Raw genomic sequence first — 72,089 nt, forward strand, 5'->3', positions numbered from 1 at the left:
TCGGATCACATTCCACACCCTGCAGCCCCGGTGCGTGCAGTTCCTAAGCAACTGCCATTGAAAGGGCAAACGCGTCACGAGGAAGCAATCCGGCAGTGCAAGGTGAGGCTGAAAGAAAACGTGTGCTGTTTACCTTACTTAATTACACTGGCTTTTTAGGCAGTCGCGCCATCAACGTGGCACCTTCGGCAACATCACGGGCAAACTAACTTCCGCCGTCTGTGCCCCAATGGATGGTGCTCAGACAGATACTGCCCCAAAAAAAGCACCGTACCTCAAGTGGGCGTGAAACTAATAGGTGCCAACATGTAAACTTACTAACTGCAGAAACAGGACACTTATACATGCTGAAGATATGAGTGCTAATATATATGAAAAGAAACAAATCATAAAAAAATAAATAGAAGCGGACTACCGGACACAAAGTATTTTTACACACCAAGTCATTGCCCCCAAAGAGATAATTTAGCACAATATTCAGATACGATTAGTGGAAGTGTTCAGAGGTTCCGTTAGAGTAATGATTCCAGTGTTCAGCACTTTAGCGCGGATTGTCGCGAACAAAGAAAGTCGGCAGGATTCAACATTCTACTGCATAATTAATACTGTTCTCCGTACAGTATGAGAGGACGCAGCACACTGAGACAGTGAAAGTGAAAGTGAACTGGAGAGAATGGGAAAACGAAAGAGCTCGAGAAAGAGGCATTGATAGTGACAGAAAAGGGACGTACTAAGAGACAATAAAAAAAGACCGACAAAGCATGCTGTGGCGGGGCGGGGAGCGCATTCCAGGCAGGGGAGCGGACCCTTTGAAGTCTGATGCCGAGGCTGTGGCTACACGTGCACGTGCCAGTGGGCTGAAGCGCTTCCCCAAACGGATTACATGGCGGCACGATGCACATGATTGTGCGCGTGCTCGCCATGCAATCCACTTTTGGGAGCACTTTGAAATGCCCCTTACTAGAGTCTCGCATAGCGATTGCGTAAACGCAATAGCTAGGCGAGACCTAAAAACTAGGCACCTTAAACATAATGTTCAAATTTCTCCATTGAACGCACAAAAGGTGATGGGAGGAATGCTTGCAATTTGTCTAACCACTGCCAATCCCTCAGGCTAGCATCCCAACCGATAGATAGAAATTCTTCATTGCCCACAAACATGCCACCATCTCTTTCTCAATTATGTGGTACTTTTCTTCCGCAAGCAATAGAGAACAAGAAGCAAGCAAAATTGTGCATTCTAGACCCTTCTCAGTAATTTGAGACAGAAGGGCTCCTAGTTCTCTCCCACTAGCATCTGTGATTATCAAACTACGCACATTGAGATCAAAACCCTGCAAAGAAAAGCACAACATATATCATCCTTAAAGGCTTCAAAACTTATTTGCAAACTCTCATTCCACTCAAACGTGTGATGGTCTTTAAGCAGTGGTCTGATATCATATCTTGCATGCAAAATCTCATAAGAACTTTCAATAAAAAATAAGTAAAGTGCAAAGAAAGACCTCACTTCATCCTAAGTAGTAGGAGGGTGCATCTTTGTGGACTCAATGATTTCCTGTTTTTTTATAGAATTCCATGTTCACTGACTTAATGAACGAAGTAGGTCACAGAATTAACCCCAAATTTGCATGTTGCAAATTCTGCAGTCAAACCAGTAATACTCAAGGCATTCAAAATCATTCTCACTCGTCATTCGTGCTCTTGTCTACTCCTGTGCATAATCAAAGTTTTGTCCTGACAAAACTCATGGTTCTTAAAAAGCTGGTACACTAAATGCTGAAGTATGGCAGGGGCTGATGCCAGTCCAAACAGCATACAAACAAACCGGTAACACCCAAAGGGTTTTATAAATGTGGCTACTCTCCTACTATAAGGATGGAGTGGTACCTGGTGGAATGCTAAAATTAGATCGATAGTGGAAAACCACTTGACTCCTTTGGTCTTGGCCAAAAGCCCATTGATTTTAGATAAATGGCATTCGTCTACTAGAATGTTTTTATTTAGATCTCATACAAATGTATGCACAGTTGTACTCACCTATTCACCCTTCATGACAAATCTGTATATTCTACCATTTCAATTATTCCAGCTTTTTCAAGTTTGCCTAGTTCAGCAGCCACTTCATCCCTGACGCTTAGTAGAATGTTCCTTACTTTATGAGATAAGATACAAATTACACTAGGGTAGCCTCTTTCCCTAAGAATGGTTTTATTATAAAACACTTGTAGCTCCTCAGCTCTTTCAGAATAGACATTGAGAAATTCATTGCACACAACATGACCAAAATCCCCCGCATCATCCAGGAAAAACACATGATCCCTACTGTTAGAATCTAAAGTAATGCTTTAGGATCTCTGATCTATCCACCCTAGGACATCCAGCTTTCCTACCTTTAAAATAAAAGTACAAGGTCCAGTAACCCAACATAAGGATCAGGTCCCCAGTAAAGCGTTCGGGTCATATATCCAGAGGCATCAATTCTTCCACAATTAAAACTTATCAGCCATACATTCTTGTCAACACTAGTAAAAAGTGAACTGGAATTTGCAGCAATCTTAATAGGAATGCCACCAATTTCCATCTCACTTTAAGGTTGATACCGGGAATTCACATTCAACCCAGAACACCACACTCTCAACACTCAACACACACTCCATTATAGCATTGTCCTCAGTGCACGACGATTCAGAATCAGAATTATCCATGACAGACTTCACATTAGAAATGAATTCTCTTGGGCAAAATTGCCTAAAATACCACAATACAAACACTTTTGTTTAACTGCTGGACAACCCTTATTCTGAACATAATAATTCTTACTCCTACAAAGATAACACCCAGAACGATTGTTTTTTATCTCTCGCAGGCTTCCAACCTATACAATTGTTTTAATTCAAACCCACTACTAGACTTTTGGTCTTTCTTCCAAGTTGTTCTTTGCATCACTCAGTGCTCCTTGTCTCTAAGATCCTACGGATTGCTTCTAATTTGTTTTCCATGCAACTCAAAATGACTGCTACGCCCAGGTCTTGTAGCGCGACCAAGCGCAATGACATTAAAACAACATTGACGTTGGTTGGGTATTAGCATAAGATCATGTGGAACACAAAGGCTATTTGGCATGTGAATGAGGAAAACCAAATGGCTAACACAGGCCGAAGCCGGTCACAGGTAATCTTGGTATCAAACCGGCCAACCTAGATTGCTGCTCCTTGTGCCATCTACCACCATGAGTAGACAACATGTCCTCATTTTGTCTCCAAGGCAACATCAGACAATCCATGTAAGAAGACCTAAGGTTATTCCACCATTGACTTAGACTTTGGCTTCGAAACAGGAACACCAGTGTCCACGCAGATAATGTAGGTTCCCTGGAGTTGTACTTGTTGCTAAAACTGTAAATTCGCACACAGGAAGGCAGGTAAAGCAGTAAATCTTTTTACGCAACTACAGATAGGTCTATACCGGACCAGAGCCAGGATGTCAAAAATTGAACCTTCATAACTCAACACCCTGTAATGAAATAATATACCATCATAGTGAACATAAGCATACATACTTAGTGGATAACACTACAACAACTCTATACAATGAATCAATCAAGTTTTGGAGTTAGGCAGCTTCCCAGCATGTTGGAAAAAGTCCACGATCAAGCCTATCTTAAAAAAACCTACGCTAGACCCAACGGAGCCCAAGAACTACCGACCGATTGCCGGTCTGCCTATAATGGCTAAGATTTTGGAAAAAACAATGAACAGAACATTGACAGAATACCTTGACATCAATGAAGTACTGGATTTAACTCAACATGGTTTTTGATCTAACCACTCGACCAAATCTGCTTTGATCGTAGTTGCTGAGGAGATCCGGAGAATAATTGATCAAGGGGGAAATGCAGTCTTGGTACTGCTTGATCTGTCGGCAGCTTTCGACACCGTAAACCATACGGTGTTGGTTCAGCGGCTTCGAGATGTGGGCATTGGGGGGTCAGCTCTGTCCCTCCTATCCTCTTTTCTGGATGGGAGAGTGCAGAGCTTGCATTGGGAGGGTCTGGAATCAGAGAGCTTCCATTTGCCCTGTGGGGTTCCCCAGGGCTCAGCACTATCACCTACTATCTTTAATATCTATATGCTGCCTCTGACCCATCTGATTAGGAAGCATGGTTTTGCATTTACGTCATATGCAGATGACTCCCAGCTCATAATCTCCATGTCTAAACATTCAGAGAATACGGCTGTTAGGTTTCATGCCTGTTTGGAGGAGATTATGACCTGGATGAACCATAGCTCCCTAAAAATCAATACAGACAAGACAGAAGTTATTGAATTTGGTCAGGGGCAACCTCGATGGGACGCATCCTGGTGGCCAATGACCGCTGGGGAATGTCCCACCCCTGCACCTAAGATCAGAAATCTGGGAGTCATCTTTGATTGCAAATTAACTTTTTCTGCCCAAGTAAATAGTCTCACCTCTTCTTGTTTCTTTTTAATTAAAACTTTGAAGAAGATCTTTCCCTTTATTGGGAAGGAACTGCAGAAGTCAGTGGTAGTAGCCCTTTTGCTTTCCAAGATAGACTACTGCAATGGCCAACTACTGGGAATAAATAAGTCCCAAATGAGCAGGCTTCAATCATTACAAAATGTCCATGATCAAGCCTATCTTAAAAAAACCTGCGCTAGACTAGACTACTCCTAGATATACCAAGGCGTAAACCTACCTCAGCTGGAATCCGATCCCTGCACTGGCTTTCAATTCTGCGTAGAGTGGAATTCAAGGCCTTATGCTTGGTCCATAAAGCTCTCTATGGAGGAGGAGCTAAGGCCATGCAGATATTGTTTAAACCTTATATCCCCGCTCGATCATTAAGATCTAGTACTCTCGGTTTTCTCCATCTGGACAGGATTAGGAAGGCAAGATGGGGTGGTAGAGCTTTCTCCCATTGTGCAGCAAAGTTATGGAACTCATTGCCTACAGCCATGCGTCTCCAACATAACAGACTGGTTTTCAGGAGAGCTTTGAAGTCCTGGCTGTTTGCTACAACATAGGCGACTGCTGTGGGCTTTAACACAGGTACTCACCTTAGCGCCAAGACGCCACGGCATACGAGCGCTCTATAAACACATATCCTATCCTATCCTATCCTAGTATTCCCAAGGCCTGATTCACAAACTGTAATCACAATATAAGAGGGGGACATGGAGCAGTTTTTGAAGAAAGGTCCTGTACCGATGCTCCAAAGGCTACGCATAAATACTGAGAGTGGTATCAGTTCCTAAAGGGAGAAAAGAGTATGAGCTCTGGCAGTCCAGGTTGGTACTGCGTATGGGGGTAGGTGTCTCCAAAGACAGGTTCTAGAGTGTGTGTAGAATGGGGGAGTGTTACTCCTGTGCGGGTGGTAGTTGTGCCCTCACACACCCTTGCGGGTGCAAAGCATCATCATTGGGCACTGCTCCTCGTGGGGGTGGCGCTGCAGTCCCTCACGGGCCCTACTTGAGGGCGCTCTGTTGGAGATCTTTTAGGAGTAGCTGCAGTTGTGCATGTGGGTGTGTGGGTTGGGCGAGAAGTGGTGCAATAAAATGGCCCGTTGGTACCCTTGTAGATTTATTTGCGAGTCCTCTGGGTCAGGTTAAAATAGATCGGGGATAGAGGCTCCTCTGTGTGGAGAAAAGAGCACTCTTCTTTTGTACATCAAAGGCATTGGGGGGACTGGATAGCTCCCATCCTCCATAGCCGGGATCAGGTGTACTATACTCAGTGAAGGTACTTGAATTGTATGAGGCGGTATCGCAAGGAAACCGCTGCCTGTCGAGGGCTGGCTAGGGCTTCCATCCAGTCGTCATCTGTCAAGGTCGGCAAATCAGCTTCCCACGCTGCCCTGGTCTTATGTAACGAGTTATGTGTGTGGGTGATTAATGTCTGATAAATTTGTTTAATCTTATGTGCCCATTAATAAACTACCTTCAAGTGGGTGAAAATCAGGTAGAGTCACCATTTGACGAATATGGGGTTCAAGAGCATGCCGCAATTGCAAATATCGGTGGAACTGGGATTTATGTAAGTGAAACTCAGTTTGTAATTGCTGAAAGGACTTAAGTGTGCAGCCTTGCATGATGTCTCCTAAAGTGAAAATTCCAATGAGGTCCCATTTGCGGAAGCCATCTAGAGCAGAGACTGAGCGTATGTATGTGCCCTGCCAAAGGGGAGTAGTTTGTGTTAGTTTCTCCCACCAGCCCATGTATTTCACCGTATGTCTCCATAATTATATGACAATCTTACTGGCTGAGGGGAGAGTGTCAAGATTGATCCGACTGTATAGGAGTTTCTGTAAGGGGGCATCTTTCATTGCCAGCCGCTCTACTGCATACGCTGGGTCTGATTGAGATCCGTACCCCCACTCATTTATAACTAGGAGATGGGATGCGGAATAATATACATATATATCAGCAGCCGCAATACTGCCACAGGAGGTTGATTGTGTGCACATATGAAGTGCTACTCGGATCGCCTTTCCTTGCCATAAAAACGTATTTAGGATCGCATTTAATTGTGTGAACCATGAGTGAGGGATATTGTATGGGAAGTTCTGCAGCTGGTATAATAAACACGGTAGAGACACCATTTTAAAAATGGCTGAACATCCGTATAAAGGGAGAGGCAATTGGGACCATACTGTAGTTTCACTACGAACCGCGGGAGCAATGGAATAATGTTATGCGTCCACAAAATCAAGGGACATGGCGATATGTACACGCCTAAGTATTTAAAACCATACTGTGGCATGGGATAATTTCGAGGCCCATGTCTTGCGTTTCTGGTCACCACATATGGGAAGAAGTATGGACTTGGAGGGGTTGGTACCTAGCCTGGTGGTTTCCCGAAATACTCAAAGGATCTGAAGGATACGGGGTCCAGAGAAGCACGGATCTGTCATAAAAAAGGGCATCATCCCCGTAGAGTGCAATTCTGTCTGAATATTCCCGTGACCACTCAAAGCCATGAATCAGCGGGTCTTGTCATACCCATATAGCCAGGGGTTCTATGGCCGCAGCGAAGAGGAATGGAGACGGGGGCAACCCTGTCGCGTGCCCCGGTGAAAGGAAACGGGGGTCGACCGATATCCCACTACTCGCACTGAGGCTGAAAGGACCGTGTGAAATAGCTGTGTGTATGCTTTAAAGCGGGGTCCTAAATTTGTGGTGCGTAGAAGTTTTTAAGAGATAGGTCCTGCTTAAGGAGTCAAATGCCTTGTCAATGTCGGCCAGCAGAATAGCCGCCGGATGGACAAGTTCTTGGGCCTTGGCGATAGCGAGATGGACCTGCCTGATGTTGTGCCTGGTGGAGCGCTGTGGCATAAAGCCAGACTGATCTGGGTGAATGAGATCTTGGATGCATGATCGAAGACGATCCGCAAGAACTTTGCCCAGAAGTTTGGTCTTGAAATTGAGTAATGAGATAGGGCGATATGAAGCCGGTTCTCCTGGGGGTCGACCTGGTTTGAGAAAAACTACTATTTCGGCATGTCGCCAGTCGGTGGGTAGAATGTGTTGTTCGAGGGCTTCTTGGAGTGTTGCTAAAAAAGGCTGGTCCAACGTTGTCATATGTGGTCGCAGAAAGTCACTGGGGAATCCATTTGGTCCTGGCGCTTTACCAGGCTGGGTGTTGGTCAGCTCTGCTCTCAGCTAATGTTATGGGGGCATCCAGTATGTCCCTTACCTGATCGGAGAGTTTGCAGGGGAAATATCTGACAAGAACTCATCCATAAGGGCCTTCGAGATGAGTTCCTGCTGTTGGTATAGCGAGGCATAGAATGTCGCGAATACCTGAACTACTGACTCCGGAGTTGCACACAGCACTCCGTCCGCATCTCGTAGTATCGGTACTGGCACAGGGGCTATCTTTGCCTGACATAGCCGGTGCAGCATTTTACTGGACTTGTCGCCCTACTGATATATCCTGTGTTGTGTTGCCAACAAAGTCTCTTTAGCCTCATCGGTGAGGAGTTGGTGGATTTGCTGCTGGATTAACAGAAGGTTGCACCGAGATCCCGTGGCCGTCCCGGATGCTACCTGCGACTCTAGTGATCGCTGGTGATCCTCAAGGTCCAATATTTGAGCTAGGCCTTTGCGTTTTTTCACCTGGTCAGAAGCTTATATCTACTCCTCTGATCGAAGGCTTAAGAGCTTCCCACAGGATGATTCTCGACGGGGCTGTATCTGAGTTAGCCAAGAGGTAATCTGTGATGGCCTGTTGTAGACCCTCTTGATACTTCGAGTCCCTGAGAAGCCACGGGGACCTGCGCCATCGGTAAGTGGTCCGTTGGGCCTTTAGGCGCAGCTTAAGCTGAATCGGCGAGTGATCTGATAGTCCCCGGGATAAGATAGATATGTGCGACACCCTGTGGATATAACTATGGGGGAGAAATATGTAATCTAGTCGTGACAATATGTAGTGTACTGCCGATGTATATGTGAACCCTCTCGCCGAGTGATAGAAAGCGCGCCATGTATCCGACCACCACAGTGTGTTAGCCAAAAGATTCAATTTGAATTTGTTGGGTGGGGATCTTGCCTCGTGGCCCGCTAATGGTCTTGAGGCGTCATCACATTGTTCCAATCCCCACCTAGGATCGTCAGGCCCTCAGGGAGCTCTACCCACAGCTGTGTGACTTTATCCGAGAATGTCTGTCCCAAAGGGGGCGGGCCATAGATACTTCCTATAGCTAATTGTTCCCCTGCCACTGTTCCCGTTATGACGGTAAGAGCCCCCCCCCCTCCCCCCCAGGATCTTGCCAGTGTAAAGTGATATTATTTGGCACGCAGCGGAGATTGTACATTTTATTTGAAATTATATCCGAGACCCGCACGGAAGAGGAGTGTGAGGAAAAGCCTCTTTGGAAATGTGCATGTCGTTCGGCACAGTCGTGCTGACGTGCACGGGATCGAGCGTGTCACAGCCTTGTGAGCATAGCTGACAACAGAACAGTCCAGAGACAGAGAGCGTGTGCAGCAGGCACGCAAAGCGACAATTGGTGATTCTGTGCTGTGCTGTGTTAAAGCATTTCTGTTGCTTGGCAACATTGTTCCCTGCAAAAACAGAACATTCATACACCTGTTTGTAACCAGATCTAAAGGGGGAAAAAATCGAATCCAGTGAATTGTGAGAGTTTCTACTGCTTTAATAAATCATGTTATTGAATTATATTATTATAAGGAACTTTTAATCAACCTGGTGTGGAGTCAACAATATGGAGGGTTTCTACATAGCCCTGGTAAACCTGTAGTGCCATGGTAAGATTGGCGAGAAGACTTTGATGCCCATATACCAGCTATTGGAGGTGATATTTTTACTGCAGCAAGAAAATGAGTACTCCTTAAACACTGTCTGGGTGCTGAAGGAAGAAGAGTTTTGAAACATCTTCCACCCATTCCGGATGAGGATGATACAGAGGAGGAGATGGATGAGTATGACACTGCCAGAAAGCAGCTGACTGAAAATTCTGGCAAAAAGAAACACGTAGTAGTGGAAAGATTTACGTTTTTAAAGAGAGGTCAAATGCCCGGAGAATCTGTGGAAAGTCACGTGACCAGCTTGAGGTCCCTCGCAGCGACATGTAATTATAAAAACATTTTCGATATGCCCACCCTGAACACTTCAGAACTTCAAAAGCACACACTCTAGCTGCAGTCATAGACAACGCCATAGGGATTATCATCACACTGACCACTAACTGTTCATGGACCTACTCAACATACATCCTTACCTGGATCTCCTTCCCCCCCACACGTGCTCGCTCACAAACACCCCCCGCCGGTCTCCTCCCATGGCCTGATATGTTCCGCTCCATAGCGTGTCCGTGTTCCCATGGGGTTGCATGTCTGTCCCCCACTGGTAAGGTCACACACTCGTATTGTCTTATGGCACTGTTTAACAATATGAAGTTGTTTTGAATATGAACAGCCTTAACATGCTAAAATTCATTTGACATGGACTTTTGAGTTCTCATCAAGTTGAATTGAGGTTCTTGTTTTCCATTTTCACTTTCTTAACTCTCCCTCATCCCCTCCTCCCTTTTATTGTTCCCTGCACAGCGGGAGCCCACTCGCCTTATCCTACTGCAATTTTCACAACTTGCAAAATGTGTCAGATATCATTGTAATGCATATCATGCGTCTTGTCGATTGAATATGTACACTCTGCAGCTTACAACGCCAAACATGTGATATGCTGCATTACTTTATGTGCTGAACCAGGTTTAGGATCCAATATTCACCGTTCTACACTGTAATTAAAAAAAAATATGAAATCATCTTTTAAAAAAATAAAAATACTTTTGGATGAGATGCTAAGGGATCAACTAGTGTTGAAGTTGAACAACAGCTAGGTACAAGAAACATTGTTGAATACAGAAGACGACGGTATGAAAGGCAGGGGAAATGGTGAAAAGAGCAGAAAATACTGATGAAGATTTGAAGGAGTTAGCAGTGAGGGAGAAAATTGAGTCTGAACAAAAGGGTTCCAGAAAGGAAAGCGAGACAAGACTAACAAAACTTCAGTTTTTTCGAAGTTGGAGGGGGGGGGACAAGACTTCTTGGGTGTGTTTCTAGTGCGAGCTGAGGGGTCATGTGTCTACTGATGAGATGTGACCTACAATTGGTCAAGTATATCGTAACAAAGGGACATTTTGCTCAGGTATGTAGGGTCAAAATGGGGGAAGGAAAGAAATATGGCAGAGCCCCTGTGAGTACAGTAGAACAGGATGTTGAGGAAGATGCGAGTCGCCAAGAAGCAATCTTTCAGGTCAGTGATGACAATCCATATTGTGTGATCTAGACGGACGGTGAGAGTGTGAAAGTAAGGGCAGATTCTGGTGCAAGATACACACTGAGAGGTAAAGAACGTTGGTTCGTGCCTGTTTGGATGGCCCCAGCAGAGAGAACTGTGCATGAGATTAGATGCCCGACCAAGCTTGGGTAGCCCAGTAGGAAGTAACTCTAGCAGGGAGTGAGCCCCAAGCAAATTTTTACAAAGAATTCCCAAGTGTTTTCAGTGACAAGTTGGGTGTGTTCAAGGGCTTCATGCACAAGATTGTCTTAAAAAGAAGGCGTGGTGCTCAATGTTCATAAGCCCTGTGTGGTTCCATTGGTTATAAGAGAACAGTTGCATCCGGAGTCGGAACAGTTATGCAGCAAGGGAATTATTGAAGAGATTGAAGCATCTGAGCGGTTGGTTCCGGTGGTTATATCCAAAAAAAGCAATGGGGATATTGATCTATGTATAGATCTGAGGGAACTTAATTTGGCCATTTGGGTTGACAGGCACCCATTAGCCAATCATGGCAAAATGTTGACCACCATTAAGGGAGCCACAGTGTTCACCACATTGGGTTTGTCTTTGTCCTCAGCTTACTATGCATTGTATTGAATCCAGAGTCACATCCATTGACATCCTTTATTACACCTGAAGGGGCATATAGATACAAGCAGATGCCTTTCGATTTGGCGTCCGTGGAAGCTGTTTTCCAATGTGCCATGCACCATCTGTTGAGAGAGATGCCCCATGTCACTATTTTCAAGATGACATTTTGATATTTGGTAAAGATATGGATGAGCACAATAAGGCTTTGAGAGCAGTGTTGCAAGTGTTGAAGAAAAGTGGTTTAACTATAAAGAAGGTAAGTGTAAAATCAGAGTGAGTGGAGTGAAATATTTGGGGCATTAGATTGACGAAAATGGCATTTCTAGGAAAATGAAATTGGTCACAGCTATTGAGAAGGCCTCTTCCTCAGAAAACAAGGAACAACTACGGTCATTTCTTGGTTTAGCTGAGTATTATTCAAAATTCATTTCAAGGTTTGCAGACAAAACTAAATGCCTGCGTAAACGTATGCCAAAAGGGAAAATGTTTGTGTGGGTGAGTGTGAGGAAGAGTTTTGTTTGTTAAACACATGTATCATTGCTGTCCCAGCACTTAAACCTTTTGACATTAATGACACCAACATTATCAGCATGGATTCCAGCAGTGTTCGCCTGGGTGTAGTGATGCTGCAGAGTTGTGATGGGGTGGAAGTCACTATTGCTTATGCCGCCAGACCTCGGAGAGCTGCTGAGAAAAATGATTTCACCATTGAAAAGAAGGCTTGTTGGTGGGGAGGGAATTACTTTATAAAGTATGTGTGGGCAACAGAGTTTAAGATCAGGAAAGATCACAGACCATTGTAAATGTATTCTCTATGGGGGGTCTGGATGGATTTCTCTTAGTCTTGCACAAAAGGTGATGAGGTTACTAGAGTTTAATTACAGAATGGAATATGTTTCTGGTAAGAACAACGTTTTAGCGGATTGTTTATCTAAGTTGCCTGCAGATGGGATTGGAGAGGAAATTGAGGAAAAGGACAATTGCTGGGTGGCCAAGGTGATGATGATTGCAGAAGGAAGAATATCTCATAAAGAATGGACAAGTGTCTTGAATCAGGTTGTGGTGTTGCAGGAGGTAATGAAATACCTTGTTGAGGGCTGACTAACTGAGGTGTAAAGATTCTAGTGATGCAGTTTTTTTGTCAGGTGAGTACTGAGTTGTCTGTGAAAGATGGTGTGTTGCTGAGAGGAGAGTTGTTGGTGGTGCCAGTTAAACCGAGGGAGAAAATTGTGAAACTGGCACATGAGGGGCACATTGGCATTAGTGCCACTAAAAGATGCAGCCGAGCTGAGTAGTGGTGGTCAGGACTTGACCAGGATGTTGAGCACTGCATTAGAGAATGTGTGCCATGTACTTGGAGCGATAAGTCACAAATGTTGGTGAAATACCCTCCAGTTGTATCAGATAAATCTGATGGTGAGTGGAAGAAAATTGATGTTGACTTTACAGGACCACTGTGCACTTTGGGTAAGTGTCCAAAGTTTGCCATTTTAGTGGGTGATTAATATACTCATTGGCCGGAAGTTAAGTTCACTGACCGTATTACTGCGGAAGTTCTGGTGGAATTTTTGAGTGAGTTGTGAGACAGAGAAGGAGTGATGGAAGTTATTGTCAAGGACAACAGTGGGAAGTTTGTGTCTGAGACCATGAAAAACCTTTTGGAAAGGTATGGTATTGAGCATGTGCGGTCCTCAGTATATTATCCACAAAGCAATGATTTGGTGGAGAGGTGGAACAGAAAGCTCAAAGAAGGGATACAACTGGCTCTTAGTAGTGGGATGGAGTGGAGAAAAGCAATGCGCAAGTTGCTGTGGTCACATCGTTCTACCCCACATGGAGTAACATGTAAATCTCTGTTTAAGTTGATGAGACGTCGCAAGCCCAGGTCTTTGTGTGCTGAGGAAGACAAGTACCCAGGAGGGTTGTGCGGGTGGAGTGGATTATCAGGTTGGTGACAAGGCTCGGGTTTTGAAAGGACGGAAGGTGAACAAATGTGAGTCTAAATTTTCTGGACCTTTATTCATGAAGAGAGAAAACAGATATACATTGTTGCTTAGTGATGGAAATGTTTGGAACAAGGGAGTTGTGAGTGTCCCTAATTGTTTGAAGAAGGTGGAGTGGTTGGAGAGCGGAAGTGTACAGTGTGATCCTGATGTTGTGGTAGCAAACGAGAAGGTGCTATGTGACCAAAGTGAGATTACATAGCCTCGAAGATTTGATGGCTATACTTTGTACTGATGTGTTGCAGGAAGATTAATTTCATTGCAAAACCGGAGGCTAACATTATGCATAAACTTTTATTATTTTTGTTGGGAAAAATATATAATTCTCATTATATTTTAGTCTGCAGTTAATATCCTAATACTATTTATTATTGAATCAATATTTAGTTGTTGTAGGGAGGGAGATGTCTTATGACATGAGCTGATGTCATTAGCTCCATGGGATTCTATTCTAGACTGGAATCCCAGGGAGAGGAGTTTTGTCAGTTATTTTTGTGTTGAGGAGTTTCTCCCGGGCGGTTTGTACCAACTGAGCTGATTCTGAAAATAAAAGAAAACGTATTACCTCCCTGGCGTCACATCACTTCATTTACCTCTGTGAATCAGGCCCAAAGTGTTTTACTTACCGGTGGATATCTCATCCCCAGTGTGCTGGAAACCGCAGCATGTGAAAACGGAGGATGGCCCTGCAGAGAAGGTACAGTGAAGGGAAACATGCCAGCTCAAGACAAGCACTTAAAAGAAAACAACTCAAAGGCCTCTAATCTTCTAGTGGAGTCAGCCAGTAGGTCCCTAACTTGGCACCCAGAAAGGGCACAGGTGGAATGGGCTTTACTAGGAAAATTATAAGGGTCGGCCACTGTAGGTAATTGTGCGCAAACTGGGAAAATAAAAGTTGCTAGAAGGTAGTGGAAACTTGGAGCACAAGGTATGGAAAGCAGGGAAAATACTGCTGAACAAAAGGGAGAAGAGCACTCAAATGGCTATGCTTGGAAGTCTGCATGAAGAGGCTAGCCCTTTTCAAGATCTTTCTCTCCCTCTCAGATTTCCATTAAGGCCCAGTTTGGAAGAACGTGATGCGATCGATGAGGCAGCTGATGAGAGATTGTGGTGGGTGGCGGTAGACTATCAATTCTTGGTGTGAAATATTGGACTGCCAGTGAGCTTGATGCCAAAGGAAATAACACTAGAGTACTATGAATGTAAGGAGGAGTAGTAGAGAACCAACTTCATGTCATGCCAGCGCAGATAGCAATAGGCATATGGGGCCCGCTAAGCCAGAAAAATAGGGTTACAATGGCATAGTGCCAGATAGCATCCACCCATGGTGGCAGGAAGTCGGGATGGGCACACTTAGTAAAGGAAGGTATCTTTGCCGGTTGTGGAGAGTGATGAATTGTCCAACTGTGATATATATGTTTTTCAGCCACTGTTTTGAAAGCTCTATACAGAGCCACTAACCACACTGACTTTACCATACTTAATACTGGTCTGCCTAAATCAGATGCGTAAGGTGTCAATTGTGTTATGTGCTGTAATCACCCAAAGTTAAAATAATGATCAACTTATGTACTCACAGATATTTTTAACCTGATTTGAGGCCCCACCCATGGGAATGAAAAAATGTCAAGCAAATGGAGGTTAAGTATGGAGTATCATCACAAGCTATTCATACTCTTCATCACACTAATCAGTGTCAGTAGTGACTTAAAACACCCTACTACACTCCCTGCTCATACCACTCCCAATATGTATCTTATGTCACAGAGCAACCCATGCTGGCAAACAGTGAGAAATAAGGGTGTAATTTATAGACTATTATAAAGGTCAGCATTCTCACTATATAATATAAGGGATGCCCATACCAAACATTATAAGGATATTGCAAGTTACAGAGGACTTCCATAACCTTATAGAGGAATGAGGCTGAAGGCTGAATTCCCTTATAGAGGTATTGAACTAAGAGGTGACTTGCAGTATACTTCTCATGTACGGCAGGGGTACTTTATCCCTTATAATACATGGTCCCACCATCACCTTTCCCACCAACCACTTAAAATCTTGGTGCTTAACTCTTTCATATTAAAGAGTGAGCATGGTTGCAAACACAAAGAATAGAAATAAAACCTCTAGTGAAAAATTAAACACATCAAAAACTTCTTAGAAATTTGTTGCAAACAGATATTGGAAACAGTTCAATAAAAGTTTGTTTAAAGAAAAAAACCTGCAGTAGCTCGGAACGTGTAGAAACATGCAGAAAGATTCTAGCAAAACATATGGTATTTTATATTGATTTGTATAGTGCACTAATCTGCCGAGTCAGTATCCAGGCGCTTGGGCATGTGTGTAGGTTTGTGGTCCCTAAGATGCTTATACAAAGAGCCTGGGGCATATGTATCAAACGATTTTTTAATCGCAAACGCTGCGATTCGCAAAATAACAGCATTTGCGATTAAAAAATCGCTAATCGGGATGTATGAGCCAATATCTCATCGCAAAATTAAGGAATTGCTAATTTAGCGATTTCTTAATTTTGCGTAAGCATTTAAGAAATCGCAAAATGCTATTTCTTAAATGATATGTAACACGCACCCAAGTTGTGCGAATTATCCTTAAGAAATCGCAAATTACCACCAACTTCTAGTTGGTGGTAATTTGCGATTTCCTTTCAAAATGCACTTTTTTTAATTTTACAAAGTGCCACGTGGCGCACATACATGCCCTTAGGGCATGTATGTGCGCCATATGCGCACACATGCTCATTTCAGGGGTGCATCAGGGTGTCATCATGACACCCTTGCACCTTTGAAATTATTCTCAAATTGCGATTCGCAATTTGCGAATCGCAATTTGGGAATTACTTCACATTCGTTCCTATGGGTCTCCTGGCCCATAGGAATGAATGGGAAGGTATTCCTTAATTGCGTTTTCGCAATTTGCTAATCGCAATTAAGGAATTTTAAGAAATCGCAAAAGTTTTGCGATTGTTTAAATACATCCCGTTTTGCAATTCTCAAATAGCGATTCTTTAAAAATCGCTGTTTGAGAATCGCAAATAGAGATGTTGATACATATGCCCCCTGGTCTTCAACTTATTGCAGAATTCAAGAAGTGAGGAGGAGGCTCTGATGTGTCGAGGGAGGTCATTCAATATCTTGGGTGCGATGTAGGAGAATGAGCGATCTCCAGCTTTGCTTTTGTGGATGCAGGGAATGTGTGTGATTGAAAGTGAGGCAGAGTGTAGGTATCTGGTGGGCTGGTGAACGAATATGCGGCTGTTCTGGTCTTGCGTGAAAAGTTTGAATTGGCTGCGCTTGTAAACATATTCTCTCTGGTTGTCATTGTAAACTATAAAAATAGAGCAGAAGAAAGAAAAGCAACAGCTGCTTTAATTATGCTGCGTGACCTGCCTTTGACCTTTGCTGCAGGCTCTGGCTCGACTGTAAAATCCTTTTAATAGTCGAATTCTGAAGTCTTTTCTTTATAGAAGACGACTTGGTGCGCCACAACTAGTTGATTGTAAAGAAATTAGTGACTGCCATTTATACAGGGATGAGAGAATCCCATGTATTATAAAGACATTAGTTACACGCGTTTTTACAGGGATTGTAGTATCCCATGTATTGGGAGTCAGGGCTTCACCTCCAGTGAGTAACTCAGTTCTCCTTCTCTGCTACATCTGCTGTGGTCTTCTGTCAGTTAGAGGAATCGGGAGCCGCCAAACACGGTGCTTGGGTCCAGTGATCTGTTGCTGTTTTTTACCCGAGGAAAACACTTACTGATACTTGGGGTTGCTCACAACTTAACCAGATTTACCAGTTGTCACCCCAACCTAGAAGTTGTCCAGAGAGGTCAATTAACAAATAGATTTGTGATTTCATAAACTTCACCTGTGAGAGAAATGCAGATTGCAGATGACTTGTCTAAGTACCAATTTGAACCACTTTATTCGATATATTTTTACAGATATTAATTTTATAGCAAGATCATTATAACTTCAGCAATGGTGCTGTGACCAGAGACATTTTAAATCATACTTTAAGTCTCATAAAGGAACACAATAGCCTTGACAGACTAATTGTTCACCATGCACTGGCAAGTCCAGCACAAGTGAAGAGACAAAAAATGACATTGATACACTTTGTAAAAGTGGCGACTGATAAGAGGATGAGGATAAGGGTGAGTAGGAGGCGGAGGATAATATCAGTTTCCCTCCTGGGCAATTATAAAATCTGAAAAATACCTACTGGGGATTTCTACCCACATGCTAAGGGGTCACAGTCTTTTGAGCAACTTAAATACAAAAATGTATCCCTGGGTATATACTAGTAGGTTTAAATTGTGCCTAGTCACACTCATTTTACATGGGAGCTTAGGAAAGAAACCGGACTTTGTCCACAGTGCAGGTCGAAAAGGGAGAATACAGTAAACCGAGAGGTATATTCACAAGAACGTGTGATAACTACTGCAGGAGCAGCTTAATGCAACTCTCAACATCGCAGCCCATCGCGGTAAAATAACCCCATGACAACGTGGAATTCACAACAAGGCGATACCATGCGATAGTCTGCCTAAACCGAGGACAATGTCCGCGATACAACCACCTTGATGGAGATAAAAACACAAACCACAACACAAAAAAACCTGTGATGGGCCAAAGCGCGATGAGGAAATCAGTGATATGCAGCGCCAGGCCTGCAACACACACCTGGCAGGTGCAACAAATCACCAAAATATTATTGATCCATTAAATGGAAACCCAATTTGAGTTCTTGCTGGCTACACCATTTGTCCCCAATTCAGCAACAAATAAATGTCATTTATCCATAAATTCTCAGACATATGTAACTGATGTATGAATAAGAATATTTTTAAAAAATTCTGTATAATTTTCAATTAGACATTATGACTCTTCATATATCCTTACAGGCCCCTTGGACAACAGAAACGCATAAAATTTACGCCCTGAAGAAGGTGGCACCCTCACTGTTGGGTGATTGCACCGAAACGCGCATCGGCGTGTCTTTTTGTATTGTTTGGTTGCCTCCATCAATTCCAACAGTACATATTTATGCTTTTGAGGAGAGTACCTTTTGTGTGTAATATAAGAACAATTCTTTTTAATGTGGTGAAAATATATATGTAGTGTTTTTTGATTGGTTGTGTCAGGTTGAATGGTTTGCCTGATGAATATGAATGTGATATAATTGTTCATACACCCCTCTTATCTCTCTAATGGGGCCTTCTTTGGTTTTTGCATATATCCTTTCAAAAATCAACTGCAGTTATATTTGTAGTATCTGTTTATTGTAATTATACCAATGAATTATAAAAATAAAGGTATAATCTTTAATCAAATTTTCTTGTGTTCTCTCGTTCAAATGGTATAGCCGCCAGTGATTCGTTGGGTTATATATCAGTAAGATCCATTTGATCTATTATTATTTAGACAGGTAGAGCACAACTTTTGTGTTTGGTATTGGCAAAAAATCACCATAAAAGTAGAAAAAACACCCAGACACAAACTGACCAACACCCAAGCACCATCGAGGCAGCACCGGAGCAGGCGCAGAGGACGAGCGCAACACCACAAGCACCCCGGATGACCAGACCGGGACCTCAGGGACAGTGAAGGGCAAGGACAAGAACAAGAGGAAGTCGAAGTTCAGTCCGCAGGCGAACTCCTGCAGAATTAGGGCACAGTGATCAATTACGTTTTTCCACCCTTTGTAAGGATTGTAAGGATGGTAACCAAAATAGGAGGCAGACAGTGAACACAATCTTGAAGGCACCCTTGTGGCAATTTCAAGTGTTATTTCCTTTTCTTGGACATTTCCAGGATTGCAAATTCTTCCTTCCTCATTTCCAACCCTGCTGATCATTGTGGGCGGTTGTACCAGTTGGTGCTAGAAGGGACACTCCAGTTAATGGCCTGGAAGATTACGGAGGATGATGGTTGGTCTCAGGCTTATTGGGGCTGGTTTCCTCATTCATTGGCCGACCATGGGCAGAGAGTAAGGCAAATGTGACGGTTTAGCCTGGTAACAGTGGACATGTTGATGACTTGAACAGGATTTTGATCCTATCTGTACCCAGGCCTTACCCTAGGTCAGAGGTCTTCAAACTTTTTTGCTCAGAGCCCCTCTAAGCAAAATATTTCGAAGTCGGGCCCCCCTCCAAAACATTATGGCAAGGATTGGGGGGGGGGGAGTAGGAGGGAAATGGGTGCGCATAGGGAGTGGGGCTTATGAGATGATTTCAGGAGTACTTTTTCTATAGATAATAAACCTCACTAAATATGAGACTTCTAAAACAGCAAAAGCATCAACCAAAAACATGTATTATCCCAAACATACTTGCCCCCATAATTGGGGTGTTGTGAGCTCCTCCCACTCTTGGACCCTAATGCAACGACACCTGCTGCAATTCTCATAACTGCAGTCCTGAGTAGCAGGCTATCTCCTTTGCATCTTTTACCTCTTCCCCACCTTGACGGATCATCACCTCGGCCCTAATGCTAGAAAGAGAAATATTCTGCCATGCCCCTTTTTTAAAGGTAAACTGTCATAATTGTGATGCAGTGCGCCCCTCAAACCCCTGAGCCCCAGTCCTGCTTCATATGCTTCCCTAATGATAACCAGCTGTGGCCACTTACACACCTGGCAGCAGTACCAGCTTCACTAATGAAAGGCCTTTTTAAAAAGAAAGTAAAAAAGAGACCACTTATATGGTCCCCTTCTTTGGGGTATTTCTCTCAAGGAGCTGTCTCTGGCCATTTGTAAACATAAAAATGAGTCCCCCTACAGTGCTCTCTATTCTGGGCCTTCTCTTTGACACTATGAATGAATCTTACTCCTTTCCTCTGTCTCCTAGACTATTACTGTGAGGCTCCAGTAGTCGAGAGGATTAGGGCTCTGCATCTGAATGCAACCCTGCTGGCCTTCTACCCGCCACCCCATGGACACAGCTTTCACACAAAAAACTTCTCCAGAATGGTTAATATTGACTTTGAGGTGCCTCTGCCCGAAAGCGAAGGGTGTGGTGGTAGTGCAGAAAGTTGAAAAAGAAACCAGCCAATAATTGATTGAGTCACTTAAAGTCAGGGCCACTGGAATTATGAGTTTCTGCAGCAGGATCATTTTTGCACATAATTATGAGTTTACCACATTTGCCATATAATCCATAATCTGCAGATTCCAGCAATCAAAACTTGATTTTAGCTTAAACGGAACAAAAGTTACTTAAAACGAGGCAAAGTGTTCCGGAGCAGTGGAAGGCCCTTTGCAAAGATTGACTGGCAATCTTGTAGTTGCTTAGGGCTTTCCGCTGCAAGGTAACGTGTTGCTGCTGCCGTTTGAGCTCGAAACGATTTTTTTTTTAAATCTGCAAATCATACAGCAGATGATGGATTATGTGGCAAATGCAGGAAATCCATAACTATGCTCAAAATGCTAACACACATACACACACATCTACAGTGATGGTAGTTGCAAACTGAGGTTTCATAACCTAAAAGAGTGCATTTATCACCAGTTAGTTTAACTTGCATTTATTTTTCAATTCTTCTGTTATTGTGTTATTTTATACACACTTAAAAGACTGTGATAACACAAAACACTTGCCCTTTTTTTTTTAGAAACTTCTTTGATCCTGCCAGCACACTCACTGACCCCCGACCCCACCACACTCTGATAACAGTTGTGACTTTCACTTCAAGGCCTGGGTGTAAATGAAGACGGCCTGGAAATGCAGCAAATAAAGATCGCTGCACTTCCAGGCCATCTTCATTTACATGTACTTTCAGAGGCATTAGCGCCTCCCTGGGAACCCATCTACGCCCTCCAGGGGGGAGCGCCCCACAGTTTGAAGGCCTCTGCCCTAGGTCCTACGGGGCATATTATCAAGACAGGCGATAAAATTATCGCCGCTTTAGCAGCAGAAAACTGCCGCTAAAACGGCGATAATCGGCTTGATAATATGCTCTATGGAATTCCAATTGAAGCCCATGTTAGATGTCCTTCACATCTAACATGGGCTTCAATTGGAATTCCATAGAGCATATTATCAAGCCCATTATCGCCGTTTTAGCTGCAGTTTTCTGCCGCTAAAGCGGCAATCATTTTATCGCCTGTCTTGATAATATGCCCCCATGTCTGGCCTCATAGCGCTGCAACAGCAATGAGACACACACACACACACACACTGTCATGGTGTGAGCTAAATACCCCATGCGGTCTTCGTCTGTTTATTAGATAGCCTCTGGCCACGCCTGGCCAGAGAATGTACAGGGTGCAGTTCTGGGGCATATCAGCACCGCCGGGGGGTGCTTGGTGACTGGTACATCCCTCCCCAACTTGGCATCGAACTTCTCTGTCATACTTGGTATGCAAAGTCTCTGAGTCTTTGGCTCGGAGGTTGATTGGGCCTGAGGACATACCGTTGATGATCCGGAGTGATTGCTGCAGTTTACAGGCTCTTGGATGCTCTGGGGGGTGCCAACACTATTGTTTCTAGTGACGCTTGGCTCAGGAGTAGGGCTGCTGGCAGGTGGCTTTTCGGGGTCTACCTGCTGGTATTAATCATCCTAATTAGTCTCTTGCTCTTCGATTTCCAGAGATGGCTGGGCTGGAAAATCCACTCTTCAGAACCATGACACATTTCTGGTGACTGTCTCCTGACCCTTTTGAGTGGTGACCATGGTACCATCTAAGTGGATGACTGCCCATGCGCCTGGTTCGAATGGTGTTTAAAACTTCCATATGGGTCTCCTGTGCCTTATCAGGACCTGGTACACGGGTGAAAGTATCAGAACTCTTGCACAGCGCTTCTTGCTGGCACATTGGTTTGACTGCACTGGGTTTGGGCTCCAGTCGGGTCGTATGGAGGTGGCGTCCATCCTGGGGAGACTGGTATGGAGTCACGCCTACGTCTGTTGAGCATCAGGGACCACAGTGACAGTTGTGTGGTACAGTGGGGTGTTCCCTGGTATTCGCTTAGGAACTTGTGCACGGTCCGCTCTGGATTGGTGCCTTCTGCAACAGCGATTCTCAGGTTTTTTTTCAGGGTGCGCATTGGCTTGCTGCCATTGAGGGGTAATCTGGTGGTGTCTAATCCCCAAATTGTCGAGTAGCTCTTTCAAACTCTGCCCCTGGAACGGCGGACCGTTGTCTGTCTTTATTTCTAGCAGTAAGCCAAACAAAGCAAAAGCCCTTTCCAGCACTGGGGCTACGTTGGAAAAAGCTGTTGAGTCTATCACTTCGACAATGGGGTACTTAGAGTAGTTGTCGACCATTACTGCTGTAATGGATTCGTCTGGGAAACTTCCAACGTCTAGGCTCACTTGAAATCACAGGTAGTGCTTGGTTCCTCTGTGATGATGGGCACCGGCAGTTCTTGGAGGCTTGTTATCTGACATGAGAGACAGTGTCTTGAGGTCTCATCTCAGGCAGCTTCCAGCCCAGGGTACCACACCTTTTCCCTCATCCTGGACTTCATTTGAACGGTCTCTTGATGGCCTCCATGAGCCAGTGCTGTTACCTTTTCTTTCAGTCTTTCGTGGATGATGATGCGTGCCTCTTGTAGCATGAGACCTTTAGGTGTGGCCCTCAGTTCGTCATGCACTGTTCAGTTTGATCAGATGCTCCTTCTCGAAGCCATTCCAACTGTTGGCATCTCTTAGGAGTTGTGCCTTGAGCCTCATTGGAGAACGTCCATGACTTTTACTAACACTGAGTCAGACTTGGTGGCTTCACTGATTTCCTGGAGGCTAAGTGCCTGCGGGCTTGCGTCACCATGATTATGTATTCTTCTGTGACTTCCGAGCTGTCTTGCTTGTCGTCAGCAGGAGCGGGTGGATGACGGGAGAGAAAATCAGCCAGGTTCTTAGCCCCAGGTAGGTAGATTACTTCCATGTGGTAGTGTTGCAGCTGGATGGCACAGCGTTTGATGTTGTGCCACGGAATAGGGGGAAAAGTGGCTGATGATCCGTGACCACACGGAATGGGCTGCCGCTGAGGTATAGGTAAAAATCGCCACACTCCCACTTGGTAGCTAATGCTTTTCTCTCAATCTGGGAGTACCGGGTCTCCCTAGGCATGAGATCTTTGCTTGCAAAAGCTAGCGGTGCCAACTTGCCCGGTTCCACCTCTTGCGTGAGTATGGCTCCAAGGCCTACTGGGCTGGCATGAACCAGTTCAGCCTGCCTCTTAGGGTTGCAGTAGGCCATTGTTGTTTTGCTGAGTAAGGCTTCTTCCACTTTTCGGAATGCCTCTTCCTACTTCTGGTCGCACTGGGCATCTGCTTTCGTCAGGGCACTTAGGGGCTCAGCAATAGTCATCAGATTCAGGATGAACCGGCCACAGTAAGTGGTCATGCCCATGAAGCTTTGTACCTCGGAGACTGCCATCAGTGCTGGAAATTGTGTGACGGCATGTGACTTGTATGGGTTATCTGTACTCCCTGCTGGTTGAAGACGTATCCAAAAAACTTGATAGAGTTCTGAAAGAAAGAACACTTTTCTCTGTGGAGGGTGACTCTGTGTTCCGATAGTCTCCTTAGTGCCGCTCGTAGGTGTCTGTGGTGCCCTCCAGCAGTTGCAGAATGGATTAGGTTATTGCCACTCACATTCATGACTCCTTGTAGGCCTGACAGCGTCTCCCTGATGTCATTTTGGAAGACTCCCGTTGCCAAGGATATCCCGAAGTTCAATCCCTTCTATCTGCGCAATCCTAAATGCGTTGAGAATGTGGTGATATAGCTTCTTTCTTCTCCAACAAGGTGGGGCATTCAGGCACGCAAGACCTTGGAACAAGTTCGGAAACTGGTTTATAAGTTCATCCATCTGGAATGCTTTCACGTTTCTTGCCAAAGACACTAGACCTAGGTCGTCTGCTGTGTTGCTGCCAATGAGGATATCAGCTTCTTTGTTGATGACGTGGACAGTTGCCATGAACTTGAGATCTTCAGATTTTATCTGTATCATCATCTATCCTTTTAACAGGAGCGGGGACTGGCTTCTGTACATGAATATTCTTGTATTTGTTGATGCCAGTGGCAGTCTTGGAAGAAGGCACTGATACTGCCTGATGTCCATTATATTCACTGATGCACCAGTGTCAACGGGGACCTTGACGCTGTATCCTGCAGTGTCAACAATGCAGGTGGTTTGTGGCTGTCTGTGTCATTTAAGGTCATTCATGAAGGAGATGAGGAATATTTCCTCTTCATCATCCGGCGAGGAGTCCTCCAGCCTGTGCCAGTGATGTGGTGGCAGCTTGGCAGTACTCAGGTATTCAGGGTCGTCCATGGATAGTTGTCTGATAGTCCTGGTTTGAGTTTTTCATTTAGAGCTCCTTCTGCAGAAGGTGACAAAGTGTTTCAACTTGCTGCATCTGAAACATATGAACCTTGTGCCAGGCATTCATCTAGGAGATGTGCACTACGGCCACAGTATCCACACTTTGGCCCTGATGGAGGGGGCATAGATGTCTTGGCCTTTCTTGTCTTGCCATCAGTGTGCAGTGTGCATGGTGTCGGCTCGTGCTACCTTTATAGTATAGAGTGTGCTCTGGTTGTTGTGTGATCGCAAAGTCCATTTCAGCAGCTCTCGCTGCGGACAGATTGTGAGACCTAGCCAGGATCAGGATGTCATCTAGGTTGATACTGGGTTGCCTTAGGATACGTCCCCTTAATCTCTTGTTCCTACAGCCCTGGATGAGCTGAGCCCTTACTTCTTTGGGCTGATCTTCAGCTATGCATGTAGTATAGTTCACATAGAAAGTGTCTACTGACTCTCCAACTCCAGACCATCCAGAACACCGTGGCCAGACTCGTCCTCGGCGTCCCATGACATGAATACATCACCCAACACCTGCGAGACCTCCACTGGCTCCCTGTCGAGAAGAGAGTACCTTTCAAGCTACTCACCCACGCCTACAAATCCCTCCACAACACTGGACCCAAATACGTCAACGAAAGAGTCTCCTTCCATGTACTCAAGGGAAACCTCCGCTCCGACGACCTCGCAGAAACCCTGCATATCCGCAGAACCAGAGCGGGTGGAAGAGCCTTCTCCTACATCACAGCAAAGGCCTGGAACGAGCTCCTGATCAACATCAGACGCTCCCCCTCTCTGCACACCTTCATGAAGAGCCTCAGGACCTGGCTCTTCGGCTGACTCTGAGCTGCACTCTCCCTCCCCAGGCATCTTGAGACCTTCACGGGTGAGTAGCACACTTCACAATTCCCTGATTTATTGATTGATTGGCTGGCGTGTTAGAGCTTAAGGCATTCAATATCTGGGTTCAGCCGCGGGTTGAAATGTGCATTGAGTGCCTTGACTGCAGCGACATAGTCGGTCGCAGCTCCTGTATTAGAGAGGTGCTCAAACAGTTACAAGTTGAGGAGAGAGTAAGGGAATTCAGCGCTCAAGACACAGTGCATTAATACCTAAATGTCAGTTTGTGCGGTACTCAAAAGAAGAGGGATGTCATCCCTGCATCCCTTAAATCAAAGAGGCTAGACAATTGACACAAGCCTCTAAGCACAAGCAATAGTGTACAAAAAACAGTAATGTAGTCATCCAGACTTCCATATATTCTCCAGTTCTTTCTTATATTAGTTCAGAGTCCTCTGCCACCCAACACGTGTTTTGTCAGTGGGCAATTCACCCCTCGACTTCCTCAGGGCTAGAAAGATGAAAAACTCAACTTACACAGACATCTTGTATATATATTTGGATCATTACAGCCTGTGCCAATGTTAACTGATGCTTGTTCAATTTTACAGGACACATTAAGTGCAGGAAATCCATGCTTCTCTTCATCATGAAGGTCACACTTTCCATGATTAACATTTAACATAAAAGACACAGGGGCTTATTAACAAGGGTCAGCGATAATTATCGCTGGTCCCACATAGCGGTTGAAATATTATCGCTGGCTATCGCTGAAAATTATCGCCATGATAACGCTATATTAATAATACATAGCGCTATGGTGATAATATTTCAGTAATATCGGTGTTTACCATGGAACATCGCTGGTTTTCCAGCGATGTTCCATGGAAAACACCGATAACATTGCTGATACGACCCTGTGTTCGTATCAGCATAATCCATCTACGATTATTAGTATGCCTTAGTCTGGAATTTAACAGACGTTAAATCCCAGCGTTAAGGCCGAGGTAGCACTATTTTTTCTATCGCTGCACCTCCTTGTTAATATCGCGAAGCTGCCTTCGCGATATTTTCATGTGCTGTTTTCACACGGGCTCTACATCAAGGAAACACGCGCTAGCGTGTCCTTGATGATATTGCGATATAATTATCGTCACTTATCGCCCGAAAACAGATGCTAAAGCGGCGATAATTATATCGCCAGCCCTTGCTAATATGCCCCACAGTTATTTTCATGTGACTCATTTACAATTTCTTATGTAGATTGCCACTACAACCAGGAAGTGAAACGTAGTTGATTAGATTAGTGTAAACTGTACACCCATAAAGAAATGCAAAGAAGCAAAAAAGTAAAAAAGCAAAACACTGCAGGAAAACCCACTGTCTCAATTTCCAAGACAGCAGCAAAACTCACCCTATCTCTAGATATAAGTAACCGTACCAAATTTATAAAGTAGCTGTCTTGATCCAATCAAATTTGAAGAAGGTAAAGTCAATAGTCAGTGCTAATCCAATCTTAGCACATTACCAAATACTGTGATTTACATGGAATTCTCTATCACATACCTCAAGTCGGGAATATAACATAAAACATGTGCATTTGTAAAGCGCACGTTCACCCCAACAGGGTCTTTTGCCGCTGACTAACAGATGTTTATAGTTACCCAACTCAATGGTACTCATTTTATCAACCTCAGATGGATGAAAGGCTGAGTGAACCCGCTGGATTTGACCCTGTGGCCATGAGGTCGAACACAGGTCCCTGCAGTGGATGCATTAGTCCACTGAGCCATCAGACCTGGAATATCTACTCCCGGCTGAAACCAATTTCAGTAATACGATATGTTCTGTTGGTCCCAAATGTCAACGTTCAGGCGTGTTCGCACCTTGTATATAAAGAGTGACATGCAGTACAAAACAATAAAACCATATTCATACACGGTTCTTACTGTACCCTCTGGTTCAACAGTATACTTCTATTATTATATTATGAGCTATCGGAGGCACCACTGCACTCCCTTACCTGTATAACAGTCAGTGTTCAAGCAACTTCTGCTGTGGCGTGTATGCCTGGTTCTGCATTCTACTCAAGCGTAATCTTGTTTCACTATTTATTCTTTTCCGTACTCACGCACGTCCAATACTTAAAGGACGGACTAGTCTAAGACTCCTAGTGGCCCCACGATCTTTGATTTGGACAATGATTATATAAATCATACACGTGTTGCATATCATATGTGAGTCAGAAGATTCATTTGAGAATTTACGAGTTGTAAATCTTAAGAGTATCAGTAACTCAAGTTGACGCATTCAAATATATAATGTAACTCGTAAGTCCATATATCTTACGGTAAAACCATCGTCACTTCTCCAGATGTCCCGATCACATATGTATTAATGGATTATTTACCAGCCAGACCCTGAAGTGAGTAAAGTACTAATTATAAGCCAGCTCGATGGGTTCCAGGTTTGCCTCTTCTTATGCAAACCTCTTTATGGAGATGCTTGAGAAGGGGCATATTTGGGGCCAGAGCAGTGCTCAGTGGATTGAACACATATTATACAGGGGTTATTACATCGACAACTGCCTCATGATATGGACGGGTAGTGAGATACAACTGAAACAATTCATAACATACTTCAATCAGAATGATGTTACTATAATGTTCACATCTAACTACAGTAAGAAAAAGATTGAATTCTTGGATGTGGACTTATATGTTAAAGGTGACAAGATGCATAGTAAGCTCTATCGTAAACCAAAGTCATGTAATGCAGCCCTACATGCTTCCAGTTCACACCCTAGCTGTCAAATGAATGCAATACTTTTGGGGAGATGATGAAGGCTAGACGGAATTGCAGTGAGAAGCACAAATTCCAAAAGTGCTTACAATGCAATTAAACAAGATTTCTAAAAAGCGGTTACAGTATGTGAGTGATAAGATCTGCAAGAAAACGAATGACAGGAATAGACAGGAAATACACATTGGATACACATACTGATACAAGAGACAAATCTAAACAGGTACATCATATTACGGACTACAGTGGGTTATCCTATAGATACCGCAAATGTCTGAGGAGACACTGGCATGTGTTAGGGACAGATACAATGCTGGAAGACTTTGTACCTGCAAGGCCAAGTGTCAAATTCCATAGAGGTCATACACTGTGGGCCCTGCTAACTCCCAGCCATCCCAGATAACAATGGCAGGATAATTGGCTTACACAATAAACATTGGGATTTTATAAATATGGCAATTGTGTGATGTGTAGGTGGGCTAGGGACAAAACTAAAAGTTTTAGAGATAGAAATATGAAAGAATATAGTATATGCATCACCCTCACATGTAATACAAAGTTTGTGGTATATCTCAATGTATGTAAGTGTGACCGTTTATACGTAGGAAGCACATTTTGAGCTCTCAAGGACAGAGTGAGCGAGCATATGAGAGCTGTAAAAGTAAGTGATGTCAGATATCCAGTGTCGGTTCATATGAATGAGTGTCAGCTACAAGGACAACACAGAAATTAGATGTTTTTTGAGATTAATCATGTGCCAAGGACTCCAGAGTGGGCAATAGGGAATAGTCATCGAGAAGGCATGAGGCAATGTGGATCATGAGGTTACAGACTGTGGAATATGGTTTAAATGTTGATCAGGAACTACATTATTTCCTAGAAGATTAAGATATATCACCTCATCATCTATAATCATTAGAAATACACAAGGAGTTGGACCTAATACTCCAATTAGTGTGAACCATATAATCTTAGGCAGAGCTGAAAACAAACTTATAATAACACCTGTATTACTAATGGAGTTTAAGCTATTGCTATAATTCTTATTGTATATGTATATAAGTTTTCCATGGTCCTTGTGTGATTTTTGCACATTCTCTCTGTGTACAGTGTATATGAATCCAACCATGTAGAACAGTATGTCAAGTATAATTGAAGAATGAGGATTATATTGTGTTCTACAAATGTACCAAATATGAATTCCTCCATGCTGAGCTGTATGTCTAATATAATTGAAGAATGTGGTTTATATTGTTTTCTACATTAATGCCAAATCAAGACATTTGACTTGAGGTTCAGCAAGACTCATGTTTTACAAATTATAAATACATCGAGAAAATATAATTAAACACAAATATGAACTGAGAAGTACTGTGATATAGTGACCTAAGTATGATTTCCACTATATAACGAGAATGAAGATACACAATTTGGTTAGTATCAATAGTGAGAACTGTATATCATGAACATTTGAGATTGAGCTGACTTATAATTAGGACTTTATGCACTACAGTGGCCGGCTGGTTAAATAATCCATTAATGCTTATGTGACAGGGGCACCTGGAGAGGTGACGAAAAATATGGGAGGACCAATGGTTTTATTGTAAGATACATGAACTTACGAGTTACACATGATATATTCGATTGCATAAACTTGGGATACTGATACACTTATCTTTACATTTATATCTCGTAAATTCTCAAATGAATCATTTAACTCACATATATTGTGCAGTACGAGTATGAATTTTTTAAGCATTGACACACAGAAAGTTGGTGGGCCACTAGGAGTCTTAGACTAGTCCGCCCTTTAAGTATTGGACATGTGCGAGTACGGAAAAGAATAAATATTGAAACAATATGGCGCTCAAGTCGAACGCGGAACCAGGCATGCACACTGCAGCAGAAGTTGCATGAACACTGGCCGTTATACGGGTAAGAATAAAGGGGCGACACTCAAGGAGCGTGATGGTGCCGCCCCGCATAGCTCAGGTTACGTTAATAGAAGTATATTGTTGAGTCAGAGGATACAGTAAGAACCTTGTATGACTATGGGTTTATTGTTTCGTACATCAGGCCACAATTTATATACAATGTGTGAACATGCCTGAACGTTGACATTTAGGACCGATAGAACATATCGTATTACTGAAATTGGTTTCAGCCTGGAGTAGAAATTCCCGACTTGAGGTATGCGATATAGAATTCATTGTAAATCACAGTATTTAGTAATGTGCTAAAATTGGATTAGCAATGACTATTGACTTTATCTTCTACAAATTTGATTGGATCAAGACAGGTACTTTAAAATTTAGTACGTTTACTTATATCTAGAGACAGGGCGAGTTTGGCTGCTGTCTTGGGAATTGAGACAGTGAGTATTCCTGCAGTGTTTTGATTTTGACCTTTTTACTTCTTTGCATGTTTTCATGGGTGTACAGTTTACACTAATCTAATCAACTGCGTTTCACTTACTGGTTGTAGTGGCAAGCTACATAAGAAATGGTTAATGAGTCACATGAAAATAACTATGTCTTTTATGATAAATGTTGATCATGGAAAGTTTGGCCTTTATGATGAAGCATGGGTTTCCATCACTTACTGTGCTTTGTGAAGTTTAACAAGCATCAGTTAACATTGGCACATGGTGTAATGCTCCAAATATATTCACAAGATGTCTGTATAAGTTGAGTTTCTAATCTTTCCAGCCCCGAGTAAGTCAAAGGGTGAATTTCCCACTGACAAAACATGTGTTGACTGGCAGAGGACTATGAACTAATAAAAGAAAGAACTGAGGAACATATGGACGCCTGAATGACTCACATTACTGTTTTTTGTACACTACTGCATGTGCTTAAAGGATTGTGTCAAGAGGTGCTCAAACAGTCTAAAGATGCCCTCGCCAGCATAATGGAGAAGAAGGGATGGTTTTATGGCTCCATCAGACTCACGGGTCTCTATGAAGTAGTTCTCTAGCATCCCTATCAATGTTCTCCAGCGTGGGGATGCCATGGCTTTATCAGCTAGCTCACTGAAGGGCAGCAGTGTGCCGACTAGGGTATGTTTCGGGGCAGGCTGTTCTTGAGATGCCCGTGGTGGGGGTGCTGCGTTCGTGACATCTTCTGCCATTGCGTCGTCTGGCATGTGATGCCTGTGAACATAAGCCGGTGAGCGGCACAGGTGCAGTATTTTCTGGTTTTATTTTGTTATATTGTATATATGTATTGAATATATGTTGTATTGTTTTCTGCTTCAATTTCACTCCCTCTCATCTTTCATTCTCTTTTGTTTCTTTTCTTTTTCTTTTTCTTTTTATGTTGTTGTCTTTTAATCTTCTTTTATAGTTCGTTTACGTAAGTGCAAGCATTTCACAGTATTGTATTCATGCTTTGCAGTCATGTGGCAAAAGCGGCTGTGTGCAGCAGGCACTCTGGGACGATCATCCCATGTGCGCGGAGGAGAAAGGGCCGCTGCCCGCTCCTTGCTGTGTGCGTTGAGACAGGCAGTGACAAGGCAATCAGCAGGGGAATACAGCTCAAATGAGCACCACATATTGTGGGTCGAGTGATGAGAAGCCGCATGAGTAAGTGCCTACACGGCCTGCAGCAGGCGTGGAGCAGTGCCGAGCAGCAATGTCAGCCCAGGGGATGACTCTCACATCCGCAGCCAGGCATGTGGGCAATCAGCGGTCTGCCTCGGCGTGTGTTGGGCGACGTTACCTCCGCAAGGCCTGCACAGCTCAAAGCTGGAGACAGGTAGATCGAAGCAGAGTCGAGGTAGCTGCACCACCGAGTCGGCGGGCAGCGGCTGGTAGGAGAAGACATAGCTGTGCCAGATGAGTCACCACTGTAAAGGCAGTGTGACCCTCTATAGCAGTTGGGGTCTGGGGCCCTCTCTCGTCGCCAGTGTACTGGGGCCTCACCAGGCTCTAAGCATTATCTCATGACACTGCAGCAGCAATGAGACACACACAGTATCCTGGTGTGAGCTACAGACCCGTGCATTCTTTGTGTGTTTATTATATAGCCTCTGGCCATGTCTGGTCAGAGGATGTCCAGGGTGCAGTTCTAGGGTATATCAGCACCACAGGGGCAGTGTTTAGTGATCCTTACACTATCGAGATCAGAATTGCCAATTTCATTTCAGAGCTGATGGGTTCAGGTTTGGCTTACAGGGGCATCAACACCTTTAGGTCGGTTATATCTGCAGAACAAGAACTGGTCAATAATGTTCTGGTTGGCAAACATCCACAGGTTTGTTGGTTGCTGACAAGGGGCTTATTTTTCAGTTCCTCTTGCCTGAGCCCAAATATTCTTAAATATGGGAAAATGAACAAGGCCCATCAATTGCTTCTCAGCTATCCCCAAAATGAACATCTTTCTAGGATGGACCTTTCAGCAAACTTAGCTATGTTGTGTTTTGTGTCCTGCAGATAGGGGATGGATGTTCGGGCTCATGACATTTCGGGTAGGGAGTTTACCCAGATGGACTGATGTTTACCACAGTCATCAACAGTACATGGTTTACCTCCGTGGGCTTAGTAGAAGTTAAACTTTCATACTTGTTAGATAGGATATTTACAATTTGATGTCAGGTTCAGAGGCAAGAATTATTCATGTTCAAGTTCTTTTTTTATGGTCTACCAAAACAGCCACTGAAGGAGAGGCAGTTGATTAGAATAGATCAGAACTACTGCAGATTGACTGATGGGCTCATTGTTTGAGAAATTATACCGCACACCTGGAGAAAGTGTGTCTGCCATGTCCCTAAACTTTTAACATGCAAACTCTTGGCGTTCGGTCCTTCGGCGTTCAGTTAAGTTACTGACCATATAGCGCATCTTAGTGAAAGTTGAGAAAGCTCTTCCACTATACACAAACATAAACTATTAGCCTTGTCTTTGCCTGTTAGTTTCTTTTACAGTGTGCTGCTGTTGCTCCACCACGAACCAACTTTTGAATTGGTTTTCCTAAAATAGGACATAGTCAGGGCCACTGGAATTATGAAGCGGTGGAGGGCCAAACTATGTGCCAAAGTTGAGTAAGCTATGCATCAAGGAAAGGCAAATAATGAGATACAACATGCGAGTAAAGGTAAATTATCTAATTCATTATGTAAAATTGTTATCTAGCTATAGCTGTATTATGATACAGAGGGGACCACACTGCAGCAAACAATATACAGGTTTAATAAGATAGAAAAATATACAGCTTCAGTAGATCAAATACAAAATGTTATTCATCGACAGTTCATACTTCTGTTGGCTTTTTATTAGGCAAGTATCAAAATATAACATTTTCCAATTCATTGACGATGCATTATAGAAATACAAATTCCAGCATATGTTCTAAAACAAAAAAAAAAATACTAAAATTAAACTACCCTTGTCATACGTGTAAATACATAACTAAGTTATGAAATTAATAAACTGTTAAATAAATTATTTATAATACAAATGATTGATTATTAAATCATATGCTGACAGCCAGAAGTATGCATGGTCAGTTTGTCTTGCATGGAGCTGCTAGAACATAATTTTCAGCACTGTCCTTTCTATCTCGCAGAGTAAAATGGATTACATAAAATATATGAAAGGGACGTGGCCACGATGGTGGTTGAGCCGTAAAGAAAGCTCACTCCACCCGATAGCAAACTCACCCCATCCTGCCTGACAGTGCGGATCACAGACCAACTGAGGCCTCCCAGTAGGGAGGACAACCCCTACTATCATACCCGTGTGCTCTTGGGGTGCCAGAGTGAGATTTGGTGGCCGCACCAACAAGACGACTGGTGACCCGGCTGCTGCCTAACAATGTGGCCGCCATCTTGACATTCGGGCCCTGCTGTCACCGGTGCACCCTGACTGCCTACCCATCCTAGTTGATGCCTGTAGCTGCCGGTGCCCTAGGGGGCATGTTGGGGCGACAAATTGGACAAGGCCAGGCTCCTGGGTGTCTGCCCCTGTTAGCAGGCCGGGCCCTACTGAATGGCAGCCCATCGCAACCAGACTCGTGGACGGGGCCCTGCCAGCATTCCCCTGCTGGGGAGTGGGTGCAGGGCTCTCGTTCCCCTTCTGCCCTCTGTGTCTCCTGCCCTTCCAGATTCATAGACTTGCGGAGGGAAGGAGTGGCTGGGGCAATTGGATGACTCGCCGCCAGATCCGCTGGGGCCGGCAGCTTGGGGAGCACGGAATCGGTGAGATCGGACTGTATGAAGCACATTGGTCTGGGGGCACGCTCTCTTTGGGGATAACCACAATAGTGGCACAGTCAAAATCAGCTGGAAACGACCCCTGTTGTATTGCATAGAAGTTCAGTAAATGGGACACAATAAGGGAGTGAAATTGGGTGAAGAGGTCTTCTCCGATTAGAGTGCAGAGATGGCTGAATCCACCGCATCCTCTGTCAGAGGCTGGTCCAGGTCCTGACTAAGGGACTGCGGGATTGAGGGCAGTGGGATGTCACAGAGAATAGGAATTTCCTTTTCAATAAGAGGCACCAGGCACCACGCATAGAGATCTGACAGAATGCCACAAATGCCTGAGCGATCTCCGGTAACTGCCCCAAAGGACACCTGTCAGGCCTCTGATTGCAGGTGCCACTGTGGTGGACACATCCCGTGTTGCCAGCCAGTATAGTAATTTACCAGACTTGTCTCCTGATTTGTAGACTCTCTGAGTTGAGGCCCTCCAGCACTGTTTCACCTCCTCAAGGAAGACCTGCCTCAGTTCAGTGTGCGCGAGTTCAAGCAAGAGCTGTCTCGCCCCTGAGTCGGGTTGCCGAGCTGGACACTCCAGAGTGAGTATCTTACTTTCTAGTTTAGTTATCCATTCATACTGTGCAGACTCCTGTCTACGGACATATCCTTTAAGCAGTCCTCTCAGTGAGGGTTTGCAGGTGGCCCAAAGCGTTATTTTAAACGGCACATAACCATCATTAGTTTGGAGGTAGACTTGGAGTTCGTCCTCCATGAAGGAGACACACTCAGTGCAAGGCAGGTTGCAGCGTCAGCGGATGGGCACCCCATATGGTCAGGAGGGGAGCGTGGTCAGAGAGAACATGTGGGAGGATCCGGATCGAACACAGCGCACGAAGATCCATCGCGGGCAGCCACATCAGAGCAATGCGGCGATTTCTATGCTGAAGTGAAGGCCACTCTGTCACGGCCTCTAACCTGGATGAAGGAGGTTAATTTGGAGATCAGGGATTGAAACCACTGTTGCAGAATGGGATATGGAAAGTTTGCTAGTACGTACAGATATTCGGGGAGAGACATCATCTTGAAGATCGCAATGTGCCCCATAGGATTGAGTGGCAGTTTCTTCCGGGGGGTTAAGATCCCGGCCAAGGGCCAAGCTCACGCCCTGGAAGTTGAGTTCCCAGGCCAAATCAGGGAGATGGAATATATGTATGCCAAAATATTTAATCATGTTACGTCACAGGGGAATGTCCGGGCACCAGCAGCAGCCTTCCACGTCACCTCTCACCTCTACAAAGAGGGATTTACTAGCATTGACACATAAGCCGGAAGCTTCCCCATAAAGATGAAGGATCTCCCGGCATTTATTACCCGAGGCCGGGGGGTCTCCAAGGAACAGTAGGATATTGTCTGAGTACAGTGCCACTTGGTCTTCCATCCTTGCTCCCCATCTCCACCCCTGTATCCATGCGTCGCATCGTATGAGACGAGCCAAAGGCTCGATGGCCAGAGCGAATAACAGTGGGGAGAGTGGGCATCCCTGATGTGTCCCCCTCTAGAAGGGGAAGGGGGCAGAGAGGATGGAATTTACCCATACCTGGGCCCTGAGGTTGTGATAGAGTAAGTGGACTATTCTCTGAAAATTCATTCTTAAGACTGCCCTCAGTAGAACCGCCTCCAGATATTCCCATGAGATCGTGTCGAAGGCTTTGCCAAAATCCACAATGAGTAGAGCTAAATTACACTCATACCAGTATGTTTGGGAGACTGCCACCTGCTCCCGTCAAATGCAGTGATGGGTACTCCTACCCGCCATGACTCCACACTGGTCTGGGTAAATAAGGTGGCTCCAACACCTTTCTGCCCTGGAGGGGTTCCACCAGTGAGACCGAATAGGCATCACATACCTGGGTGACCTCAAAAACAGCGCTCTCATGTACTTCCAGGAATTGTAAGAACTTTACTCCCTAGCAAATACACAATTTTTCCGGTTTCTCCAAGTGCGACATGCTCTGGGGACACACCTAACTCCTGACATTCAACTCCCCGAATATAGCCCCCTTGAGGTAAAGGTATTAATGGGATGGTTGGGGAAAGGAGCAATAACCCAGATCTATCGCTCCTTGATTATTCATGCTCGAGATGGACTCGACTCCCTCTACAAGAGAGGGACTGAATTAGTGGGTGACCTTGATGACACCAGCTGGAAGGAAGCATGTCTGACCCCCAGGGAACTGGCAATATCCGCGTGGTTGCGCATGATCCAGGTTAACGATCTCCATTTGACCTATCTGTCTCCGTCCCGCATACAGCAGATGTTCCAGTGGCCAAGCGAGACACAGCCCATCTCTGGAAGTAGCCAACATCCCTCTCCTTATCAACATTGCGCACTGGAGTCGACTAGTTTGCGCAGCAAGAAAAACCCATATATGAGGCCAGGGATGTCCTCACAAACATGAGAAAGTGTGGGGGAAGTGGTGGGCTTATCATAGTCTCCCATCATGAGTCAATCAATCAGGGGTGGGAGGAGTTACTTGTAGACTGTTATACCTGTAGCTGTGGATCTGAACAGCCATACTTTTCCTTCTCTTTTCTTTGTAATGCTCTTTTTGATGGGAATAAGAAACTATATTGCATGATTTGTTAAAACCCTTGCTAACACAAAAAATTAAAAGTCATTATAATATATAAAATTGATAATTTGATCCTAAAAATTTGTAATGCTCTTAATGTATGGATGATGCTCGTTGTACTGTTATTTCAACATGAAATAAAGTTGGTTATAAAATAAAAATATATGAAATGTTGCATTCAGCAGATCACAAGCTTACTTGTGCATACTTCCTGTAGTAAAAGCTGGTCCTCCTAACTCACATCTCAGCAGACATGCAGATGCCCGAATACAGCCCTTTTGAAGCAAAGCTATTGATAGGTCATCTGGGTACGGGAGCAATTTTGACAATTTATCGGTCCCTGATAATCAATGGGTGGGACAATTAGACGATGAGGACTGCCTGTCGTAGTCCGCAAGAACTAGCTTTTTCCTCTAGGCTACGAATGTTTCAGGTCAACTGTCTTCATGCTGTTTACTTAACTCCACGCCGCTTGTAGAGGATGGGTGGGGGAGCAGACTGTACATGCTGCCAAGCCCCAAATGCTGATTTCCTTCGCGTAATATGCTCCTGTCCGTGCCCTTCTGGGAGGTAGTGACATGGGAGTTCTCTGAGGTCCTGGATCATAACATAAAATTGGGCCCCCAAGAGGTGTTACTGGGACTGCTGGAGGGAATAGGTGAATTCCGTCCTGAGAGGAGATTTACTGGGGTGGTGTCACTGGTGACCAAGAGAGACTTTGCTCGCCCCTGTGGGTGCCCGGAGGCCCCCTCTCCGAAGATGTAGTGGAGGTGAGTCAACTGGTGCGTGCGTCAAGAACGACCCATCTATGATGCAGTGGTTGCCCTTCAGAACATGAAAAAATATGGGGAAAGTGGTGTGCCCATTATGGACTGCTTCTGTAAAGTTACATTGTGGTTGGGGGACCACCGGTGCCCTTGATCGAATCCAGTGCAATGTTATTTCATTATTGCACTTCTATGTGGATGCACCTGTGTCCCTTAGAACCTGGGTAAACAATGTTATACGCTACAATGTTTTCTATTGGGTGTCGCAATTTCTTTGTGTGACAAATAGGTGTTTCAATGTTGCCCATATATAAGGAGATCAATGTATGTTCTTCAAAACAATGGGGAAGTATGGGCCTATGCGGACCATTTTTTAACACCCCCCAAAGCAAATCAACAAAATTCACAACAAAAAAAGAAACTTTTTTAGTATATTCAAAGTCACATATCTATTTAATGTGCACAAATTCCTCTTTTTCATATTAGCTATTAACAAAAAGAAATATCAAATGATGTGACTTGGTGATAAAGTGACACAAAGTGACGAAAATAAGTTTAACATTACACAATACAGACACTGACTGATCTTAACATGATATATATAAAGAAATTGTTTTTAAAATGCCTGTTCTCTCTCATATCTAAAGTTCAACAAACACTGTATATCATTATTGCCACTTCCTTAGGATGGTTGACAAAGAACATGAACCAATAGGACTGCCGTTGACGTTTTGACCCTATGTGCATGTGTTAGGAGTTAGACATCACGGTGGGTCTTCCTCAGGACTAGAGATGGCCAGCCTAAATACTGTATAATTTAAGGGAAGAAAGAACTCCTCCAAGCCTGGATTGAAACAACAAAACGGATCCACATGGATCTGAAACCATATGTCCACTTTCCTACAAGGGGGGTGTCCCAATGGGGTCTACTTCCAAAATCTTAGTACTGAGTCTTTAATCAATACAGCAAAGCTTTTGGCATTCACGCAGCGCAGGAAAACTTAGTTCTTGAATCAAAAAGCTGTCCTGGAGCCACTTGGGGACCAGCAAGAAATTACTACTTACAATTGTTGCTGTATTGATTACAGACTTTGTGTTAAGATTTTGGAAGTGAACCCCATTGGGGCATCCCCCTTGTTGGATTGTGCACATTTGTTTATGGATACTTGTGGATCCGTTTGGTGGACTCCATCCAGGCTTGTAGGAGTCATTAATTCACATCATCCTAGTAATGTTCTAAAACGTGTCTTTTATTGCGAGTGTCCCCTGTATCTACATACAGATCATCGGGAAGCATCTATACCATTAAGAAACAGCCCTACTGAACAGAAAAGCTGATACATATTTTGTATGTTCTTTGAGGCACCAAAGGATTCAAGATATTCAACCTTAAAGAGAGATGCAATATGTTTGAGAGTCTACATAAATGTGAGTGAACTCTTTAAATAGCTGCGGTTTTAATAACATCCTCTGTTATATAAGCAGGAATTGGTGAGAGCATTGAAGCGAAAACATTTGCATAAAGAAGGATTAATTGTTTCTACCTTTTCAGGTCGAGGACCGTCCGGTCTGCCGAAGGCAGAACCGGAAGTCGGAGATTTAATGTTTTGGAGAAGAGGGGCTTGCACCCGCCCCTCTTCTCCATTGGCTGGCCTCTTGAATGCTGGGCAGCCATTGGAGAAGAGCTTTCGTCACTCCGAACAGGCCCCGTCCTTTCCGGATTCGGGGGCGTGTTTTTTTTCAACTTTTCTGATTATCTCCTCCAGCCAATGGCAAGAGGAGAACACGCCCCCGAATCCGAAAGCGCCGCTGCCTTTCTCCGAGGCATTTCTGCTTCGCCTCGGAGAAAGGCAGTGGTGTGCTTGTCTCCTTTAGAAAACCTTTAGAAAAAAACAAGCATTTACAATAGATTTACATTTACATTTACAGCAGCACCAGGGTCCCTAAAACCAGAGACCGGCGAGCAGGACAGCAGCCTTTCCATGCACGTGGTGTGCACTGGAGTGTGGAAGGAAACGGGACACCATGGGGAAAGGGTGTGAGTACCGCGGACCGGCTTCGGTGGCAGTGAGCCAGCACTCGGGCCCTCTCTCCTGACGTGGCACTGCCACCACCAAAGCATGGCATATGTGTGATATCTAATTACATAGGTACAGCGCCTCCTCGTCTGCATAGCGCCTAGTAGATCATCCGGTGTGTGCTGAGACGGAGCGCCTTCTGTTATACACATAGGTATAGCGAGGTCTCGTCTGCATAGCGCCTAAGACCGGCGAGCAGGACAGCAGCCTTTCCATGCATGTGGTGTGCACAGGAGTGTGGAAGGAAACGGGACACCATGGGGGAAGGGTGTGAGTACCGCGGACCGACTTCGGTGGCAGTGAGCCAGCACTCGGGCCCTCTCTCCTGACGTGGCACTGCCACCACCAAAGCATGGCGTATGTGTGATATCTATGTACATAGGTACAGCGCCTCCTCGTCTGCATAGCGCCTAGTAGATCATCCGGTGTGTGCTGAGACGGAGCGCCTTCTGTTATACACATAGGTATAGCGAGGTCTCGTCTGCATAGCGCCTAGCAGATCCTCCGGTGTGTGCTGAGACGGAGCGCTTTGTGTTATTCATATCAGTATAGCGCCTACCACCTATGGGGGGGTGCCTAAAATAAGGTGTTATTTTTTTTGCATCTTTTATATAGCGCGAGTTCGACCCGAAGGTATTGGAGCGCTGTACATGAGCAGTGCACCGTATTTACATTACATATTCATGCACGTGGTGATGAAGTGATTTGCCCAGAATCACAGGATGTGGACGCGACCCCGAGGCTCGAACCCTGGTTTCCAGCACCAAAGTCGGCAGTCTAGTGTCAGACCACATCCTCCCTCCAGGTCTCTCCTCCTTCCACCAAGTAGCTGCTCAGTGGCCCTGCTCAAGAGGTTCGGCGTCACACATGGATGTATTTTCACTTATGTACGACACCTCAAGGTGCGAACTCGACGACAGCCTTATCAACTGCGACCCCCCTCTAGTGATTAACATGAGAATGACACTCACATCTAGTGACAACCAGAGACTAATCCATGCCCACTGTCTATAATGAACCATTGACAAGCGACGCCTTCGCCTTTCTTCAAGTCAACGCCTTGTTTTACACATACAGTGGAAACATTATAAACTTATGAATTTACGAGTTCCTTGCATGCATTTGAAAATCCCTCAAGATAATGTATTTCCTTTTTAAAATGGTGAAATATACTTAAATAAGTGAAATAACACCCATAAAGGTAAAAAATACACTTACACCTTCACAATGCAGATATCACTGAATTACCTGCATGTGTAATAAAATACTTTTAAAAGCCACCGATTTTTACCATTTCAGAGCTATATTAATGTTAAGTGATTTACTAGCAATTTAGTTATAAACCTCAGAAGAATGAAATGCTGAACAGTCCTTCCCAGTGTGTGACCTTCAGCTCACACCAGATGTCAGCAAGGAGCGTTTAACTGACTGAGACGTCTTGCCAGCCAGGAAGCTATGCCGCGGGAAGAAAGGGAAGCTCTTTAAAAATCCCAATTTGCTCTGGCTTTCCCTTTCTTCTGTGCGAAAAAGACGGAGAGGATAGCATAGCAGCTGGCGGGTGAAAAAGGGGACAACTGAGAGCTTTCAGAAGTGAAGGGGTATAAACACAGTCAGCTAAGTAAATCGAGGGGTTATCTGAACAAGCATTTACAATGCAACGGTCTCGGCATTGTTAACCCCTTCCCTGCTCATGACGGAACCGTTCCGTCATGAGCCACGGTTGGCGTGTGCTCATGACGGAACGGTTCCGTCATGACAATCCTGTTGGCGGCCGCTCCGCCTGCGCGGCGCTGTTTCCCCGCCTGTGCGAGGGGACAACGCAAATGGGCGGAGTCATGACGGAACCGTTCCGTCATGAGCACAGCTCAACTGTGGCTCATGACGGAGCGGCTCCGTCATGAGCACAGGCCCGCCGCGCTGCCCCCCTGCCCCCCCCCCAGCGCTGCAGCGGAATGTCCACAGCAGCGAAGGGGTTAAAGTTAGAGCTATTGCCATTGCTCATGACATTTTTGTTTATGTTTTTGTTTTTAAAACATGTAAAGGAACGGCATTGTTATTTACAATGTCAATATAGCTTAATCAGTGTGTGTGTAGGTGGCTCTGTGTGTGGGTGCAAATGCAATAGGTCTCGCATTTGAGAGTGATTAAGCTATTGACAGTGTAAATAACAATGCCGTTTCTTTAAATGTTTTAAAAACAAAAACATAAACAAAAATAATGTCATGAGCAATGCCAATAGCTCTAACTTTACCAATGCCAATACCATTGCATTGTAAATGCTTGTTTCAATTACGTGCTTATGGTTGTTTCTTGCTGCAGACAATAACCTTTCCCAACTCATTCTATTGGAGCAAATTTCTCACCTCTTTAAATGCCTGAATACAGCAATCAGCAACTGAAAGGTGGCCAGGTAATGTTTGCAAAGTGTCACTGGCAGTAATTGTTTTTCTAAAGATTGATCTATCCATTTGAGCATGAAAGAAATTCTTTTTGTTTAAAAGTATGAAGCAGATGGTGGATAATACAAATAAAATCTGCAGAAATGGGTTTCTTCTTTTGTCTCTCCGTAGTATAATGCATCAAGTTAAATATATATCAATTCTATATAGAAATACAAGTCCCAGAATGCAATGTGGTTTAGTCTATAAAGCAAGGACTGGCTGTCGTTGTCATAGCTGACATGGAACCACTTGGCAGTGAAGGGGGTAAGATGGGTTAACTGTGTATGTGAAAGTGACATTGAACAATTACTGAGTGAGACTGATAGAAGTTGTGGCTATAAAAACGAACACTCTTGTGTGCCTCGATTTTGATACAAAGTCTGGAGTATAACTCGGTACAACTGTGAAGTCACTTGCTGCTGATACTGAATCATGAAAGTAGCCCTGCCAGTGCTTCTAGTCTTGTTGCCCCTTAGCGTCATGTTACAGATACATCATCAGCACAGTATATTATGATCTTGTCAGACACCTGGCACAACAGAACTAATCATGAGGTGAGGCCATGATGAGCTCGTATTACACTGGCTGTAAGCGGTTCATTTACAGCATAGCTGCCAGGTGGGAATGTGACATGCATGACACCCCCTGGAAGCCAACCGCACTTTGCATGCTGGTACTTTTAAGCGTATACTTATATAGTTATAATGTATGTATAGGAACGTGCTATGTACATGCCGGAAATCTACCCAAAAGGAATTGGAGTTCTGTATAGGGTGCAATACTATGTATCATGATAAGAAAAGTCTTATATTGTGGTAATTGTATAATGCTGACTAAGCCACAACGTGCTTTCTGGTTGGTTAAGTAAATAGCTACTCTTTGTTGAAGTGCATAATGTTGTTGGGCTTATGAAAGGTTTCCTACATGAAATTAGGCCGCTCAGCATCTATGCTTACAGTGGTTTAAGCAAATGCGACTAGTTTTATTGGTTATGGTATGGTCATGGTATACGCAGCAGCAAACTGTTCAGTGGAGCAGCTGACAGAAACTCCGAAGCAAATTAGTTCTATCTTTCGTAAGCAATTTTTTGGGTTACTTATAAGGTATTTTATTGGTGTGGACATGGAATGAAACTACAGTAGCGTTCTCTGTATCATTCACAGCTACAGTTTGCTGGCAGCACCATTCCTTAATTCATGGTAGATTTTGTTCCATTATTACAACTCAGGAGACCAAAAAGAGGCTTGGCTTCTGGTAGGCCCTAAAACCGAAAAACAATAATAAAAAAATACTCCAACATCCATGCTGGCAATTTGTGAAGTGTCCACTATTCAAGAAACTGCCAGACCATGAAGAAATACATACCTGAGATATTCATTTGCTACACAGACATCAGCGATTTACAATTTATTTTGTCAAAAATGATTTAATTTCTCACGGTTATATATGGAAAGTAAGACACCTGAAAACAGCCTTTTAGTTTATAATTAGAATGAGAATTTTTAGTGTGCAACGAATGTAGCAGACAGGTCAAATGCTTATAAGTCCTGAATATATCACGATTCGGAAGCAAACAGGAGTTTGCACCTGAATCAAGATTCTGAGTTTTGCGTTAATTACTTCAACTTTCCTGTTCATCCGTGCCTGATTTTCGGCAGGTAAATTGACATCTCGTAACCCAGACTGATGTGGCAATATTGCTCTGGTAAATACTGCACTTCACAGTGTTGGTGTTTGTCATACGCAGTAATACCGCACGTAACTACAGGCAACTCGTACGTTTTGGCTCCTAAGGCTGTCACTCATGCAGGCCCTTCCAAAAATGTGAAACGGCAAATCAACTCTTGGCTGCGTGTAGACAGCATGTCCGAATCTGTTTAAAAACAGAGAAACACTGCATGTATTAAACATCGGCATACAAATTGATTAACGTAATTTCACAGTTGTATGGAAGACTATTGACCACATAAATAATACAATACAAAAATATTGCAGATAAAAATATCTAGAAAAACATATTGTGAGCCATACTATTATTTTACATATTTAAATGTATTTAACTTTATAGGAACTTTAACATACATTATTTTATTTAAAAAAAAATATATATATTTTAAAAAAAATAATTTCCATGTAATACTTAAAAAAGTCTTTATACAGCAACAAAAAAGTTATTTAAATATTCAAATATTAAATTATCAATTAAAATACATTTATAAAGTAAATATAATTTTAAAGTAAATGATATAATATTAACAAGTTATATGATTACAATAAAACACATTAGGAACATCTATAAATATAATTTATTTAACAAAGTTAAAACCATGTTAAAATTGTAAAACCTTTAAAACTAAATTGTGAAACGTACATACATTAGTGGGAAATCTGATTTACTATTCCACCTCAGATCTAACAAACATGGGGGGAAGTGCATAGAATTTGGGGATAGAGTTACTATGCTACGCTATTTCTGGATGTAAATCCAATATAACAAACATTGGGGAAGTGCAGACATTGGCTGGAGTTGGATTTACTTTGCTAACTCCAGTCCAACAAACATTAGGCATAGTGCATTCACCGAGGAGTAGGAGGCAGATTTATTATAATAAATCCAGTCTAACCAACACTGGGGGAAGTGCATAAACTGGGGGCATGGGGACTACAGACTGACTAATCTAACTACTGTCTAACAACACTTGGGAAAAGTGCAAATATTTGAAGGGTCGCATTCGCAAAACCCAAATAATATAAAATATTTACATTTCATTTATAAAAATATATAATCATTAACATATGATACAAAAACTAAAACAAATTGGTTGATTTTTTTTTAAATGTAAAGCTAAGTACTAATATTTCTTAAAATAAATTGTATACCTAAAACTCCCTCATAAAACAAACATTAAAATATTCTCTAAAGCTTCAAATAATTATTTACAAATCTGTTGTTTTAACTATAACAAATATAAATACTTAATTATTACAAAATATTTACAAAAACAGTAAAAACCAACAAACAGCCACACATGCCATGTTATGGGTCGCAAACTATACATTAAAAAACGTCATTTATAAAACTTATACAAATAATATTTATCAATTCAAAAATTTATTAAAAATGCAACTATTTGCCAAAGTAAGATTTTATATAAAAAGCTATCCACTCAATCACCCATTAAACCCCACACTCCAAATTTAAAATCAATTTGACAACCCAACAAACTTTGAAAAACTTTAAATATGTATCAATAACAACTTAAACATTTAAAAAAATTAAATAATAATTAATTTACATTAATATATAATTAAAAAAACACCAAACCTATACCTCAATAAACCCACAACCCAAACTGAAAATGAACAAATAATGTAATGAACAATTAGACAAAAATAGCAATTAAAAGGCATAACATAATCAATTAACATTAATAGGTAATCAATAACAAGCATTTGCAATGCAATAGGTCTCGCATTTGCGAGAGTTTAAGCTATTGGCATTGTAAATGATGATGCCTTTTATTAATCTGTTTTGAAAACCAACACATAAATAAAAGCCATTGTCATTTACAATACCAATAGCTCAAACTCTTGCAAGTGCGAGACCTATTGCTTTGCAAATTTTTTTTTTTTTTTATGCGGCTGAGTGATATTTGAACATTGCTACTGCCATTTGTATGGGCAAGCTGACAAAAAAGAATGCTACTATGTGTAATGAAACCAGAGCTTATGTACTGTATTTTATTGTAATTGATTTTATGTAGCGCTTACTACCCCTTTTGAGGTGTTAAAGGGCTTTTTTGGCGAGTAGCATTCTATTCCCGAACCCAAATGGATTAGTGGTGAATTAGTATAGTGAAATATGACATTAATTTGAGCTGTGGATATGTTAGTCAGTTATTTTGCTTGAGGAGGATAGTGGAGGGATAGAAGAGGGAAAGGTTTTAGTTCATATAGTGCCTGCTACCCCTGATGAGGCGTTGAAGTGTATTTCGGCAAGTTGCATGCTACTCCGTAACCAAGGAAGGATAAGTGGTAAATTAGTGAGGGAAATATGAAATTCAAATGAGCACTGGACAAGTTAGTCTTTTATTTGGATTGAAAAGAATAGAGGAGGTATGAAAGAGGGAAAGGTGTGCATTTATATAGTGCTTGCTACCCCAAATGAGGTATCAAAGCGCTTTTTGGCGAGTAGCACGCTACCCTGGAACCCAAGAAGGATTAGTGATAAATTAGTGCAGGGAAATGAAATTAATTTGATTTGAGCTGTGGGAAGGTTAGTCTTTTATTTGGATTGTAAACGAATCGGGATAGAGGACGGAAGGGTTTGCATTTTTATAGTGCTTGCTACCCCTCATACACACACACATAGGCATAAACATGCATATACATACATACATATAAATATATACACATACACACACACATATATATATATACATATATATATACACATATATATAAACACACATACATATACACATATAACATGAATGGTGCAGTGTAAGTAGAAATAGGATTATTTCTCAGATAGTTAGACGAGCATCAGAGTAGCCTTCCAGTATGGCCGATAGTAAGTTGGTCACCAAGTGTGGTCTGCAACAGTCCAGTGCACAGCAAAGTAGGCATTGTAGATTGGCATAGTAAATGTTCGCTATGCAAGGGAGAATAAGATAATGAGCATTTCGTAAGCCAAAAATGTATATTTTTACCAGCAGAAAAGCAATGACAAATGGAGAGAAAAAAAACAGAATGCTTTCCCAATTACGTTTCCAAATGTTATTTATTTGTAATACTGTTATATTCACCAAAAGATCATTGCACTGGCCTACCTGGGAGACGTGAAAGGGACGGTTTTATGTGGCTAAATGGGTCAGAACATTTGCCCTCCCCACTCAGCGCAGCTTGGCATAGTCTGTAGTCTAGGGCCCTGCAACCCCGAATTTTACAAGTAGCCGTGCAGTCTTTTGTTTCCGGAAGCCTGCGGCAAGCGGGCCTGAAGTCTGTATACGTGTGGGTGGGAGAATTAAATCCAGGTCCGAGGCAGAGAGTGAGGAAGGAGTAGGAAGGGGGAGGCCTTTTCCAACGAGCAGAGAGGGCGAAAGAATGAAATAAAGCAGTGGAATTTGCTTTGACATAGCTGGAACAACTAGCCCTTCTCCAAGGGGCTAGACATTATTGTCATTACTCTGGGACCTCCTGGATTACTGCTGGTAATTTCTGAAGTGCACAGGGAACGATGTGGATCACATTTTTAACTAGCTGGATAGTTCTTTCCAGTCACTTGCAGAGCAAAACAATCTAAAAACTTAATGTTCAGATAAGGACTGTTAGCAGCCTGGCGTGCACAATAAACTGTTTGGGGAACAATTCAGAGGCCACAAAAGAAAGGACAACAGCGAGACCTAAAAATGGATGTGCAGAAAACCAGTGGCCAATGGCTCAGCAAAGAGCTAATCCAGTTCAACAGTGGCCCTTACTCTCCTAGCATCACTAGCCGCCCAATCAGAACGGATTGGTTCACCATGTCAAATGCAGCAGATGGTGACGAGTACCAGAACTGTCCATTACCAGAGTCTAGAACCAAGCACAGGCAAGGACAGCAATTAGCACCAACTTCATAACACTAGCCATACTAAAGGCAGCGCAATGTGGTCACGCAGCCAGCTGGATATGACGTTTTAGCCAGTTTGTGGCAGAGATAGGCCAAGGTAACTTAAGAAACCAAACTAAGATTTTTCAAAGGAGTGATTATCATTCTTTTCCATACCTGTGAGGCCATTTCTGAAGATAAGGAGGGATCCGAGTATTTTTGAATAAATGAACGCAAGTGGAAGCGTGCCTCAAGAAGACAAATGAGGCAGGGACTGAGTGTCGGGAGAACGGGTTTCAAAAAAGGGCAGATGGGCCTCCTCAGGAATGGTGATGCAGAGAAGTACTGTGATGATTGGAAGAGCAGCAGGTTATAAACCACGAGCAGGCCTAAACAAATAAACCAGAACGCTTTCTTAGATTTTAATAATGTTTCCTGTTGCATTTCAGGCAATATTGTCACCGAGCGATTGGAAAGGTTTGATTTTGAAAGTTTCGGACTTTGCCGAGTTCATGTTCCTTGATGATCAAGAATAGCTCCCTTTTACATTTAAAAGCAGAGATACGCTTCATGATGCAGACGGCAGCTTTCTCTTGGGATAAGATACTCACAAAGGAGCTGACATTTGTAGGACTTCATGGGATTTCTTCTTGTAGGTGCCCCTACATCAAACTTCAAACAGACAGCTAAGCGAAAGTGATCGCGATCGCGATCAAACATCAAAGCAGCCGTGCGGCCGCGAAAGTGAAAGTAATCCGGGTAAAAGCGGCGCGCGCGCCCGCGCACATGCACTGTAGGTCTAGGCTGACTTGGTTGCACTTTTAAAAGCCCACTACAAAATGTCTCAAAGAGACAGCTTTCGCTGTCTCAGCGAGACCTAAAAACCTGTACCCACCCAAACCCCCAATAAACCCAAAAGCCCTAACAAAAGTGATACATATTTAAACTAAAAAGCAGCAAAGAATGATATAACATAATTAACATAAAGTACCATAAATAAAAGATTACCAATCCAATCCCCCAATAAACGGGTGATAAGCCGCCCTCTGCATATCCAAGTATTTATTTATTTATAACTCGTGCCCCCAGACAAAAAAGGTTTATCAGTAACAGGCGTGGGCAAGCAAGGAAAGATAGTATCATTACATTACATTACAAGCTGGGGCAAGCATTGCAGTGCTTGTCTTTCTTTTATGTTCATGCCATTTATTGTTTGTATGTACATGTGTTAACCTGGGCCCTCTCCTTTCCCCGCTGGCTCTGTACCCTGCAGCTGAGAAGCTGCGTTCTGGCATGGCTGGTAATCTTAAGCACTGGAAGAAGGGTCATACCAGCGACTCTAACCCGGCTGTGCAACGGCACCGCGAGGCTGCACGGAGCCTCTTATTCAGCCACCCTGCAGGTAGGAGATTTAACACTTGGTGGTCTTGGAAAGGTTGATGTGCCAACAGTTTTCTTGACAGTCCCTGAATGCAGGAGATGCTGCTGAATTTTGGAACATTTGTTGGTGTGTGAAGCACATTTGTCACTTGCATTTAGGAAATGATGAAGGTTGATACTTCGCTCCATGTTATTTCTATCCTGGGGCTTCCAACCTCAATATAATGTGCTATGATATTGGCTTTTGTGTAGCGCTTACTACTCCAAACTCGCTAACTACGACTTATGCACACATCATGAGTGTGAGTCGAACATCCTCAAAAATATGCTGTCGAAGGAGGAATCACATATTTATACTCTTTCATAATACAAAACCAATAGACTGCCCGTAGCCGTGCAGTACTGAGACCCTGATTCCAGCTCGTGTCCTCTTCCACACTGCACAGTATCCCTTCCCGTATCAGTGCTAGTCCAGTAATGTCACTGCATGCAGATCCACCAGTGCGCCATCCACTGCACTGCAGCAGACCCTTCTGCCAGCTCAAAGATGAGTGCACCACTGCAGTGTTTTCAGGACTCTCTCGCCTTTGTTAACCCTTACTGCTGATTAAGGCAGCATTAGCTGCTGCAGAGTAGAGCAGAGTGGAACTCTGCGTAATTCCACTGAGTTTTTATGCAACTCTGTGGAATTCTGCATAGTGCAACTCCATGAACTCCACCCACCCCTAACTATAACTATATATATATTCGCTGAAAAAAACACAAAGGGTTCAGGGATGTTTTAGTTAGGAAATAGAATTTTAAAAAAACATTAGAAATTCACTGAAAAAATAAAGATTACAGGGACGTTATAGTTAAGCTCCGATTTCACATGCACAAAGCTATTGAAGTTCAGCAATTATAGTTACCTGAGCTAACTATAATGTATGATCCCGCAATGCACTACTTATGACCTCACATTTTACATCACTCAATCTGTGAGTGGGTCTGTACTAGGATAACGAGGTGGGAGCACCTACAGCAGCTCCATTCCCCATAACGACTCACAGGAGAACAGATCAGCAATCGCTGGTTGTACTGAGCTGCACTGAGAGGGCGTGGCAGGCTGAGAGTGCGGAGCACAGAGTACGAGGAGGAAGTGCAAGGAAGGAGACGCTCAAGCCTTCAGCCCTCAGCCCGTATCTCCACCCGTATGTCCATATTTCAACACTCCATTCTCCCCGTAGCCCGCAGCCGAGGATTAGAGCCCGAGGACTGAAGCCGCAGCCGCAGCCGCCTCGCCCTGCCCTGCCGGTCCTGTCTGCCTTGCCCTCCCCGCTCTTGCTCTGCATTGCTCGGCACCAGGCTGCCGTAGTTTAGGGAAGTGGCGGTTGGCAGCGGGGGATAAACGCAGGGTGACTGTGAGGCTTTTCTAAGGCTTCCCAAGGCTCACAGGTGACGGGTGACAGGTGACAAGGGAGTTAAGGGACTTTAAGAGGCAGAAGGAGAGATCTGCGCAGAGTCTGGCTGAACTGAGGCTGTACTGAGGCACGGTTTGCAGTGTGGAGCAGAAGTGGAGCAGAGGTTACAGGTGAGCAGCGGGGAGTGGGGTGCGGGAGCGCGGTCACCCTTACGGGCGGCTGCTAAGTGAAGAGCCCAGGTAAGCACGCAGAAAGCGACCAACTAGGTTGCTTCCAGAGCACCCTGCTCTCCACCCCACTCTCTGCCTCCCTCTCTTCATCTTCTTCTTCTTCCACCCTTCCACCCCTCCTCTACCAGGCCGACTAGCCTGTTATTGCCTGCTACTGTGCTACTGCCTACTGCCCACTCCTTCCACACCTTACTTCCTCAGGAGTGGAAAAAAGACCTACTGGACTACCGGTCTATCAGAATCCAGGAAACAGAAAATTAGTTGACAAGCCTATGGGCACCATCAAACTGCTCTCATTGCTCGCTGCTGACGGCAAATACCTTCGCCATCGACCAATCACTAACCCCCAACCAACATTCACCAGCTACCAGCTAGCTACCAGCCACCAGCCTCCAGCCTTTCTGCTTCCAGCTTTTCTTAGCTCGTTACATCTTTATACTATCTTTATATTGTCTGTTACAGTATCTGTTACAGCCTCTGGTACCCCCGCTGCCGCTCCCGGTATAGCGATGCGAAGTGGTGAGGGATTTTCATCGCACTGCCTCTGTATCAGCTCCAAGCAGTTCCAATTCACACCCCCCCCCCCACTCCCACTTCCATCCATCGCACCTCTAAGCCTGGGCATAACTTGTAACTGACGCCACAGAAACAGACTGGAAATAAGTGGCAGGAGCAAAGGAGGAAAAGAGGCAACGGAGGAAAAGAGGAAAAGAGCAAAGGACGAGAACGAGCAAGGGCCAAACGAGAGAGAGCGAGCACTAAGAGACGATTAAGAGGATCAAGAAGGTCAAGACCAATTAAGGAAATAAGCAATGAGGTCGGGGAAGTCAAGGGGCCAACCACCACCTGCTAATCCTACCAAAAGAACAAGGAGGACAAATAAGAAACTTAAAAAAGACCATATGAAGGTCAGTGAGGACGATTTGAGGAAGAAAGGGGAGGAGGGAAAGGAGGAGGAGAAGGAAGAAACACTCTTGATCCCCTTGACGCCCCTGACCCCTCTACTCACAAGTCCAAATCCCTCTCCAAACAGCAAATTGAGAGGAGCAGCAATTGTACCTAACCTGCCCAAGCCTGGCTACCAACCGAAAATTTATACGAAGTTCTCATTCAATAAAGATGTCGGCTCAGTCATATGTCGGACAGCCGCAACGCAGGTAGCCTACTAACCTCGCTGGAACCCAGCAAGGCCCTTCCCCCAAAGCAGCAAAGGCATCTGGGGATGGAGTCGGATGCTAAAAGAGAATTAGCCGAAGTTGGAGAAGAGGGGAGTAATATGAAAGGGGCAGCCCACACAAGCATAGCAGAGCCTAATAGGGGGCCCGAAAATGTTGTTCCTTCGAGCCCAAAAATGCAGGACCAAGAGCAGGATCGGCAGGATGCAATGCCAAAGGTCAAAGGGAGGGGAAGCAAAAACAAGTACGAAAGCGAGTGCCAAGGCCTCCTCACCAGCCTCGGTTCTGAAAAGAAAAAATACTGGAAGATGAGCCATCCAGGTCAAGCAAGTTGTGGCACAGTTGAACTGCTAGACGACGGCAAAGGACCGCCGGGCAATACCGAAGGACAAGCAGAACCAGCCCCCAACATGCCCAGGAATTTTAACATGCCAAATAAGGGTGACACAATAACCAAAGGATATGGTGACCCTATACCTCAAGCGGAGTTAGGGCACGACAAGCACATATTCCCAACACTTGACTGCATGGTGACACGGCGAGAGAACACCAAGGGAGAGAAAGATCTCATTAGATCGGCTGACACGATAGGGAGAAGGTCTTCACATACACCAATCTCACCGCAATCTACAGTGCAAGAACAGCATGTATGTCTTTCAACAGACCATCAATATAACCAACAACTCGAAGAACTCAAGAGAAGCTAAGCTCCCAGCCAAATTCAAATTCAAACTCTGGGCCCAACCACCCCAACCACTAAATCACTGCAGACTACGGACTTTGAATCCTCGTATCTCACTCAAGAAGAGTAGGAGGAACTGGTAGCCTCCTATTCCGCGGCCCACCATGATGAACTCACAGGTTTGAATGAGAGTGCGCCAAACCCCAAATCTGGCAAGGAATCTTCACAAACAAAAGAAGACATTTGGGCATCTCTTTTGCATACAATGCAAATGTCCGTAAACACCATCCAATATCAATCGGACAAGATGGATCTCCAATTGTCTTTCCTTAATTCGCTTTCAATGTTCGTTGTCAATATTGATGGTAAGTTAGCAGAGCTCAATAATTTGGTAAGAAGGGCGCAAGTAGAGACACAACTAATACAAACCAACTGCTCATGCATAACAATCATAGACAAACTGGCTACACTCCCAACGACAATGGGTAATCTCCTCTCAGACATCAGGGAGGCTACAAAAAATAATCCACCAAACAGTTTGGACCAGCCAAGAAACCAAGCATGGCCGTCACAGAGCGCAGGCTCTGGGGCACCAAGTCTGGCGACTACAAAGCTAACTCAAGAAGCACAGCAGAAGGGGGAAGCCGCAGACTCAACAATGCAAGGATTAGATAGGAGCTTAAGGGAAAGAGGATACCAAACGCCGCCACCTATTAACATAACGCTACTGGGTGAAACCCCACAAAACAAAGAAACAACGGAACATCTTCAGTTTACAAAACAGGGAAGAAAGCAGAGAAGGAAAGGCCGTAACCAAAAGAAAAAAATCCCCGCATTATTCAGAGGAAAAAAAAACAGTATGGGGAATACGACATCGGAACCGATAAGAGATACGTCAGCCGAGAATTGCAACGAATTAGACATGGACCACGATTCAAGAGAAAACCCGATTTAAGAAGAGAGGCGAAAGACCAAAAATAATATCACACGTAACAGAAAGACGGCCACTAGCGTCACTCACAAAAAAGAAGCAGGACATGTTCAGAGGAGTAACGAAAAAGATTTGGTCCATGATCTTAGAGAAAGTCCGAACCAGGAAGAGAGGCAAAAAGAAAAATATACCGCTTGAAACAGGAACCTTGTCTCTAACCCCGCTCACAGAAATGAAACGGGTCACCCACAAGGGGCCATAATAACATCAGCAGTTATCGCCGACCTAGAGTCAACACAGGCAACATTCCTACCATAACTCAGGACAGCCCAACACTCGAGATGGGGCAGGCAGACAGCCCCACAATCGTGTTCTTCCCGGAGTATAAATCAAAGGGCCTGATCGACATTCTAAACAGGGGTAATATACTATGCTTACTGAAATCCATAATTAGCCTAAAAAATATATCCACCAGCGATTTGGAGTCAGTTGAGTTCATAGAAACACTGGATCGCCCAGGGGTTGAAGCAACAAAACAGTGTGGTTAACCGCAGAAGTGGCTCAGAGAGTACTAAAAGAACAAGCCAAGTTCAACACCTGGGGTATAAAGCTCTAACCATTCTCAAAACTAAGATACCCTGACCCCCTTGCTACCTGACAGTGAACAACGGAAAGAGAAGGGTCAATCCGATTCAAATCCACGACCACTTTCGGTACTGCGTGGGGCTCGTAGCAATACCCCTGACATCCCAGATCACAGAGAGTGACACAATAAAAGATCATTCGTCACAAAAAGCCCTGCCTATCAAGACTGGAGCTGGCTCTCTAGGACTATAAATGTAAAAATAGAAAGTCAATGACAAAATAAGTACAATGACGAGAACTCTTCCAACACTCTCAACCTATGCTCTTGGAACATCAATGGCCTAGGTGATAAGTTTACCGACAGAGAACTTTATACCTATCTGAAAAGATTCAATATCATTGCACTACAAGAAACGTGGTCCGATTATCCGCCGGCACTTCCTGTCTATAATCTGAACTTCATTCCTCCCATGCAAAATGCACGGTTTGGTCATAAAAAGGGCGGCCTTGCCATATATAGTTATATAGGGAGCATGTATGCAGTAGCGCCCCTCGCAAATAAACTAAACCCACCAAATGCAATGCAAGTGATGCAAATTTCTACTAGGGGGAGGGCCAAAAGGGAAGATATCATTTTGATAAACCTCTATCTACATCCCCGAGAAAAAACTAGTGGAGCACAGCAGCTGAAAGAAGAGCTCACAAAACTATTATACTTTGAGGATACAAATAGTTGGATTATCAGTGGGGATTTCAATCTAAATATGCTCAGCAACCCAACTACAGATATCACTTATGAGGAGGATCCATTCGCTTGGGAGCCAAACTCTCAAGATAACACCTCTGGAGGCAGAATCTCGAAAATAGCACGAAGACTTCTTTCATCATTAGAAGAATTGGGCTTTCGAGCAGTTAATGGCAGATTCTCAGGGAATCGCCCTCAAGCAGCAATCTTTCACAATACAACGGCCAGTTCCACAATTGATTTTAGATTCCTTTCATGCAGTTTGTACCAAAGGGCAAGGGATTTCCACATTGGCTCACTAGACTACAGCGACCATCTGCCCCAGGAAGTCACGATCGATGCCATCCCGATACTAAACCCACCTACAGCTAATGCACACAGCTTAGAATACAGAACGGATGACCCACAAAGTCTCCTATTTTATGTTAAACAGGTATTAGGCGAAGTGCACACAGGAACAACAGACCTGATTGACAGCTGGGAGGTGTTTACAAAAACATTACGAAATAAAACAGGAACAAAAAAGGGCAACGGTCATGCTGAAGGGGTGGTCAAAATTATGAGGCATTAGAGCAATTTAAATTTCAGAAATAACACTCATATAAAAAAGCTTAATACCTTGATCAATCAAACTCTGTGAAGACTGCGGATAGACCCTGCCACTCAACAAGAACTGAGATGACTAAAGGGCGACCGCAGGATGTTCATTTGGCGACTTAAACATGAAGCAAAAGAGACTCTGTGGGCCAAACTATTCCATGATATTAAAATCGGCAACAGTGCATAGTTTTGGCAAAAGATCAATATTCTGACTAGCGAGCAGAGTCTGGGTACTGAATCCTATGCTACAGAAGAAGCCTGGACAATTTGTCTTGGCTCACACTTCAATGGAACTCAAGAAACCAAGCAAGGGTCACACAATTCCATACATGACTTCAAAGTCCGGCTACTACAACCCAATGAAATCCAGGCATCGGAACAAGAAAACTCAACAATGATTGTGCAGATCTGTAACAGAATTTCAACGGGAAGACGAGAGGGTGCTTCAGGGCCAAGTGGGATCCTCCTTATTTTGTTTAAACAAGAGCCTGAATTCTAGGCTGCCGTTCTCAAACCAATGTTTTATAAGATCTTACAAACGTCATTAATCCCATCATCCTTGAGGGGGGCCATCATCTTCCCAATTTACAAAAAAGGAAATAGAAATGACCTGAGAAGCTACCGGCAAGTATCCTTACTTGACAACGAGGACAAATATTTTGCGGGCCTTTTACTCCAGGAATTAACATCATGGGCAACAGAAGTTACTGCAATTCCATACAATCAAACCGGCTTCTGCAAAAACACAGGGACGACTACCAATATTCTCGCTCTATCCCTAATGATTGCCACCGCTCTCGCAGCAAAACAACACCTATACCTATACTACATCGATTACAGCTCCGAATTCGACTGTGTTAACAGAAACCTTCTGTGGCAAAAATTTAAAAAGTTGAACATCCCACCACTGCTCATAAATCAACTAATCCTCCTGCATAGTGACACGTGGGTGCAAATTAAACTAGGTAATGGAGAACATCTATAGAGGAAGATTCCAACAAGCACAGGGGTTAAACATGGCTGTGTGCCAGCCCCAATACTTTTAAATCTATTTATGGGAGAGCTATCAACTCTGCTGAACGAAAGCAACTCGCACGCACCCAAGCTAGGTGGCACCCAGCTGTCCAACCTTTTCTACGCGGACGACCTGGTACTCATTAGCCGTACCCCGGTAGGCTTACAGCGGCTGTTGGACATAACATCACAATATTCTGCAACAAATATGCTTAGCATTAACCAAGAGAAAACCAAAGTCATGTGCATTAACACCCATAAAAGGAGAATAACAAAAAAATGGTTCTTGGCATCAAGGAAGCTGGACATTGTTTGCGAATACAGATATTTGAGGGTCATTGTAGACGACAAGGGCAATTTTAATCCACAATGCGATGCTATCAAAAAGAGAGGTCTAATGACTGCGGTAGCTTTAAGAAACTTAAAAAACAAGATCATTGGTCCAAACCTCCTTCCTCTTATTAAGGTGATCCAAGCAAAACTAATTCCAGCCATTACTTATGGCAGTGAAGCTATGAGAGGGAGGGACACTGCTACAGTTGATGGCACCGTAGCAAGAGCACTGCGCATGATCTTTGGCTTGCCAAGTTACACATCTCCCGCACAGATGAGACTTGAATTCGGGCTCCCAAGAGAAGAGCTGGCACGCAAAGGATCATATATAAAAAGCTGGCACAAAATAAGAAGGGGAGAACCGAAAACCCTAAATGCTCTCCTGTGGAAGGAGCTACAAACCAAAGAAACTTGACCTGCAAGGCTTTACTTGGAGGCCGCCATCGACCAGCTGGGGCTACGACAGCTTTGGGAACTCCCTGGGGCCCCGGCAGGCTTAAAAAAAGTAGTAAACAAGACTGTCAGGAAAGAATCACTCTGGCAGGATAAAGCTTCCCTGGTAGAGCGTGCACATGGCTGGCTTACGGTACAATCCTACACTAAACCCTTGACCCTAAGGATATATCCAGACTGGCTTCTTGAAAAAAACGAAAGAGACATTTTTGAAATCGCGCCTAGGGCTGCTGCCGTCGGCAAATCCTCTACCCCCTTGGCTACGGGCTCAGACACCAGCAAAGTGTTGTCTTTGTGGTGAAGGTGAAGAAAACATAGTGCATCTGATAACTATTTGTAGGGAACAAGAATGATGGGCCCTCCTGAGACCGTTCTTCAGCAGAAAACGGATACGGTCTTGCAGGAAAGCGGTGCTGGCATGCTTTTGCGGCGATGACATCCAACTGAGCTGCCGGATGGTAAAATTCCTAGCAGCCTCCGAAGCTTACCTCAAAAAACAAAAATAACTTTAAGGAGATAGGAGTATGGATGCAGAGGATACCTTCATGACCCACATGGAGAAAAGCTCCTGAATGCCCTAGCGAGGAAACAGGAAGAACAGCGTCGGCAATTGGAGCTTTTTGATCCAAGACACTTCATCTGAAGGGACAACGGCCGCAACCTTAAAATTACTCTGTTTTAATTAATGTTTCTTGGTATCACACGTTTCAAACTTTTGATGGATCGAAATAAGGATAGTTTAGGATCAGCAAGTTTAATTCACTCTGGGGGGCCTAACCCTTGCTGCCTTGTAACAACTGTCTATGCCCTTCTTCGTAATAAGTCCTCCTCACCTCTTAGTCCTCGCCAGGCTTATTCCGGCAAGGAGCTCTGTTTTTAGAAATATCCATAATTTGAAGTACATTTTGCTTTTCGAGCCAAGCTCTAAGTGCCTGTCTTTGATGCACTGGACTCCCCCATCAATGATAATTTTGGAATTAAGTACTCTCTATCCCTTAGCCCATGCCGGGCCGAGATTGTCAAGACGACTAACCCCAGAAATATATGTAAATTAAGCATCTAAGCGCAAACTTAAATTATGCCCTGACTTTTTTGTCTAATATATCTGCAAGGCAACCTTGCATATATAGATCCGGCTAACTGCTATTAAGACCAGTGTAATCCCATATGGGCACTGAGTAATGAAACCAGTCCAACTGCCCCCTTGTCGCCTTACGAAAGCTCTTAATAATCAGCACGCATGGCACTTTATTCCCCTCCCAACAGCCCCTGTAGTAGAAAAGGCTCTGATAAGGGAATTTTTGGGCTAGCCTTCACGTATACTTGAGGCTTTTAAAATATTAACCCCATGTTTTATAGTTTTTATCTTGTATTCTGAGCAAATAGTCTTTTAGTGTTGAACTATTATTGGAGTTTGTTGTCCTCTCTATTTTGTTTAGCTTGAAACTGTGTAAAACGTAGATTGTTTGTAAGGGTTTTAATTAACTACACAATACATTTTACCTTACCTTACCTTACCTGTGTGGGTCTGTAAGTGAGTCTGTGTAAAAGGGAGGCTGCAACTTTCTAGTCAAGTTGCGGCCACCCAATCACGGTATGAAGTTGGGGCGAGGATTCGTGAAACACTGCGGGGGATCCTCGGAGGGTCCGCGTCCCTAGATAGCTATATTTCTTCTTTTCTTTAATAATTTTAAAACAACAGAACAGATTTACACCAATTCACTAAAAGGACCAAGAGCTAGCTTTCTGACAAATTTGGTGTATTTAATTCAGCGGTTCGGGCTGAAGTTGTGTCTAAACTCCCAATGGAAATTTGCATGGAGAAAAAGCATTTTGGGACACCCCCTTTTTCTCACTACCACCAGCCTTGACGGGTTACCACGAAACTTTCAAGACAGCAGCTGAAGTAAGTGGCAAACTATTTTTAAAAAAGTGGTGAAGATTCATCAAACGGTGCAAAAGATATTGGCAGAACCAAAAAACGCTTTGTCTATGGGAAATAGATCTTAACTATGACTAACTATTGGTGACTGCCAGTAGGTGATATGTATGTATGTATGTATATATATATATTCACTGAAAAAACCATAGGTTTCACACATGTTATAGTTAGCTGGACATTTTACTGATAAAAAACCAATGAAATTCCCCCGTTATAGTTACTGTAGGCAACTATAACTCACGCGACCGCAATCCTCTGCTGATGCTAATACTGTATTTAGACACTTATTTGCCCATATCTTCTTCCATTAAATTTTAGCTATACATATATTACAAATATTTTTTTTTCATAAAGACACATATGTCATCAGCAGAGGATTACGGTCGCGTGAGTTATAGTTGCCTACAGTAACTATAACGGGGGAATTTCATTGGTTTTTTATCAGTAAAATGTCCAGCTAACTATAACATGTGTGAAACCTATGGTTTTTTCAGTGAATTAGCAAGGTTTTTTAAATGCTATTTCCTAACTATAACGTGTGTGAAACCTATGGTTTTTTCAGTGAATTTGTACGGTTTTTTAAATGCTAAGTTACTTTACGCCATTTGTGGCGTGCGCGCCCACTTAACGCAGTTCGTTCCGTGCACGGTTTTTATCAACTTTAATAAGCCCTGTACATTTGGTGGCCTTCGGCCACCAAAAGCACAGGGGGTGAGGTCAATGTGGATAGTGTTTTTTTTATTTCGATTTTATAATTTCATGTTGCCAAAATTACGTTTTTTTTCTCTATTAATAAGCCCAGCACATTTGGTGGCCTGCGGCCACCAAAAGCACAGGGGGTGGGGTAAGTGTGGATAGTGTTTTTTTTATTTTTATTTTTTTACCGTAAGCGTACGGTAAGCTTACGGTAAGCGTACGGTAAGCGTACGGTAAGCGTACCCCGCGAAATTGTCGAAAAAAAAATAAAACCGTTTTTGCTCTTGGGGGATGTTTGGGGACTCCCTCAACATGACTATGTGGGAGGGAGTTGTCAAAACAGCCCAGTAACATGTTTTTGGCCATCATGTTTGATAAACAACACTCAGTGCGAGAGACAAAATGGCGGACGCCGCTTCCTGGTTTCGGCCGATTCGAATGTTTACTAAGATCTAAGAGCCAATCAGAATCGCGCTCGCGCACGCCACCGTAAGCTTACGGTAAGCGTACGGTAAGCGTACGGTAAGCGTACCGTAAGCGGGCTCAGATATATATATTGATTTAAAGGCTATTTTCTCAGAATCTACTGAACAGATTTACACCAAACCTACAAAAGGCACTTCCTTGACCTAGGGACTACCTCTCTGCCAAATTTCTAGTAATTCTGTTCAGCCGTTCGGGCTGTAGCTCGTTCTAAAGGTCCTATGGAAAAATGCATGGGAAAAACGCGTTTTGGGACCCCCCTTTTATCTCAGCCCCCGCTTGACGAATCCCCCCGAGACTTTCAGGGTAGGAGCGGAGCGTAGCGCCCCACCTATTTTGAGAAATTCGCGAGGATTCGTCGACCGGCGCCAAAGTTATTCAAAATAGAATGTTGAGGTTTTCCTATGGAAACGTGGTCCTAACTATAACTACCTACTGGCGACCGCCAGTAGGTAATATATATATATATATATATATATATATATATATATATATATATATATATATATATATATATTCACTGAAAAAACCATAGGTTTCAGGGGCGTTATAGTTAGCTGGACTTTTCACTCGTACAAAACCATAGAAATTCCCCCGTTATAGTTAGTTCAGCTAACTATAACTCGCCCGCCTGCAATGCCCTGCTCATGACGTCACATATTACATCACTCATGACATGGTCAGTGACATCACTCATGACATCACTGATGACATCTCAAATGACATCACTGATAACATCACTGATGACATCATCCAGTGAATGTGTGTTTTTCTGAAAATTACATATGTTTTATATATGTATATCTCAAGGTCGATGGAAGAATAAATGGGTATATAAGTGTCTAAATGGATGATTTGTTTTTGAAAAATTGATTGTATAACTGACTGATTAAGTGTATCTTAGTGAATACATGGCTTAGTGAGTGATGTTTAAATATGTAAATATCTGTATCAGTCTCTCACTTTGTGTATAAGTGGCTGCATGGGTTGGTGAGTAGCTACATGAGTGTCTATATAGGTTATTAGTTGTTTTTTTGAGTATCAGTATAAGTGTCTGATGTCTGTATGGTTCGGTGGGGGGTATTACGTAGTGCATAGGTGCATGAATGAGTGACTCACTGTTTGTATGTGTTGAAGACAGCATGTGTGCAGGACTGTATGGGTGGATGAGTGTGTGCATGGGTGTGTTAGTGAGTGAATGACTGTCTCAATAGTGTCTCTATGAGTAACTACATATGTTTTAAACTAGTATATGTGACTATTGGTGTATATATGTGAGAGTGAGAGATTGAAAGAGTTCCTGTATGAATAAGTATGTGTTTCTATAAGTGATTGTTAAAAAGGCTAAGTATGTGTAAGTTTCTGTAGAAGTAAGTGTGGTGGTGTGTGTATAACTGTATATGCAGGTGAACGGATGTTTGATTCTTTATTAGCATGAGTGACTATGTGTGTGAGTAACTTTATGGATGAGTGGCGTTGTGTAACAGGATGTATAGGTGTATGAGTACATATGATGAGTGAGTACATGTATGAGTGACTGTATAGGACTGTTGGTGAATGAGTGGATGTGGATGTGGATCTTACAATTACTGAATAGGTTGTTGTAACTGGTATTGGTATGTCCATTGTTTTGAAAATTTTAATTTCTATTTTTGAATGTGTGTATCAAAGGTTATATTAGGGGGAGAGGAGGTCTGCCACTCTATCACAAGGATGATGTCATCAGTGATGTCATCAGTAATGTCATGAGTGATGTCACTGACCATGTCATGAGTGATGTAATATGTGACGTCATCAGCAGTGCATTGCGGGCGCGCGAGTTATAGTTAGCTGAACTAACTATAACGGGGGAATTTCTATGGTTTTGTACGAGTGAAAAGTCCAGCTAACTATAACGCCCCTGAAACCTATGGTTTTTTCAGTGAATTTCTAAGGTTTTTTAAATGCTAATTCCTAGCTATAACGTGCCTGAAACCTATGTTTTTTTCAGTGAATTTCAAAGGTTTTTTAAATGCTAATTTCTAGCTATGCCTACAGAGATAGGACATGTGAAGAAAGAAGGAAAAACGCACAGAAAGAAAAAAAAGAAATGCAGAAAGAAGCAACAGAAGTCCTCAAAGACGAAGAAAAGTGTAGGAAGAAGTATAACGTGCAGAAAGAACAAACAGAAAAGCAGAAACTAGCCTTGTTGTAAAATCATCCTGTACCCTCAACTTTTTCAGACAGATACTGGTGGTAACTGAGTCTGACTAACCAGTCCTAGAGCCAGTGCTATGTTAAAAGACACTCAGAATACGGTGAAAACACCTACATACACTAGGGAACACTATGTGTTGGGGTCCCCCTGTGATTAGCATGACCTCCTCTGTAAGCCCCTAGTATATAATAGGGCAGGGGATTAAAACTACCTCTTAAAACGCACCACAGGGCGTGTTTGAACACGTCACCTCATGCCCCGTCCCCTCCCTTCCCCACTGTGTAAACACGCCCTGTAGCCGTTTTAAGTTGGGAGATTAAGTCCCCTTGAATCCTGAGGGTCCCTAGGGTCCAACTAGACCACTAGGTACCTCCAGTAAGCGCCACAGAGCTGCGTTGCAGAGAGGTGTAAAAAGTGGCACGGCCTGCACCACCTCTCTGCAACGCAGAGCAGTGGTGCTTACTGGAAGCACCTGGTGGGCTAGTTGGACCCCAGGGTCCCTCAGGATTGAAAGGGAATTATTTCTCCAACTTAAAAACGCGCCACAGGGCCTGTGGGCGTTCTTAGTTGAGAGATTAAGTCCCCTTGAATCCTAAGGGTCCCTAGGGTCAAACTAGCCCACTAGGTACCTCCAGTAAGCGCCACAGAGCTGCATTGCATGGAGGTGTAAAAAGGGGCGTGGCCTCAGAACACCTGTCTGCAACGCAGCTTCCTGGCGCATACTGGAGATACCTGTTGGGCTAGTTGGACCTCAGGGACCCTCAGTATTGAAGGGGAATTAATTCCTCAACTTACAACTTGCCAGGGGGCGTGTTTGCAGAGTGCTGCAAGGAGGGGGCCTGGCCTCCGGCGCGATGCCGGTCTTTTATTTATTTATTTTTAAGAAGGAGGGCTGTGTGGCCCCCTTTCTTTTTCTAATTTATTAACCCTGGGGACCCCATCCCCCAGGGCCTGCACCCTAATTTTTTGTTGTTGAAAAAAATAATTTGGCCCTCCCAAGGCCTTAATCGGCGCCGGGAACCCCAACCCCCAGGTCATGGCCTTTTTTAAATTTTTTTATTCTTTAGGAGGGGGGCTGTGTTGTCCCCTCCTCAGGCCACTTATGGCCCCTGGGACCCCATCCCCCGGGGCCGGCCTTTGTTTTTTATTTAAAAACAAATATATATATTTATAGAAACACCTAGGACATGCAGGACAAACCGTATGTACCTATCACCATGACGATTTGCGTGATATTCATTAAAAGGCGACTATGCATACAATGAATCCACGTAGAATGTATTCACACCGCTAGTGAAGCTCTGACATGTCTGACACCCTACCGTGCCTAATCCCGGCGCCCCCGCTGGTGGGTACTCTCCAAGTAGACACCCTTGTCGTTTATTTATACAAACATGGGTAGCTATTGACGGGCACATTTAATACACATGCACACCAAGCCATTCAAAGGGGATTCGACAAAAATTCGACCAAACTATGCAAGAAACCCCCTCACGGTTAATAAAACACACATCCACCGCCGGATGTGTAATACTTTTTATTTTACTCTCTGGAAAGGAGACAAACCTCACTTGAGAGTCACAGCGTGCTCCTGGCTGAGCCCAATGCTGTGTTACACCCACCAGTGCCCGGCGAGTGCCACACACCTCTGTGTTGTATTCCACCAGCTAGTGCGTATGCTATGACACTCTCTAGCCCATGTGCACTGTAACACCACCCCGTGAATATGTCATGCCACACTTGCCTTCGCACGGGTTATATTGCCCCATCTAACGTGCCTTCCTCGATGCCTATGTTATAAAGCACAGCGCTATGCCATACATATTACAATCTGGGATCCATATCTTTGACACAGTGCATATGCAATGTTACACTACCCAGCACATATTTTATATTACAACTTTAGAGACTACTTAGGTTACACAACACTGCCCTGTGCATATTACATTCCAAGGCGCATATCACATAGCAAGCGCTAGTGCCTGTGCTATCTCGCGCTCTCCAATGAATCTGTCATTGCGCACAATGTATTGCATATTATATTTCACGCCCCGGTTCATCTTATATCACACTTTTTGGTGCATAGTTTATACCATATACTATATCTAGTTTTCATTTTCAATTGTGCTCTCAGGACTATGTTCTATATAACACTGCGTCCACCTACCCTTTTCACGGGCATTACATTTTGCGATGGGGGGTGGAGGGTCAGGGGATGTTTCTGCCAAGTGAGCCCGGAGTCACAGTCCCAAACGTCCTCTTCTTCCTGAATAAAAGTGAGATTATGCTGCATACTTGTTCATATTTTAAGTAGTTCACACAGACACACATTTTAAAAACAATAAAGTTCCTAATACCCACCTTCTATGAACAGTTAGCTTGCTGCCCCATCCACCTCCTCCCTATCCTCTGTTGTCTGAATCCATGGACTAGCCTCCTCCCTCCTACCATGCATGGTCTGATGTGCTGCCACTGCCCTGCATTTAGCATGATGTACCAGTCCACTCATCCTGCCCTCCATTGCCCAATTCTATGGCCCATCATTGACCTCCTGCTTAGCCTCTGTGCTTTGCTTGCTGCCCCTATTCTCCTTCCCCCTGCCCTCCGATGTCTTTGTGCATGCCCCTGCTCCATCCTTTTTGACCACCATGTTCCATGGACCTGCCACTCCTATCTACTCTGAGTGTTCTGTTGAGCTGCCACTCCCCTATCACCTGCCTAGCATTGTCAGATGACTGTAACCTGTCCCTGCCACCTCCACCCTGCCTGTCCACATGCCATGCCCCTATCCCCTTCCTCCTGTCCTCCATGGTCCATTTTACTGCCACACCCTTCTGCCCTCCCTGGTCTGTTGTGCTGCAACTGCTCCTCCTGCCTGCCCCGCGCGGTCTGTTGTGAGGCCCCTTCCCCTGAACTCTCTTGTCTGTGCCCAGGTCCTGACCCTCCCTTCTATCCTCCATGGTCCTTTGTGCATGCCCCTGCACCCTCCTTCTTGCCCATCATAGCCATTGTGCTGCCACTAACCCTCCAGCTTGCCATGCATGGTCTTCTGTGCTGCCATGGCCCCTCCCACCTTCCCTCCATGGTCTGTGTGTATGCCATCATAGTCTCACTGTTGCTCTCCATGGTGTGTCTTGTTTCTAGTGCCCATCCTGCCTGACCTCCATGGTCATCTTGCTGCTCCTGCCCTGCCCCCTTACCCCAGCCCTCTGTTTCCATGTGCAGACCCCTATTCCCTCCCTCCTGGCTTGTCGGTTCCATTGTAATGCCCCTGATCCGTCCCTCCTGCCCTTTATGGTCTGTTATGCTGCAGCTTTCTCTCCTGTCTGTCCATTATGGTCAGCTAGCTACCATTGCCTCTTTCCCCTCTGTTGTCTGTTGTCCATGTGCATGGTCCTGTCCCCTCCCTATTGCTTTCTATGGATTGTTGTGCTGCACTCCCGTCCCGCATGCCCTGTGTGGTGTATTGTGCTGCTGCAAACCCTGATGCCTGCCCTGTAGGGTCAGTTTGGTGCACCTCTCAATGTCCCTCCTGTCCTCTGTTATCCGAGTCCATGTCCCTACCCCAATTCCTCCTGCCTACCATGATCCAATGTACCATACTTGCGAACATTTTGAACTTGGTAAGAGGGAGATTTTGAAATAAAACTGGGGTATTGATTTTCCCCTTTGAGTTACATTGAAAAAGAGAAGATTGTAGACAGGAAACAGATCAAGTAAAGCCCATTTGAGCTTAAAAACATTGGACGTTTCCTGGCTGAAACGGGTCTGTTGGCATGTATGGTTGTATGACCACTGCCTCTTCCTTCTGCCCACAATGGTCTATTATATTGCCACAGCCTCTCTTGCCAGTCCTGTATTGTTAGTTTGTTGCCCCTGCCCCCCTTTCCATTGCCCTCCATAGTTTGTTGTGCTGCCACTGCCCTTCCTGCCTGCCTAGTGTGGTCAAATTGTTGCCTCTGCACTCTCCTACCTGCCTTCAATTTTCAGAGTCCGTGCCCCTGGCCTCTGCCTCTCAACAGTATCCCAATGAACAACTAGATTGCTAACATTCTATATTTATTACAAAAGTGTGGAATGCCTGACGTCATCTTGATGTAATCAAAACTGTAATGCCTAGAGCATTTCCTTTAGAAATTACATATATGAGAGGGTCTTATTTGTATCAAAATTATGGTAAGTGCTCTCAAAAACTAAAATGAGGACATATTTTCTGAGTTTTTCAAATAGCGACAAAGAACTTCAGAAATTATTTGCAATCTTAGTTTTTTTATCCAGTTGACCACTTGATTAAATGTTGCATCCAAGGGGAGAGGGTAGTGTGTTACTTCCAGAGCTGCAGACTTTGCAACTGGGGAACCAGGTAGGAGTTTCTGCTTCAGCTCAACATTCTGTGATTCTGGTCAAATCACTTAATCTCCCCATGTCTACAACCAAAATGAATTTGATCTTGTGTGATGTAACCAATGTTCATGTAAAGCACTCCAATACCTGACAAGTCTGCACTATATAAAACTGCAAATACACAAAAAATAAGTGTTTTGCACACTTCTGTCATTGGGCTACATTTGGGCGACATCTGGGTGATATTTGGGCTACATTTGGGCTCTTTTGTCTCTGGTGGCCATTTTAGGAGATGTATTTGTTATGAAGTTTCCTAATTTCCTCATTTACTGCAGTCTCCTCAGTAGGAAAGGCTTTCAGTTTTTTACTTTGATTCCATCAAGAAGGTATTCAGATATGTCACACATTTGCCATAAATTCTGAATGTTAGCACTCTAGTTGCTCATTAGATCACTGTAGTAAAGCTACTGCTCACCACAAAAGTCTGCTGCTGGTATTAAAAGTGCATGTTTCAGTCTGCATGTCAGAATGTTTTTATGAAATAAAAGAGGATTTCAGAAGTCAAAATGTGCCCTAGTTTTTCTTTCTGCAGCACTAATCATAATTTATATGGCAAAATGAACCCCCTCATTTTGTTCCTTTGTAAATCAAATGTTTTAAGTGTTACCACTTTATTCCAATCAAGATGGCTTCAGGTGTGCCATACTTTTGTCATAAGTAAGACTGTTAGCGCTCTAGTTGTTCTTAAGAACACTCTGGGACATTCTGTCATTGGGCTATACTTGGGCTACATCTGGGTGATATTTGGGCTACATTTGGGCTCTTTTGTCTCTGGTGGCCATCTTGGGAGATTTATTTGTTATGAAGTTTCCTAATTTCCTCATTTATTGCAGTCTCCTCAGTAGGAAATACTTTCAGTTTTTTACTTTGATTCCATCAAGAAGGCATTCAGATGTGTCACACATTTTCCATAAATTCTGAATGTTAGCACTCTAGTTGCTCATTAGATCACTGTAGTAAAGCTACTGCTCACCAGGCAAGTCTGCTGCTGGTATTCAAAGTGCATGTTTCAGTCTGCATGTCAGAATGTTTTTATGAAATAAAAGAGGATTTCAGAAGTCAAAATGTGCCCTAGTTTTTCTTTCTGCAGCACTAATCATAATTTATATGGCAAAATGAACACCCTCATTTTGTTCCTTTGTAAATTAAATGTTTTAAGTGTTACCACTTTATTCCAATCAAGATGGCTTCAGGTGTGCCATACTTTTGTCATAAGTAAGACTGTTAGCGCTCTAGTTGTTCTTTAGAGCACTCTGGGAAGCTACAGTAGAACACAAAGGAATCAACTGACAGTCTCTGCTCTTGTTGGATGTACATGTTTTACTGAGAATGTCAGACTTCATTCTTACATGACAGAGAAAGATAATGTGAATTTACAGAAAATATGCTCTCAGTTTAGCTTATAGATCACCTTCCAAACCTCTGTGGGAAAAGTATGAGAAAATAGTTTTCTCTCAAACATGGTTCGTGATATCACAGCAGAAGGCTTTTTCACATGGTAAAATCACCTTAGAACACACCACAATTCCTAAAATGAGTATGGTACCATCAACAAATGATTTATAATGTAACTAAAGTCTTAAAACCTTCTATTAACTGCAATGCTTTTTAATGAGGTGCTATCATGTATATTGGTCCCAAGATGGCTGCCAACACTTCTTGGATGAAGTACTGACAGCCAATCAGATCTCACGATGAGATGTGTGGTTAGGCTCCGCCCAGATATGTATGTGATTTTACTTTTGATTTTCTCAGGAACTACTGAACAGATTTACACCATATATGCAAAAGGCACACGCCTGACCTGAGGACTACCTCTTTGCCAAATTTCACGTAATTCTGTTCAGCCGTTCGGGCTGTACCTTGGACTAAAGCTCCCTATGGAAAATTGCATGGGGAAAACGCGTTTTGGGACCCCCCTTTTTTCTCAGCCCCCGCTTGACGAATCCCCCCGAGACTTTCAGGGTAGGAGCGGAGCGGAGCGCCCCACCTATTTTAAAAATTTCGCGAGGATTCGTCAACCGGTGCCAAAGTTATTCCAAATAGAATGTTGCGGATTTCCTATGGAAACACGGTCCTAACTATAACTATCTACTGGCGACCGCCAGTAGATAATATATATATATATATATATATATATATGCCTTAGAGTCTTCCGTTTATGAAGTGCCTCCACCTGAGCGAGAGTTGCTTCGTTGTAATGGACCGCACGGAAGCCGGTCTCTATCAAATGAAAAGAATTTTCTCCCCTGTATACGGAAGAAAAACGAAGCCGTGTGCGGTTGGAAAAATGCTTTTATTCCTCAGTCAGCCGCCCGTCAAACGCGTTTCGAGTGCACAGCACCCTTGTTCACTGACGCTGAGTAAAGTTTTCACAACCATTTTAACTTTGTGCTTTCCATGTGACTATACAACTACACAGTGAGTGTATTAGAAGACAGACTCGTAGTTTTTGCATATATTCCTACGTTATTAACATAGTCAACTCAATGAGATTTCATAATATTAAACTTAAATAGTAAATCAACAGTGATTATGTTGGAAATCAAATACTCTGTCATCCATTGCATTTTTAAATAACAATAATAATAATATATTGAACGGTATCAGTAATGCCCAAGTGGGCTTTCATGTAGTTGTTGCACATATTTCCACGTTGCTGGCATACTCATCACAGTGCGATTTCATTGATGTTAAACTAAAATAGTAATTCAACAGTGATTGTATTGGAAAACAATTACTCCATCATCCATTGCATTAATCAATCAAATAAACCAAGTCAATAATGCCCCAGTGGGCTTACATCATTTGACCATATCACTGTTAGAAGATGTTTTCTAGTGACCTGTTCAAAGGCTTAAGCTCAAGTGGGCTGTTTTGCCAATGCGATGCCTTGATACAACTTCGTCAATTTGCACATGGAAAGCTCTACATAACAAAAGATTTGGTTAGGAACGTTAGTTCAGATCTAATTATCAAAGGTGAGTGTACATGTCCTCTTCGACATTCAAACCTTCTGGCTGCTTGGAATTTAATTTAATTATATAACGTGACTCCAATCTCCTTAACTGTTTTTCCCTGTTGCCTCCCCTGGGATTCTTTTCAACAGCATCTATCACAAAATATGTGAGACCATCAGGTCGCTTATTGTGGAATTTCTCAAAGTGTCGTGCGACAGGATATGATCTGTCATCATTTTTTATTGCTCTTAGGTGTTGTAACACTCTCTTGTGTACGTCTAAAATAGTGCTGCCAACGTACCTCAAGCCACAAGGGCATTGAAGCACGTAGACAGCGTACTCAGTTTTACATGAGAATTTTCCTCTTATTGTTTGCATTTGTTTATTTAGGCCTGGTAAATACTTTTCTGTGTTTACACCGTGCTTGCATGCTTTGCACTTGGTGCATTTTATAAATCCCTGCTTCTTTGTTAACCAAGTCGTTTTTGGTTTGGATTTTTTTAAAGTATTTTTAACCAGGGTCTGTTTGAATGATTTCGCTCTGCGAAATGTGATCTGTGGTCTTTTTGGGAGAACTTTTCCAAGGATTGGGTCATTCTTAATTACATGCTAGTGTTTGTTTAAAATGCCTCTTAGTTTAATGTGCTGTGTATTGTATGTTGTAATGAATCTACCTGGTGTGATTAAGGACACTTTCTTACTTTTCCCTTGATCATCCTCTTTTTTGTCAAATAAAATATTTTCTCTTTTCCTTCTCTGAACTTTATGGATTGCACTTTCTATCCAATCATCTGGGTATCCTCTCTCCTGAAATCTCCCCTTTAGTACTGATAGTTCCTGTACAATTATCTGTTCTTTGCGACAGTTGCGTTTTGTGCGTATGCATTCGCCATAAGGAATACTCTTTTTGAGATTTGTGGGATGAAAACTTTTAGCATGTAAGATAGTATTACTGGAAGTGGGTTTGCGGTACAACTTGGTCTCTATCTTTCCATCTTCAATATACACTGTCAAGTCCAAAAAATGTATTTCAGTCTTGCTTATTTCACTGGTAAATTTTAAATTGAGATCATTGTTTTGTAGGCTATTGATAAATGTCTTAGCCTCCTCTTCAGTGCCTTTCCATATGACGAACAAGTCGTCAATAAACCTACTCCAATGTAAAATATTATTCTCCCATTGTTGTTGATACTGCGACCTGACCACCTGCTCCTCCCACCAGCCCATATGCAGATTAGCATAGCTGGGGGCGAAGCAGGTGCCCATCGCAGTACCGCATACTTGATGGAACAGTTCATTATGGAACAAAAAATAATTATTTGTGAGACATCTCTCAATCATTGACAAGAGCATTTGGGTGTGGGCCCACATTGATATAGGTCTAGAACCTAAAAAATATTTGACAGCCTTTATCCCATCAGTGTGCCGTATACTCGTATAGAGTGTTGTTACATCTATCGTTATCAAAAGATAGTCATCTTCCCATGGTAGGTCATAGATACCCCTCAAAAAATATCCTGTATCCTGGATATAGGAAGGTAAAGTTTTAACTAAGGGGTTAATGAAAGAATCTACATATTTTGAAGTATTCTCCAGGGCACTACCAATAGCAGAAATAATTGGGCGCCCTGGAGGTACCTCAATATCTTTGTGGACTTTGGGAATTAGATAAAAACCTGCCGTTGTTGGATGGTCTATTTTTAGGAACTTGTATTCATCTTGTTTGAGTAGGCCCTGATCAAACCAATACTTCAACTGTACATTGTACTCA

Source organism: Triturus cristatus, chromosome 7 (assembly GCF_964204655.1).
Source record: "Triturus cristatus chromosome 7, aTriCri1.1, whole genome shotgun sequence".
Classification (NCBI taxonomy): Eukaryota; Metazoa; Chordata; class Amphibia; order Caudata; family Salamandridae; genus Triturus; species Triturus cristatus.